The 50,992-nt window shown below is 40.6% G+C and overlaps 1 protein-coding gene across 5 annotated transcripts; it reads right to left on the bottom strand.

The window, feature by feature from the left end:
* Nucleotides 1–4,546: 4,546 nt before the first annotated feature.
* LOC310993984 (sialin) lies at nt 4,547–27,044 on the bottom strand. 5 transcript variants are annotated; one of them, XM_083982474.1, is made up of 12 exons: nt 26,949–27,044; nt 24,941–25,044; nt 22,898–23,031; nt 20,732–20,952; nt 17,704–17,937; nt 14,785–14,959; nt 11,439–11,557; nt 10,353–10,514; nt 8,509–8,645; nt 7,684–7,827; nt 6,820–6,910; nt 4,547–4,939 (listed from the first exon to the last, which is right to left on the bottom strand). In XM_083982474.1, the coding sequence occupies exons 3-12, from the start codon at nt 22,974–22,976 to the stop codon at nt 4,766–4,768; spliced, it is 1,536 nt and encodes a 511-aa protein (XP_083838600.1). In that variant the 5' UTR covers nt 22,977–23,031; nt 24,941–25,044; nt 26,949–27,044; the 3' UTR covers nt 4,547–4,765. The 5 variants fall into 5 exon arrangements, with proteins under 5 accessions (XP_083838600.1, XP_083838602.1, XP_083838601.1 ...); XM_083982476.1 differs by having other exon boundaries at nt 22,898–23,028; XM_083982475.1 differs by having other exon boundaries at nt 24,941–25,061; nt 26,949–27,042.
* Between the last annotated feature and the right edge of the window lie 23,948 nt (nt 27,045–50,992).

The raw sequence follows: 50,992 nt of genomic DNA, 5'->3' as shown, positions 1-50,992 counted from the left end.
CTTAAATAATGTATATATATATATATATTTATATGTGTGTGTGTACAGAGAAGGATAGGTTTTATTTGTCATTCTTATGCGTCACATAAAAACGAAATTATGTTTCACACATCCACCGTTCGAGATCAAGATCAGTGCATATATTTCAACAATAAATAAGTAAAACATGTTTAATTAAAAACAACAAATAAAACGAATGATCATAAATAAAAGAGAATAAAAGTTATCATTAGATAAACACTCTAAAAAATTTTGTTAAGGAGTCTGATCACTGTGGGGAAGAAGCTGTTCAACAGGCGAGTGGTTCTTGCTTTGATGCTTCTGTACCTTAAATATAATGCACATCGCTATTTCAGCTTTAAATTAAAAAATCAGATTAAAAAAATTAAAATTAAATCACACTAAAAAGATAAAACAACTGTTTTGAAAAATAGGTGTTTTTCAATGTAACTTTATAATGTTTTATTGTTATTAGCAGTATTATTATTATTATTGTTTGGCCACCAGTTAATATTAGTTTCCTTGCGCCACCTAGTGGATGTGTGGAGGAGCTGTAGAGACATGAGCTGTTGTATCAGACAGACAGTTACCTGTGTAAATGTCCTGATGGGATGGATTTTATTGTACAACGTATATCAGACACATGTTTTCTCCAAAAAAAAAAAAAAAAAAAAAAAAATATATATATATATATATATATATATATATATATATATATATATATATATATATATATATTTTAAAAAAACCAATAATATACGATGACTCACAGATCTTTTCTCTTTAATGTTTATACTTTGGATTTTTGTCAGATTGAACATCATCCAAAACTCTTTTCTTTTTCATTTATCTTTTAATATGTTTTTTTTTTTACATGTATCAAAATCAGGTCAAAAATGATCATTAACTCCCAAACAGGTTCATGAAAACATCCCAACAGTTTACAAACACTGAGATTATGTAATAAAGTAAGCATCAGTGGCAGCAGAAGGACACACACAGAGAAACCTAAGAGTTTGTTCCTTTGTGTGTCAGGCACTGAGCTTCTGTCTCTTATTTTAACAGAATTACACACAGTTCTTAGGTCCAGGGCCGTTGTATAGGGGAGAAAGGTGATGATAACTCTAGGGGCCCAGCGCCCAGTGGGGCCCATAAAAAACCCCAGTAGTCTAATCTTTGTATGACTGATTTATTCTGCGTAAGACCCTGACTAATACTCATAGTACACTGTAAAAACTCTACATCTTTCCAAGAATATTTGTCTTATTTTTTGTCAAAATGTCTCATTTCTAGTCAAAACTAATCTCTTTCCACTTAAAATAAGACTCATCACCTAAAAATTAACTTGTTTTCAGATCATTTTCACTTAAATTCACAATAAGTAGAAAAATCTGCCAGTGAAAGTAAGTTTTTTGTGCTTGTAATAAGGAAGAAAAACTTGCTCCACTATCAGATTTTTTCTACTTATTCCAAGTGAAAATCTGCTTGAAAGAAGTAAAAAGTGTCTAAAAACAAGCTGCTTTTAATATGATGAGTCTTATTTTAAGTAGAATGAGATTTGTTTTGACTAGAAATAAGACAAATATTCTTGTTCAGATACTTGAGTTTTTGCAGTGTAATGCTGCATTAGCATCAAAACAAAGAAGGCTAAATAAAAAACGATAATACATACGTAGTCTAAGAAAAAAAAAGGGAAAGTTAGGGGGAGGGGCCCACTTTAGTATTCTTTAAGGGGGCCCAGAATTCCTAGCAACGGCCCTGATTAGGTCCACGCAGCTAAAACTAACACAATCTAATAGCTACATCTTTCCTGTGATTTTAATTTATGAAGATTATAATGAGTTTCACTGACTCTGGTTCCTTTGTCTTTGACACAAACTGAACATTATAACTTTCATGGAAAAGGATGTCGTGTCTGAATGAGCTTTAGCTGCTGGACCTAATGAACTGGATTAACTAGTGGTGAACCTTCTCCTATCAAAAGACAAAGAAAAGAAAAGAACAAAATGTGACATGAAATTTAAGATACAGAACATGAAGAAGACAATAAAGGTATTTTTGGTGAGTGCAGTCACCTTGACACACATATGAACGGCACAAAGAGACGACAATCTTGATTCCTTTCACAATAAAATGAACTCAAACGTGTGTAACATCACACATCAAAGCACAGGGAAGGTGAATAAATTATTGCATCATTTTAAAAACAATAAAATCACATATTTACAACCACAGTGCACTTTGAGTTTGAAGGTTAAAAACACTGACACGTCCAGTTCTTCCTAAAGAGCTGAACACAAAGTCTTTAACATCCAGTGTCCTGATCTACTCATATTGTTGTAAAGTACTGATAATAAAAACATTGTGATCCCGGCAGTGGAAAGTGCTTTGGTTTTTCTGCATGAGACTAAAACACTGGATATAAAAGCTGCTGCAGCTGCTACAGAGTAAAAGTGAATAAGAGTTGGCACAGTTTTCCATCATGAAGCAGCTGCAGAGTTTCATGTGTGTGAGGAAAGTGCTGCTTTTGGTCGCAACTGTAAACGGAGCAGCTGAAGGAAAAGTCCCATTTCTTCACAGGTTTGATTCGTTCTGACCTGAGGAGTCGTGTGGTCCATCACTTACACAAAGGCAAGTATATATATGTATGTATATATAGTGCAAATATCGCTGGTTATAATGTGAATATTGGTCCTGAATCTGTCCTCTTCCTCCTACAGCCCTTAAACACGCAGCTAAAATCAGATTTTGATTAAAAACTGCTTCATTTAAAAACAACTAATTTAAGTTTTAACTTTAAATATCAGCATCCGGCTGCATAAAACACCTTTTTAAACTTAAGTCTGACACTTGAGGTTAAATTTCTCCGTGGCTGAGTGAGTGTTTTACAAAAAAAAAATAGAAAGTCTGCAGCAGTGAAAGACACTTAAGAGCTGTAAAACTGTACTGTTTCTATGGAAACGGTTGATCAGTGACACGGTCAGTTGTTTCATCATCCTGGTGTTTCGAGGGGAACTCCCCACCTTTAGTGTTTTCCCTTCCTTTGATCACTAAGGTCTTTTGTGTAACACTTTAAAGCAGAAGTGAGTGATATATTTGTGTTAATATAAGTCTTAAATAGTTATATCTTCCGACAGCAATCACTTCTATAGAGTGTTTGGACTGAAACACGGGTCTGTCAGTCACTCTGCTCTGCTCTGAGTCGAAGAGAAAACATTTATCGTATCCTACAGTTTTTATCCAATGAGGAGAGAGAACGGCATGCAGGGCTGTGTGTGCAGCCAAGGAACGCCGTGAATGTGGTGACGTAGCGACGAGGACTGTTATGGTGCGTTCAAGGAAACTCGTATTTTTCCGACCGTGAAGTGGTACCAGTTCGATCTGGTACGAGTTCACGGGTCAGAAGTTACGAGTGGCCGTTATAGTGACTTTCACCGGTAAAACAGGTCGGAGAAACACGAGTGGGTTGCCTGGAACGCTACAAAGTCGTAAGTTGTGACTTGAAGCTGTAATTTACGATTTCAAAAGCCTGCCTGGAACGCAGCATTAGCCAAAACGACCGGATCACTCACTTCTGCTTTAAGTTTAAGATAAGGGACAAAAGAAAACACATTAATTATAAGTGACAATTGTAACGAGGGCTTCAGGAGATTTAAGTGTAGAGCTGCACAATTAATCCCATTATTAAATCTCACTAAGGCCGAGGTCTGTAGGACTGATGGTGTCGTCACTCAGCACCATTAGTGTTCGTTTGGTACAAGACCAACAAACCTTACGTCATTCATTTTATATTTTATAGGTTAAATCTAAGTAAAAAAGACTATTCACACTGAATAATCATGTGTTTTTCAGATTGTGCATCTCTACGTCTGTGCAACTGTTTCTGTTTTAAGAAAACCTGAAGTCAGAGTTGGAGAAAAATCTGAATTCCAGGTGTTTTGAATGAGACGTTGCAGACACACAGGAAACCAGTTACGACTGAGGAAACAGTGGATAAATGCTCCGAATGATTCACCTTGTCCGGTTCATAAAGTAGTCTACTTGCCAACAATGAGTACCCGGAAATGTTGAGTACCCCAAAGTTTTATGTTAGAAATATATAGTATGGGTCCCCAGTATTCAGAAACTGCCGGATGCTAACTTATATATATTGGCCAATTAGCATAATCGACATAATTAGCATAAATTAGCATAATTGCCTATATGGGCAATATTTCAACAACATTGACTTGGCTGATCTGGGCAATATTGGAGTGGTTTTAGGGGTTATTGATGATGCTGAATCCATTTCTGACATTTTCAAAATTCAAAATGGCTGTCTAAACCGTAGGTGACCAGATTTTAACCGCCAGTGGGCCGATTTCGATGGATTTCAAAATCTGGTCACTTCCGGTTTAGACAGCCATTTTGAATTTTGAAAATGTCAGAAATGGATTCAGCATCATCAATAACCCCTAAAACCACTCCAATGTTGCCCAGATCAGCCGAGTCAATTTTGTTGAATTATGCTAATTGCCCAATATATATATAAGTTAGCATCCGGCAGTTTCTGAATACTGGGGACCCATACTACATATTTCTAACATAAAACTTTGGGGCACTCAACATTTCCGGGTACTCATTGTTGGCAAGTAGACTAAAGTTGTTCTGCAGCAGTTTGTTTTGATATTGATCTGATATTATTATTAGATGAACCTCTCACACTCTTCATCTTGTATAGAGAAGTCTCTCTCTCTGGTGTAAATTAAAAAGTGTTTCCTGTAGTTCATGCTGCGGCGGTGGAGCTGCTGCTCCTCCTCTTCTCCTCCTCCTCCTCCTCCTCCTCGGTCACGGCCCACGGTTGAATCTTGCCGCTGCCGAACGCGGTGTAGAAGAGCGCTCCGCCCACGTTGACGGCGGCCGCCACCCAGAACACCTTCCTCCAGCCCAGCAGGGTGCGCTGACGGAGGAGCAGCAGAGAGTCACTGACACTGACAGATTCATACTGGACTGTCCTCATCATACTCACCACGGTTCAACGCACCGGTCTCTTATAATCAAGCTTCAAAAAAGAGTTATTAGAATAATAAACAAAGAGTGCTATTGTGAACCTTCCAACCCACTATGTATAAGATCTAATGCATTAAAATGTTCAGATATTGTGTTCCTAAAGACAATGGAAATCATTTTTCGAGTAAAGAACAACAGCCTTCCAGCTTGTATCCTTCAGTTATTTAAATTAAGAAAAGGAAACTATCATTTAAGAGGGTTATTGATTTTTGAAATGTGTAAAGTGAGAACAACATAAAATACAAATGTGTTTCAGTCCTAGTTGAAATGTAAAATAATGAAAAATGATAAAATACAGTAATTATTACTTTCATCTTATTAGTTTGGACTGTTGACATTCTAGGTCATTTAATTTCATAGAGTGTAAAGGAGGAGAGGCAGATATAAACCTCGGGCTTCAGCCTATTCCCTTTTCGGTCACTGTATGATATTTTCTTTTTTTGTGTGTGTGTGTGTGTGTGTGTATGGTTGCAATTGTGTATAATATGTTTTGGCTAAATTGTTCACACAAAATGGTTGATTTTGATGTTGGTGTTGTATGACCGAAATAAACAAATTTCAATTCAATTCAATTCTTCACTTCTCTTCTCTTAATACTCGACGACAGACACACTGGTTTCAATTTATATTTAAATGTATTTATTTTGATTAATCGCCTTATTTAAAACAGTATTTTGTACAACTTACATCTAACTATCAAACCAGGCGATCTACTTCTCCTTACTTCTCAGTGCCTCACAATAGGAAATCAATAAGTACAAAAGCATTCATGTTCAAATGTCCAAACGACTGGAACCATCTACCTGTAGTTATCAGATCATCTCCATCACTAATCTGTTTTAATCAAGTCCTATCCACCTACTCTCTTTTTTTTTTCCTCACCTAATATTTCTCCAAACTCTGGTTGCAATTTTGTCTAAGTGATTTTTGTATGTCTGTCTTGTCTGTTTTTATTTTTTATTGCCTGTATTGTATTGTCTTGTTTCCTTTCATTGTATTGTGCTGAGTTGTGTTATGTCTTGATGTTTTTTGTGTAGGACCCCCTCGTAAACGAGTTGTTACAACTCAAGGGGCTTATCCTACTATAACTAACAACTTCAACAACAACACGACTCTGCATTGAACTGTGAATTATGTGTTTTATGTGTAATTATGTGTGAGAATAGGGATGTCACGATGACTTGTTTTCACAATTAATCACGGTATTAAACGCCACAATTAATTAATCGTAAAGATTTCTAAATACCGTCACTTTTCAAACAAGATTATGTTGGAAACACAGAGGCAGATGATGTGAACCAAAGTGAAGATAAATGTAAGAAACACTGGTCCATTTACCTACGTAACATACGATTGGTAGGAATTTAAATGTTAGCGTGTCATTTGTGCTAAAAAACAAACAATGATAAACTTAAACATTTGGTATAGATGACAATTAATGACTTCTTCTGCAGGATTAATAATTGACTAATGGTTATATATTAATAGTAGAGACTTCAAATATTTATTATAAATAATTAGTATTGTAACTATATTTTGACTGTATTTGATTTTACACATTCATATGATGTAAATTAATTAAATTAATGCATAATAATCGGGATCATCGTTAATACTGTGATTATTTCTCTGACAATAATCCTACAAAGAAAATCTATAATCGTGACGTCACTAACTGAGAAGTTGTATAAAGTTTTTAATGATTTGTTGTTCACTTTTATAGTCAAGTGTTAATAAACGTAGTTATCGTTTTAGTTTTCAGGGACTTACGTCTTCGGTGAAGTATCCCGTGACGATGGGCGCCACGACGCCGGGGATGGTCCCGAACGTGTTGGTGATTCCCAGGAGGAATCCGGCGTAACTGCAGGAAAACAAACAGAGAAAGTGAACTACAATTTTTTTACTTAAAAAAAAAAGGAATGCGACTTATATACAAAGTCGACTATAGGCATCCAACTAATCAATTATTTATTAATTCTAATGAACTCAAATTCAAACAACTGGTGGATTTCAAAACTGCACAACTTATGTTCAAAATTAACAACAACTTGCTGCCCGACTGTATTCAGAAAATCTTCAATCTAAGACAAAGCCATTACAATCTCAGAGGGGTGTGTGTGTATATTTAGAAAGTTAAAAACCAGAACCAACACCAGATTACAATGCACCACGGTAACAGCTGTTCATTTATGGAACAAATTGGAGAATGACTTAAAAACATGCAATACCATAATCTTATTTAAAAAGTACTTAAAAACAGGATGATTAATTTATATAAGTTAGAGTCACGAGTGGTGACACGTGCTATGCTGCTGCTATTTTTGTTCTGTTTTCTGTATGTTTGATTGTCTTTTTCTTTTCTTTTTTTTTCCTCTTTTTTTTTGGAGGAGGAAGGAAGTAGGGGAGGAAGAAGGGAGAGGAGAAGAGGAAGGAAGGGAAAGGAAAGGAAGAAGAAAGGGAAATCAAATCAAGCAGCTTCTCTCTTTTCACTCTTTTGTGATTGCTTATTTCTTTTATTAGTGATATGTATTGACCGAAATAAACTAAACGAAACGAAAATGAAACATCCCATCATATCCTCTCCATCACTGATACTGAATACTACTGATGGGCGCGTCCCTCCCTCCCACCCACCGGGGGGCGATGTCGATCTGGTTGATGAAGACTCCGGCGGCGCTCATCCCCCCGGTGGTGGAGGACAGAGTGAGGAAGGTGACGGTGAGGATGTGGCTGCAGCCGGCGTAACCCACGGCAACCAGGAAAGCTGCAGGCAGCAGGCTCCCTGCAGAGACACGGGAGAGCACGGTGTTGATTCATGATGTTTAAAGGGATAGTTCAACAACATTTTGGCAAACTGACCCATCACCATAATCCCTATAGTCATAGCAGTAGGTTCGTTACCTTTAATTGTCGGTGCAAGCTGTTTTTAGAACGGCGGAGCAGAGCCGTGAGCTGCTCAGAGCTACGCTACGGAGGCTCATTATGGGATTTCTTGGTTTCCCTCATCAAACTCATCAAATACACAATCCAACAACTCCACAACGCTCTGGTGGACAAGTTGTGAGCTGCACATTCACCACGCTATGAGATAATAACACAACGTTACCACACAGAGTTGTTTTAGAGGGAAATTCATGCAAAACCTCTGATGCGTGTTGCCTTCAGGGACAGTTTTTCATCATCAGTCTCTGAATTTCCCTCTAAAACAACTCTGTGTGGTAACGTTGTGTTATTATCTCATAGCGTGGTGAATGTGCAGCTCACAACTTGTCCACCAGAGCGTTGTGGAGTTGTTGGATTGTGTATTTGATGAGTTTGATGAGGGAAACCAAGAAATCCCATTAGCCTCCGTAGCGTAGCTCTGAGCAGCTCACGGCTCTGCTCCGCCGTTCTAAAAACAGCTTGCACCGACAATTAAAGGTGTGTGTGTGTGTATGTGAGAGCTGACAGTGTGTTGACCTGCCTGTGAGTGTGAAGAGCTTCCTGACGAAGGTGACGCTGACCGTCCTCTTCTCTATGAGGCTGTCGGCCATGACGCCTGTGAGAGTGGAGCAGAGCCAGCTGCCGAGGTACGGCAGAGCCGACAGGAAGCCGTTCTGACACAGACAGAGAGACAGAGGTTCATCAACGGCCACGTAATGGTCACACAGCAGAGAGAGGGTTTCCATCCAACTGGATCGAATTTAAGAGCAGATTTTGTGAAAATGAGCAAAAAGCAAATGCGAATGTATGCCCGTTTCCATTTGTTATTGTTTTGCGATTATTGGAGAGGAGGAGTGGTGCGCCGTGAGATTACGTCATAAGAGAGCGTGAATGTATCCATGACAACAGTTGACACAGCTGACACTCAACATCATAGACAATTTACGGACTTTCTGGACTATAGACGCACCTGTATATATCTCAGCTTATAGCTAGATAGAGAACTTAAAGCAGAAGTGAGTGATATATTTGTGTTAATATAAGTCTTAAATAGTTATATCTTCCGACAGCAATCACTTCTATAGAGTGTTTGGTCTGAAACACGGGTCTGTCAGTCACTCTGCTCTGCTCTGAGCCGAGGAGAAAACATTTATCGTATCCTACAGTTTTTATCCAATGAGGAGAGAGAACGGCATGCAGGGCTGTGTGTGCAGCCAAGGAACGCCGTGAATGTGGTGACATAGCGACGAGGACTGTTATGGTGCGTTCAAGGAAACTCGTATTTTTCCGACCGTGAAGTGGTACCAGTTCGATCTGGTACGACTTCACCGGTCGGAAGTTACGAGTGGCCGTTAAAGTGACTTTCACCGGTAAAACAGGTCGGAGAAACACGAGTGGGTTGTCTGGAACGCTACAAAGTCGTAAGTTGTGACTTGAAGCTGTAATTTACGGTTTCAAAAGCCTGCCTGGAACGCAGCATTAGCGAAAACGACCGGATCGCTTACTTCTGCTTTAAAACTTTATCTATTTTCTTTTATTTTACTTTTATTTGCTCTTGCTTTTAACTCTGTTTTTAGTGTTTTGTTTGTTTTTATTCTGTCTTATGCTTCTTTTTTTTTAATGTTTTGTCTTTGTGTAAAGCACATTGAGTTGCCTTGGTATGAAATGCGCTGTATAAATAAAGATGTCTTGCCTTGCCTTGCCTGTATAAGCTGCACCAGCTAAATTTTAAATACTGTACATATAGACTGCACTTGAATATAAGCCGCAGGTTTTCATGTTGTAACATGAGATATTTCCACAGAAAGACAGTCGGGAACTGTCCAAGTCCGCTCGCTTTTCTGCTGTTCTGTGGTTATGCTCCTCTCCTCCATGTGCATCTGTTTACAAAGCCGGCAAAAAAATCTATAAATGTAGCGGTGGATAACGTTACATAACGATGTTACGACGTGTGATTGTGTCGTCTGAACCGTCATGAACAAAACATTACAGGTTACGGAGTGTGTTTGTGTTGCGGTGCAGAGTCGAGAGCTGGGACATTGTGTCGTTCTCCATTTTTTTGAACGTCGCTGGACTTCTCTGGCTCAATTCGCAAAATCTGTTTCCATAACAAAAAGTCACATTTTCATTTTATCGATACGCTGACAAATCCATCCCCCCCCCCAAAGCGTAAAAACTTTTATGCGCATTTACTGCCTTTTTTCGAATTTCCGGCGTTTCCATCCAAGTATTTATTCGCAATTTTTGAAAATGCGAATAAAAAAAGGTGGATGGAAACGCAACTGGGAGGGAAGTGAAGTGAAGTGAAGTGAAGTGAAGGGAAGGGAAGTGAGGTGAGGCGAGGTGAGGCGAGGTGAGGCGAGGTGAGGAAGCCGACTGACCGACTGCAGGTCGAAGTGCAGGATGTCGTTCATGTACGTGGGCAGAGAGGTGAGCAGCGTGTAGAAGGACCAGTTGGAGCACATCTGGGTGATGATGATGGCCCACAGAGGCACCGACGTCAGCATGGGCAGCACCGGCACCGCCCAGCCGTGACCCGTCCCCTGCAGACACACAACACAACACAACACAACACAACACAACACAACACATCAGACCAGGTCTTTGAACGCACCGCGCTCACAGCACACGACTGAACAGCAACAGGCAGAACGTGTGTGAAATAATAAGATACTTTATTGATCCTTTGCAGGAAATGATGTTGTTACAGCAGCAGCAGCAAACACAAACCTATTGCACGACTCATTAAAAGGATAGTTCAACATTTAGTCAAATTGGCCCATAATAATCCCTATAGTCATAGCAGTAGGTTTGTTACCTTTAATTGTCGGTGCAAGCTGTTTTTAGAACGGCGGAGCAGAGCCGTGAGCTGCTCAGAGCTACGCTACGGAGGCTCATTATGGGATTTCTTGGTTTCCCCTCATCAAACTCATCAAATACACAATCCAACAACTCCACAACGCTCTGGTGGACAAGTTGTGAGCTGCACATTCACCACGCTATGAGATAATAACACAACGTTACCACACAGAGTTGTTTTAGAGGGAAATACAGAGACTGTTGATGAAAAACTGTCCCTGAAGGCAACGTGCATCAGTGGTTTTGCATGAATTGGACCGTTTATGGACAGCAGGGGGACGGAGGAGGGAAGTGAAAGAGAGAACAGTGAACGAGAAGTTGGAGAGGGAACTGAGGAATAATACAGCTCTGATCCTTTCTCATCTGGTTTTCTTGTAATCGTGTGTGGGACGACACCGAAATAAACATGAACTCCAGTTATCTCACACAGCCCCGTCTCTGTTTTCTTTTAATTTTTTAATGGCAAAGTTTTTGTGTCGTCTTAATAACTTAACTTTAATGTTGTCAGCTGAACCTGAGTCTGTGGTTTATACATTAACATCAGAGTCAGTGTGAAGTTGTGAAAGTGAAGCACCGGCGAATAAATAAAACGTGTGTTAATGTTTCACCTGAGGTCCGATGGAGTCGATGATGTAATCTCTCTCCTCTTCGCTGATTCGACGATGCGTTCGAGGGTCATCGGACACAAAAATAAACCAGAAGACGGACCAGAGGCAGCCGGCCCCCCCTGAAGGAACAGAGAGGAGGAGGAGGAGGGTTAGGACGTTTACTGAGCAGGTTAGTGAATAATTAAAAAAGGGCCCTGAACGCATCATGTGGAGTGAAGTCACATGTTTTAATACAGCAGCAAATATTTATTTAGGGGCCTAAAAGCTGCTGGGAACCGATTGTTTTCACCAGTTTGCTTCTTCCTCTTCTTCTTCCAAGGAAATCCTACTTCCCAAACATGAAAAATCCCCAAAGCTCCAGTCCCATGTCACATTTACTCAAATGCAAAGACATGTTAATAAGCAAAATAATCTCAAACCAACCGTACGTGCTACAGTTGTGCAACTTTTACCAAATTGTAGCCCCAATACTGCAGAAACTTTTCTATCATTAAATCCAGTGCAATTTCTTCTTTTTCAAAAACTGTAAAACTTATAAAAACCTTTCTTCTCCCACAGTTTTTGTGCAATTGACACCAAATTTGCTGCGACTTCATTTCCAGACTGTCCTGCACAAACATACCAACCGGCTTTTTTGCTATTTGAAAAACTGAACCTACAGCGCACGAAAACATTTGACTGTAAACATAAACCAGCCAATTCTTGATACAATACATTTTCAATCTTCCTGAAAAAAAAAATTTAGAATATTTTGGAGTCGCGTCGGTTGATGAAGTTTGACAAATATCAGAATTTTATCTCAAAAACAGAATTATTGAAAACATTCTGCTCTCATGGGAACGACTTATGATCTCAGATTTTCACTCATGGAGCAAAACACTTTTCGATAAAATCAAATCACCAACATTTCCATGCCGTCCAGATCCATTTGTGAAGCCACAGACCAGGTTTCACTTCCAGCTAATTAACTCAATGAGTTATTATGGGATGGTTCCTGGCGTCAGAGGTGGTGAGTTCAAGTCTCATCTAAGGCAGGATGGACATTGTAATGCTGATGCTCTTGTTGTCGTCCTATTTTGTCTCTTGTTGCTCAGAATTGCCTAAATTTGTCCCAGATCGTCTGACCCCGACCGCTGTTACAAAGCAGATTTCATTTATGTAACTTGTTTTTTCTGGATTTTAAGTCTGGTCGGTTTTCCTAACTCTCTTCCTGGCCATGTGCTTCATCTGTTTCCAACAACGAAGCCGGTGAGAAATGAATCCATGGAGCGGTGGATAAGGTTATTTATCATCTACCATGTTACCATGTGTATATCTGTGTAGTCTTATCTGTCATCAACCAGAGATTACAGGTTACGGGTTAGCGCGTTACGTTTGTGTGGCGGTGTCGCCATGGAGACGAGAGCTGGGACACCGGGTCGGAGGCTCTGATCTTACAAGGTTGGTTTTCATTCTCCCTGGAACTAGTTACTAGTCAGTGGTTTAACCAGAACTAGGACTCTGGAGCTGCTTAAAGCAGAAGTGAGTGATATATTTGTGTTAATATAAGTCTTAAATAGTTGTATCTTCCGACAGCAATCACTTCTATAGAGTGGGCCGGTGCATATTCTCATTTGTCCAGGTCATAGTATTTCAAAGGAGGTTAAATCGAAAGCAACTGGACTTAGTTGTTTGTCTAGGAAATTCCTAGACAAACAACTAAGTCCAGTTGCTTTCGATTTAACCTCCTTTGAAATTCTATAGAGTGTTTGGTCTGAAACACGGGTCTCTCAGTCCCTCTGCTCTGCTCTGAGTCGAGGAGAAAACATTTATCGTATCCTACAGTTTTTATCCAATGAGGAGAGAGAACGGCATGCAGGGCTGTGTGTGCAGCCAAGGGATGCCGTGAATGTGGTGACGTAGGGACGAGGACTGTTATGGTGCGTTCAAGGCAACTCGTATTTTTCCGACCGTGAAGTGGTACCAGTTCGATCTGGTACGAGTTCACCGGTCGGAAGTTACGAGTGGCCGTTATAGTGACTTTCACCGGTAAAACAGGTCGGAAAAACACGAGTGTGTTGCCTGGAACGCGGATCACTCACTTCTGCTTTAAAGCAGAAGTGAGTGATCCGGTCGTTTTCGCTAATGCTGCGTTCCAGGCAGGCTTTTGAAACCGTAAATTACAGCTTCAAGTCACAACTTACGACTTTGTAGCGTTCCAGGCAACCCACTCGTGTTTTTCCGACCTGTTTTACCGGTGAAAGTCACTATAACGGCCACTCGTAACTTCCGACCCGTGAACTCGTACCAGATCGAACTGGTACCACTTCACGGTCGGAAAAATACGAGTTTCCTTGAACGCACCATAACAGTCCTCGTCGCTACGTCACCACATTCACGGCGTTCCTTGGCTGCACACACAGCCCTGCATGCCGTTCTCTCTCCTCATTGGATAAAAACTGTAGGATACGATAAATGTTTTCTCTTCGGCTCAGAGCAGAGCAGAGGGACTGACAGACCCGTGTTTCAGTCCAAACACTCTATGTAAGTGATTGCTGTCGGAAGATACAACTATTTAAGACTTATATTAACACAAATATATCACTCACTTCTGCTTTAACTAAAGGTAAAAATGTAGCAGAGTGAAGATACAAATCCTGCAGAGTTCCTCTTTAATCCATTAAATCAGAAGTCAGGTGAATGTTTGTGTTAATCTAAGTCTTAAATAGTTGTATCTTCCGACAGCAATCACTTCTATAGAGTGTTTGGTCTGAAACACGGGTCTGTCAGTCACTCTGCTCTGCTCTGAGCCCAGGAGAAAACTTTCCTTGTATCCTACAACCTTTATCCAATGAGGAGAGAGAACGGCATAAAGGGGCAGTCCTCTCTGTGTGTGCAGCCAAGGGATGCGCCTGAATGTGGTGACGTAGGGACGAGGACCAATAGATCCATGACGAGGGCGGGGGCTGCTAACTCCATCGGCTGACAAGACGTTATGGTGCGTTCAAGGCAACCCGTAACTCGTGTTTTTCCGACCTGTGAAGTGGTACCAGTTCGATCTGGTACGAGTTCACGGGTCAGAAGTTACGAGTGGCCGTTATAGTGACTTTCACAGGTAAAACAGGTCGGAAAAACACGAGTGGGTTGCCTGGAACGCTACAAAGTCGTAAGTTGTGACTTGAAGCTGTAATTTACGGTTTCAAAAGCCTGCCTGGAACGCAGCATTAGCCAAAACCACCGGATCGCTTACTTCTGCTTTAAGGTTTAATACAACTGTGTGTGTGTGTGTGTGTGTGTGTGTGTGTGTGTGTGTGTGTGTGTGTGTGTGTGTGTGTGTGAGTGTGTGTGTGTGTGTGTGTGTCCTCACCACAGAGGTAGAAGACGGCCGGCCAGCCCAGAGTCTGACAGATGAACCCGGTGAGCGGCAGAGCCAGAAAGGCCCCGAAGCTGGCGCCAGACCCCGACATGGTCATGAGGCGGGAGCGCTCCATGGGGGGCGCCCAGCGAGCCCACATGGCCATCATGGCCGGGAAGGTCACGCCCTGAGGAGGAGGAGGAGGGGGGGGGGGGGGAGGAGGAGGAGGAGGAGAGAGGAGGAGGAGGAGAGAGACGTCAACACACCGAGCACAGAACACCAACCCCCATAGATATATACGTATTTATCTATGACTAGAGCACTGTAAAAGAGAGTAACGACACCTCCATTGACTCCCGTGGTAAGGGTGTGAGGGTTTAAGGGTGTAAGGGTTTAAGGGTTTAAGGGTTTAAGGGTTTAAGGGTTTAAGGGTTTAAGGGTTTAAGGGTTTTGCCCCCTAGTGGCAGGATATGGGTATTGCAAAAGCGCCCAGAAAACCCATTCACTCCAATGTATGTGTGTTGCCCACTTGCTGGTAAATTGATGAAAACGGCCGTGTTTTTGTTTTTAGGTGTCTTGGTCATATCAAATTATACTTGTAATTTTGTTATTACAAAATGTAGATTGAAACATTAATGTAGACAACTTTTTTTTTTTACTCTCCTATGTGTTAATGTTTATCTGTAAAGGATCCTCAATGATGCTATTAACGTGGGTGATCTATAAATGTCCTTAAATTATTGAAAACACCACACTGCTCATTCACCAACAATGCAGAGATGTCAGTTCTTTTGCAAAACCCATATTCCTCCACCAGGAGGCGCTGCCATTGGACCAATGCTGTCACTACTCTCTGTTACAGTGCTCTAGGTATAGAGCATGGATGTATTATATTAACGGTATAGAGAGCCGAAGCGGAAGCAGGAAGTAACGTCACCATGGGACCTCAACTCGAAAAAAGTCTCCATACGAATGAACGGGAGCCAAAGTTTTATTTCGTGATCCGATTGAATTGTGCCATGACAAAAAAATATGTCCTCTACCTGTTTAAAGTCCGTAACCAGAAAGACTACAGGTGGCGTAGGTGACGTCACACACCAAATGTCGCCCTTTCCCGTGTCAGTTGGTGACGTATTTTTAGTGGGACACCAGGGGCCGTATTCACAAAGAATCTTAAAGGGATAGTTCAACATTTTGGCAAATTGGCCCATTGCCATAATCCCTATAGTCATAGCAGTAGGTTCGTTACCTTTATTTGTCGGTGTAAGCTATTTTTAGAACGGAGGAGCGGAGCGGCAGGCTGTTCAGAGCTACACTATGGAGGCTAATGGAATTTCTTGGTTTCCCTCATCAAACTCATCAAATACAAAATCCCAAAACTCCAAAACGCTTTCGTGGACAAGTTGTGAGCTGCACATTCACCACGCTATGAGATAATAATAGAACGTTACGAGACAGAGCTGTTTTAGAGGTAAATTCATGCAAAACCGCTGATGCGCGTTGCGTTCAGGGACAGTTTTTCAGCAAGCAGACTCTGTATTTACCTCGAAAACGGCTCCGTTTCGTAACGTTCCATTATTATCTCATAGCGTGGTGATTGTGCAGGTCACAACTTGTCCACGAAAGCGTTTTGGAGTTTTGGGATTTTGTATTTGATGAGTTTGATGAGGGAAACCAAGAAATTCCATTAGCCTCCATAGTGTAGCTCTGAACAGCCTGCCGCTCCGCTCCTCCGTTCTAAAAATAGCTTACACCGACAAATAAAGGTAACGAACCTACTGCTATGACTATAGCGATTATGGCAATGGGCCAATTTGCCAAAATGTTGAACTATCCCTTTAAGGTTAAAAGTAGCTCCTAAGGGCCGAATTTAGGAGCAACTCCTAAAAAAAGTGGGCGTGTCAGTCTTAAATTTAGGACTCCTAGTTTTTTAAAATAAGAGTAATTCACAAAGTATTTCAGGCCTAAAAGTAGCTCCTAAGTCTGGGAGAGCTTAAAAGTCCTGGTGAGGACTCCTAACTCAGTAAGACCTATTCACAAAGAATCGCAAATGGCTGCAGCCAGGCAAATGTTTTGGAGACAATGGAGGACTGCTGCAGCACCTGCCCCTTTGCTCATTGATGCCCAAAGTGCCTTTTTGTCGGTGTTTCTTTTTTGTTACAGCAACAATATCTACAACATTTTCGCTATAAAACGGGAGTAGTGATGGTGACGGACTGTCTAATATCAGCGTCACAACGGTCGGACCGAGGTAACTGCGACTGCTGCGATGCAGTCATGCTGATGTGAGCCAAAGATATTTTTTAAAAGTTGGTGGGTGAGCTAGACACACACATCTGTTAGTAGTAGCTCATGTGATAGGGCAGCGGCAGCGAGGGGGGGGGCGCCGCCGGCACTCAACAACCAATCACTGTGTTGAGCGCCTCGAATTCGTGCACGAGAATTGACTTAATCCATAGCAACGGGGCGTCACCAGGGCGTCACTCTTACTCTGCTCTTAGTGATTTATCCTTAGTAAGAGTCGGTCTCAGCGGCTTTGTGAATAGCTTTTAAGAAAAAACTCCTACGTAAAAACTTTTAGCGCGAGTTAGGAGCACTCTAGTGGTAAGATAAAAGGCTTTGTGAATACGGCCCCAGATCTGTAGTCCGCAGAGCGTCTTCACACTAAATACATTCTTCTGTTGCCGTTTTACAACAAACTGCTGGTTTCTCTTCATGAAAAATGATGTTTTAAACAGGTAGAGGACAGATTTTTTTCTCATGGCACAATTCAAACGGATCACGAAATAAAAACTTGGGCTCCCGTTCATTCGTATGGAGACTTTTTCAGAGTTGAGGTCCCATGGTGACGTTACTTCCTGCTTCCGCTCCGGCTCTCTACGACCGACCCCGAGGGGAGAAGAGACTCCGTTTCCCAGAATGCTCTCTGACCTCGCCGAAGCCCTCGAGCGCTCGCAGGGCGAAGAGCCAGTAGAGGCCGAGCCGCGCGGCCAGAGGGGTGAGGAGGGTGAGGGCGGCCGTGCACAGCACCCCCAGGCCCAGGAACACCCTCCCCCCGTAGTGACCGGCCAGGTAACCGCCGGGGATCTGAGTCAGCAGGTAGCCGAAGAAGAAGGCGCCCAGCAGCCAGCCCTGGGTCTCCGAAGTCCAGAGGAACTGAGGCGTCTGAGGACGGAGAGACGGGACGGAGGAGAGGAGGGAGGAGAGGGAGGAGGGAGAGGAGGGAGAGGAGAGGACAGAGTCACATGGTCTGAGAGAAGGACATTTAGTTTAAAGGGATAGTAGCATTTTTTTTGTATGATCTCCAAATAGCCCCTAAGTACTTTAATTGCAGTAGAAGACTCTCTGCACTCCTCCCGTTAGCAACGCCAGCCCATAATAGCCCTGCCCAGAGATTTACAACATACAGTGTTGTGAACAGACCCAAAGAAACGGCCTATTTTCACGGCCTAAAAGAGGTTTTACCTGAAATAAATACACAGTTCCATTGTTCACTATAATATATTTTTTTCCAGCCCTTCAAAGTGCAGGAAAAACACAGTTTTTATTTGGACCGAACCAACTGCTGATCGGCGGGCGCTAACCCTGGGCGGAGGGATACGTGAGTTGGTTAGGTCCAAATAAAAACTGTGTTTTTCCTGCACTTTGAAGGGCTGGAAAAAATTATATTATAGTGAACAATGGAACTGTGTATTTATTTCAGGTAAAACCTCTTTTAGGCCGTGAAAATAGGCCGTTTCTTTGGGTCCGTGTTGTAAATCTCTGGGCAGGGCTATTATGGGCTGGCGTTGCTAACGGGAGGAGTGTAGAGAGTCTTCTACTGCAATTAAAGTACTTAGGGGCTATTTGGAGATCATACAACCCCACTTTAAAAAAAAATGCTACTATCCCTTTAACAGGGTTTATACAGGAATCTTGAAGTTAATTTTAAAACCTTTTTAAGACTTTTTCAAGACCTTCTCAATATTTTTCAATATCTCACCGCCACTTCAAGCTGTAACCATTTACATCAGTGACACTTTTTTACTTTTTCAGTTTTAGTTTGTGATAAAGACTATAGACCACTATGATACAACATAATTCACAATAGGCTGGGATAATAAATCAAAGGCAAAGTTTATTAAAAAAAAAAAAAACATTGCTCCACTCTCAAAAAACAAAACCAACAATCTTCTTTTCTTTTTTATGTACCGGTTCATCTTTGTTTTTTAATAAAACGAATAAATTCACACACTTTCACAGTGTTTTTTAGGACTCAAACTCTTGGACAGCGCTAGGCTAATTCAGAAAAAAAATAACTTCAAAATGTAAGACTTTTTAAGTCGTGAAAAGACTTTTTAATACTTTTTAAGGGTCTTCATTTTCCCAAAATTTATTTATCACCTTTTAATACTTTTCAAGACCCAGTGGATACCCTGTTTAAAAGGACAGTTTAACATTTAGTCAGATCCTCCTCTCACCATAACCCCTATAGTCGTAGCAGCAGCAGGTTCATCATCACCTTTAATTATCGGTGCATGTTGTTTTGAGATCGGCGGAGCAGAGATGTGAGCTGCTCAGTGAACACAATTTCGCCTTTCCCTGATCAAATACACAATCCAACAACTCCACAACGCTCTGGTGGACAAGTTGTGACCTGCACATTCACCACTCCAGGAAATAATCATCATGTAACATCACGATGAGACAGAGTTGTTTTAGAGGCAAATGCAGCCGGAACTACATTCCAGACACAGCTGCAGGGCGGAGGGAAGTAGTTCTGAGTATTTGCTTTGTGTGTTGTAATGTTACATAATGTTACATGATTATCTCATAGTGTGGTGAATGTGCAGGTCACAACTTGTACAACTTTACAACTACTTCCTGGTAGAAAACCAGCATGAGAACAATAGTGACGGACGAGAGTTTCACTATATATATCTCATTTTTCATGTCACTATATCACCGTTTAGACTAATCTGATGTTTGTAAAGTTTATAAAACCAATGACTGGACAAACATTACTATTTCTGTGTGCATGTTTTTGTCATGGTTATCATAGATTAGCCGGGCTAACGGTTAGCTACCTGTTTAACTTTAATAACTCAGTGACTCAATAAACGCTCCATGAAAAAATATTTTCTCCAGCGGATATCTGAGTTCCAACATGACTGAGCTAACTGGAGTAGTTTCATGTCGTGTCCCACAACGGGAGGGTTTTAACAGCTGACGTCCTGCTGTTAGCTTAGCTACCGCCGTTAGCTTAGCTACCGTTAGCTTAGCTACCGCCGTTAGCTTTCCTGTCAGCTGCAGCCGCTGATGCTTTCTACACACCCTGATGCCCCAAAACTGAATAAATACAACACATAGCAACACAAAACACACACACAGAAATAGTAATGTTTCTTCAATCATTTCAGATTTGTCTAAACGGTGATAATGGCGTGAAAAATATGATATATATAGTTAGCTAAACTACCTAGATAAACTTGTTCATTACTATTGTTCTCATTCATATTACATGCTGGTTTTCACTGAGCAGCTCACGGCTCTGCCCCGCCGATCTCAAAACAACATGCACCGATAATTAAAGCAGAAGTAAGGTGAATGTTTGTGTTAATCTAAGTCTTAAATAGTTGTATCTTCCGACAGCAATCACTTCTATAGAGTGTTTGGTCTGAAACACGGGTCTGTCAGTCACTCTGCTCTGCTCTGAGCCCAGGAGAAAACTTTCCTTGTATCCTACAACCTTTATCCAATGAGGAGAGAGAACGGCATAAAGGGGCAGTCCTCTCTGTGTGTGCAGCCAAGGGATGCGCCTGAATGTGGTGACGTAGGGACGAGGGTGGGGACTGCTAACTCCATCTGCTGACAGGAAGTGAACCTGCTGCTGTGACTATAGGGGTCATGGTGAGAGGAGGATCTGACTAAATGTTGAACTGTCCCTTTAAAGAGGTGAAACAGTGAATGTTGAACTCACCCCGTCCGGCTGGAGGAACGCGTCGCTCGTGTTCCCGGGCCCCGGCGCCGGCAGCGGACAGGCGTGGACCACCGACTTGTTCTCGGCCGGGTCGGGGTCGGTGGAGTTCACCATGGCAACCATGGCGACGCTGAGGTTGACGCGGAGACCGTAGACGACGGAGAAGCCGAGGAACATGAGGAAGGCGAGGTTGAAGCGAGCGGAGCAGCACTGAGGAGGAACTGACACACACACACACACACACACACACACACACACACACACACACACACACACACACACACACACACACACACACACACACACACACACACAGACACACACACACACACACACACAGACACACACACACACACACACACACAGCAACGAAATGAGGATGAATTATCTGTTATTAAAGGGATAGTATCATTTTTTTAAAGTGTGGTTGTATGATCTACAAATAGCCCCTAAGTACTTTAATTGCAGTAGAAGACTCTCTGCACTCCTCCCGTTAGCAACGCCAGCCCATAATAGCCCTGCCCAGAGATTTACAACATACAGTGTTGTGAACAGACCCAAAGAAACGGCCTATTTTCACGGCCTAAAATAGGTTTTACCAGAAAAATAATACACAGTTCCATTGTTCGCTATAATATAATTTTTTCCAGCCCTTCAAAGTGCAGGAAAAACACAGTTTTTATTTGGACTGAACCAACTCACGTATCCCTCCGCCCAGGGTTAGCGCCCGCCGATCAGCAGTTGGTTAGGTCCAAATAAAAACTGTGTTTTTCCTGCACTTTGAAGGGCTGGAAAAAATTATATTATAGCGAACAATGGAACTGTGTATTATTTTTCTGGTAAAACCTCTTCTAGGCCGTGAAAATAGGCCGTTTCTTTGGGTCTGTTCACAACACTGTATGTTGTAAATCTCTGGGCAGGGCTATTATGGGCTGGCGTTGCTAACGGGAGGAGTGCAGAGAGTCTTCTACTGCAATTAAAGTACTTAGGGGCTATTTGTAGATCATACAACCACACTTTTAAAAAAAATGCTACTATCCCTTTAAGGTTTTATTTTTACACTGTTGTTCATTGTGATTCTATTATATCTATTAATACATTATCGATCAATTATATTGTGATTATTTTGACAGATTTTAATTCAATGGTCATTTTTTATTTTTCCATTTCTACTGGAAAAAATAAAAATGGTGAAAAATGGTGAAAAAACACACTGTTTATTATATTGTACTTTTTTATTTATCATATCATTATAAATATTTTACTTCCTTTTCTGTTCAAGTTTCTCTAAACTAATTAAATTACATTTTTCAATGTTTTGTTCTGTATTTAGAGACTTTAATGATTCGCTGTTGGTTGACTGCAGCTCAGGTCACAGAGCGGACGATGGATTTTCTTCGGTTTATTGTTAAATTTTAACTAAAAGTGTCGTTAAAGTAACATATTGTCTTTATTCTGGTTGAACTGGAGCCGTCGGATCATTAAGATGTTATGTAACATGATCTGTAACCTGACGTGTGTGTGTGAAGTTATGTCACACACACACACTCTGCTGAGTCAACAGACTGTCACACTGAACTCAGCTGAAACACTGGAGGCAAAATAACAACAGAAATATGTATGTGTGTGTGTGTGTGTGTGTGTATATATATACGTATATAAGTCTGGATGGAAAATGAACAAGTTAGGATTTGTAAAACATCTCAACCTTGAATTTAGATAAAACTCATTTTAAATCTACATCATCTATTTAGTAACTTATGTTGTTAAATATGAGTTTAAATGCTGTGAAAATCAACAACTTCCAACTTATTAGGAAACGTGGTTAAACTGATAATGAAAATAATCAGAAACTTTGTGAAAGTGAGAACATGTTCGTGTGCAGCAGAGATTTATGTTAAATAAATATGAACAAAGCTGTGAGATACATTTATCTTAAAACACTTCAACATGAACTGTTTGAACCTTGATTATTTGTGTTTCTACTGTTTAATACAAAGACAAACTAAGACAATCAGCTGAATAATAAAGGAAACAATCTGCTGATTAATTGAGTATGAAATGAGATTAAAATAAATGTTTTTGCAGCAGCCGTGAATATAAATCCAACACACACACACACACACACACACACACACACACACACACACACACACACACACACACCTGCGTGGGGCTCGATGAGCGGCTCATCGTCGTCGCCGTCGTCCGGCGCCGAGTTGATGGAGCAGTTTGGTTGAGACATGACGGGAAACAGAGAGTGTGTGTCAGCGAATCATGGTGAAGACCGGGAAAACCTGCTGGACGGACACACACACACACACACACACACACACACACACACACACACACACACACACACACACACACACACACACACACACACACACAGGTAAAGGTCAGACAAACACACAAACAAACACAAAGAGGATGTGAGATAAAACATGACAGAACAAATATAAGAGTCAAGTGACACATCAGCAGATATGGATTATTACACACACACACACACACACACACACACACACACACACACACACACACACACACACACACACACACACACACACACACACACACACACTTACAATGACACTTCCTATTTCACAAGTTGTTGACAACATTTGACCAAACTTGCACTAGCGGGTTCCTGAGGCTTCGTTCAGAGCCACAAACTGGTCGTGAGAAGTTTAAACTGCACATCGATGAACTCGTTTCTAAGCTGAAATTGAAATTAAGTTTCTTTTTTTTAGGAATAAATCGTGTTTTTCATTGCAAGTCAGAAAACACTTGATCAGCACAACTTTTTTTTTTTTTTTTTTTTTTTACCCTTGTTGGACTTCGGAGACCTTTTTATGAACGCTCCTGGTCAATTTTTAAAGAAACTGGATACTGTATACCACTGTGCTTTGCCTATTATCACTCTGTTTTATAACTACCGTGTACATCACTGTTCCTTATGCCGTCGCACATTGTCCATCTCTGTGTCCGTAGACTCTCTCACTGGCTGGCTTTTATTTATAAAACTATTCTTGGACTTTTGTCGACATATTTGTGTGTCCACATGTGTAGAAACCACAGCCGATGTGGCCTGCTGTGTTCTCTGGACATTATACAGATGCAGTGAGAAATGAATGGAACTGGGCAAAAAGGCTTTTAAATGTTTTAACCCCGTCGACCTGGAACGACGTGCAGAAGGAAACTGACTCATCTTGTGACTCTGGAGGAATTCAAGTCAGTTATAAAAGACAGAGAACTGAGCTCCATCGGACTGTGTGATTGCATTCATTGTCTAACCATGTTTTCCTGAAATGCGTGATTGTATTTTATTTGTGTCTTGTGTGTTGTGTAACTATTTTGCTTTTGCGCTGCCGTCTCGGCCAGGACATTCTTGGTTGGAAAAGAGGTTTTAAATCTCACTGAGTTTTTTACCTGGTTAAATAAAGGATATAGATCAGGGAATAACTTGTTGTATGTCACTGTACGTCAAATTAACTGTCACTTTGTGGTATGTCATTGCGTTATGTTGGCTTATTGTCTCTATTCTTCTTTTCTTTTGTGTCACTGTTGTTGTATGTGCTTTTATTGTCTATATTTTAATGTTATACTCCCCCTCTCCCTTCCCCCTTAGGAGGTCTTCACCTCCTACCAGGTCACTGCCCTAATAAGAGAATGTATACAAATTTAAGACTTTTTAAGACTTTTTTAAAGCCACTTGAAATTAAATTTAAGACCGACTTCATAATAAACACAAATGCAGAAAAAAAAAAGAAAAACCACCACATCAATTACATACGTAGGGTCAGGGACAATTTTACCCACTTTCCTATGTGATCCAAGGTAAAGTGACTGCTACATGAACATTGGATTGTGTCTCTTTCCAGCTGTCCTTTCAAAATAAATGCATAAAAAGTCCGGAAAATTATTAAAAATTATTATTAAATTAAATTATTTTGAGATTTGAGACTAATTACAACCATAAAATACCACTTACCATGTGTTAACATTTTTAAGACTTTGGAAAAATTGATTTAAGACATTTTAATGCCAATTAAGGCCTTGTTTTTAGATTAATGAATTCAATGCCTTTTAAGACTTTTTAAGGATCCGTAAGAACCGTGTCTTAGCTATTCTTGCCTGGTAAAATAAAGGTTTACTACTACTTACAAAAACAACACAACACAACCACCAAGGTTTTGTCTTTTTTACCTGAATTTCAGCCTGAAGGCGACGTCGTCTCTGCAGGTGAGACAGGAAGCACCTGAGCAGCTCTGACCTCAGCTCATCTGCATCAGCTCAGTGACGTCGTTTCTCTGTGACGAGGCGAAAACTGCTTCAAATTACAACAATTAACAAACACAAACTTATATTTTACTTCTGAAAGCCAAAACGTTTCAGATTTGACGCTTTTCCGTTTAAAGCAGAAGTAAGCGATCCGGTGGTTTTGGCTAATGCTGCGTTCCAGGCAGGCTTTTGAAACCGTAAATTACAGCTTCAAATCACAACTTACGACTTTGTAGCGTTCCAGGCAACCCACTCGTGTTTCTCCGACCTGTTTTACCTGTGAAAGTCACTATAACGGCCACTCGTAACTTCTGACCCGTGAACTCGTACCAGATCGAACTGGTACGACTTCACAGGTCGGAAAAACACGAGTTACGAGCTGCCTTGAACGCACCATAACTTCTTGTCAGCAGATGGAGTTAGCAGCCCCCGCCCTCGTCATGGATCTATTGGTCCTCGTCCCTACGTCACCACATTCAGGCGCATCCCTTGGCTGCACACACAGAGAGGACTGCCCCTTTATGCCGTTCTCTCTCCTCATTGGATAAAGGTTGTAGGATACAAGGAAATTTTTCTCCTGGGCTCAGAGCAGAGCAGAGTGACTGACAGACCCGTGTTTCAGACCAAACACTCTATAGAAGTGATTGCTGTCGGAAGATACAACTATTTAAGACTTATATTAACACAAAAATATTGCTTACTTCTGCTTTAATAAACGACAGGAAACTGAACATAACTTCAGATGAATGAATCCATAAAGTAACTTGATCCTGCAGCTTTATGACTTCACTATACTATAAAACGTTCTTGTGTTTTTATTTTGCATGTTAAAAGTTGTCTTGTTTTAGGGCGGGAAATAAAACGCTGAGTCGCTGTTCTGAGTTTCACTTGATCAGCTCTGATGGGGCAGAAAAACACGAGTCATGGCAGGAAACAAACTCCTGACGCTGCAGCTCTGTGATTAGAAGATAAAAAGTCGTGGAGTTTTCACAACAATCTATAAACTGAACTAACGAGGAGCCTGAAACCATCATCACGGCCACATCATTTGACACTTTGACCCTAAAGTCACTAAATATTCACCAATAACAGCAGATTAATCACTAATGACAACAACTGAAGCTTTCACTGGTAGAAAGTCTGGTCGTAATTGTTTTAAATGATTCTCCAGCTTGATTCTTGCTGCAAAATGAGGATGATGATGATGATGATGATGAACGAAACAAACTGAACATTATGATAAAAGCTCAGCTTCATTTCATTCACGTATGAACCTTTTATACTAATAAAAATGACTGTTTCTCTAAATTTGTGTTGGTTTCTCTGTAAGAAATATTCTATTATACAAAAAAGTTGTAACTTTTCCTACGGGTCAGTTGTTATTCCTTCATCTGTTACTGTTTTTTTTTTTTTACTTACTTACTTACTTTGTTACTGTTTAAATCCAGCATTAGTCATAATAGTCTTATTATACAGTGTTATATATATGAAGAGTTCATTTGCAAAAGCAGATAAGTGCCATTTTGAAAAAAATGAGCTGAGGCTTTGTAATTATTCTTTGCATAGTGTTTTTTCCAATAAAACTTTATTTTTTTGAGATATGTCTGTTTTGTTACATCTCAAAGTCACTCAACTTTGGTTTGACTGATATCCCCTTATGTAAATAATAAATAAAAAAAAAGTTATAATGAACTCTTCATATATAGCCTATAATTTAGTGTATCATTAGATTTATAGCTATACAGTTCTCTGCTCTGTGTCCTGCTGCCGGTTTTGTCTTTTAGGTGGAGACTTTAACAGAGCAGAGAGTGAACACTGCCGGTCTATAACACTGTCACTATCACTGTTGATAGATAGATAGATGGATAGATGGATAGATGGATAGATTGATAGATTGATAGATAGATAGATTCCTGCCGTGAACGCATCTTACCTGCACGCAGCACCTGAACGCACCTGCTGCCGTCGGTCGCTCCATGAGACGGTGAAACTAAAGGATTGTGTCTGAGCTCCTGCTTCTGTTTTTCACAACTGGAGGAAGAAGAAAAAAAAAAAAAAAAAAACAGTCACATGAGCTTCGAGTTTTTTTTCTTTTTTTTCCGCCTCGTCACTGAAACGCTGATGTACACGGCAGCGGAGCGGCTACGCCTGACGTCAGACGCTTTACGCCTGACGTCAGACGCTTCACCGACAGCAGCGGCTGTGTTTTATAAATCAACGCGGAAGTAAAAACGTTTCATCACGTGACCAACCGGCCCGGCTGGTCGTCTCTTATTGGTTCATTTATTCATTTCGTTGTTTTGTTTTTTTCTAGGTGGGCTGACCGGTCGAGCCGAGGAAGTTTGATTAAATAACGTTTTCTACTTCATATTACCTCTTACATTCTACTTTAGTGAAGTCGACTACTGATTCTTTTCAGTCCTGAGCTTCTCTCACTCTGCTCTGTTTCTTTTAAAGACTTGGAAAATAAAAACACTGAAAATATAGACGAGCTGCAGAAGCTGCAGGTACTTAATGAAGAACTTAGAAAAAAAGTCTCAGGTAAGTTTGTGTTTTAAAACCATTTAGTGTCACATTGAATTTACTCTCTCTCTCTTTATGTTTCTTCTCAACATTTTTCAGTCATGTAGAAACTATTTTTCTCCTGATATATATATATATATATATATATATATATATATATATATATATATATATATATATATATATATATATATATATATATATATATATATATATATATATATATATATATATATATTTTTTTTTTTTTTTTCAAACTTTATTGTTTTCAAAATGTACATTCATTCTCAAACAGGAAAACTGTTGCATTCTTTTTTTTTTCCAAAGACATTACTATTCTTACAATAAAAAAAATAGAAAATTAAATCTACAAGGCTTGGCACTGAATAATAAACAGCTATTTTAAATGCGTGAAAAAAAAAAAAAAATAAAAAAAAATAAAAGATATAACACAAGTTGAAGGCATTGTACTTATTGGGACTCTTCACAAATAAACAAATTACATCGTATTGCAATTTCCATCATACCATTATTTTTTTCATTTCCATCTGCCAGTAAATAAGGAACTAAAATATTTGTTTAGTTCATTTTTAAAACAGATTATTGATGGGGATTTACTTTTCCATTTACAACAGTGTAGCCTATATGGTATTTGCCCAAAAGTAATACTATATTCAACAAATGTGACATTCCTAAGGGGGCATCATCTTTGAGGAAGTTTGATATGAAACAGTTTAAAATGAGGTACAAAGAAGAGTCTATTTTTCAGAGGTGCAGGGATGAGGAAGATGTTGGGCAGCACCAAGTGTTATGAAGTTACTGCGCTGATTTATTTGATCTTTTTATACTGGTCATTATCTTGTGTTGTTTCTTTTCCTTTTGTGTATGTGCGCATGTATGTATAGTGTGTATAAGTAAATTATATTCATGATTTGGTAACATAAGATATGTTTAGACAAGGATGTTAGTTAGTCATATATAAGGAGAGAGGGTGTAGTGAGAGTTTATAAGTTTTACTTCTTCTCACTCCTTTTCGAGTATATTTTCTATATCTCATGTATAAATGTTTTGTCTTATTCTCTTTTTTTTATTATTTTATTTTCATATTCGAAATAAACACTTCAATCGTGATATCAGTTTGAAACTACACACATAGGCTACTACATATATACACCTTGTTGTTTGTCACCACACGGTGGACAAATACGATACCTTAACTTGTTTAACCGTCCTAAACGGTTGCAAGGGGTTCGGTATTATTTTATTTTATGTGTGGAACTAATTTAGCTCGGGAATGTCAGTAGCAATAATTTTATTTTGAAAGTGTTCACCGGAAGTACGTTTATGCTATTGTGTCTGCCTTTACACTTGAGACGCATGTATACACTGCCCCCTGGCGGTCGCATTTCGTAACTACATCCCCGTATATATTTTTAAAAGCAGCAGTTTAACCCTCTATGGTACGCTGCATTATGATGCCAGTGGGGGAAAAAATGTTTGGAGTGTTTCAAAATAGACTAAATAAACATCATCTAAAGAAATTTTTAAAAATTATTTATTTTTGGAAGTTTTGGGGATTTGTTGCCTGTAGCAACATTGTACCATTACGGTTAATCTGTATTAGAAACACCAGTCTCTGTAGACTTTCACCTTCACTGGCCTCATCCTCATCCTCATCCCAATTCTCATTCTCATCTTCCTCATCATCATCATAATAGCCTGATGTTTACTTTACTGCATCCAAAATCACATTTATTAAGGATAAAAAACTAAATTATGATGAATTATATGTTTTTGAACATAATATTTACACCTAAACACACACTACCATAGTCTCATAATGCAACATTGATTCCATAATGGTCCACTGTTGCTTCAAGGCAACGTTGCAATTTTCTATAATGGTACGTTGTTGCTTTTGGGCAAAAGGTGCATTTTAACAAGTTTACACTTCAGCTTCAGGCATTTTGCTGTGTGACCTTCAGAGAGTTTGAAACACAACTAAAGATAAAAACCTCCTGTTGGTCCACAAAGTTAAAGTGAGAGTTTCCTCAAGTTGTATCAGTGTTTTACTTCCTCAGTGCTCAGACAGTTTTTTATATTCTCTGACTGCTGTTGGTTGGTTGGTTGGTTGGTTGGTAGTCTGAGGGTTGAACAGAGGAAGTTATGAAACTATTTTTACCTTCTATTTTACTGTGGTGTACCAGATAATTAACTTTATTTACTGCATCTCTTCCTGTTGAAGAAATACTAGATATTATCTGTGATATTTATTGGGATATACAGACTAATGTTATGTCTTATATCTATGAAATTATGATAAAGTTAACATTCATGTTTTTCTCGTTTTCTTCAGTCTCATTTCTCTCAGGTTTTATTTAATAAACTCATTCAAAACACTGACAACCAGACTTTCTTCACCTGTCAGGTTTGTCTCTCTGGACTGGATTCATCCATGATGGTCAAACTTTGTCTTAGTCTTGTTCAACATGAAGCTGTTATATTCAATGTTTTTTCAATACCAATGTGTTAAATAATAATATTGTTGTCTGCTCTACTTTGTACTGGCTTAAATCCCAGCTTGAACCTCTGAGGCTGAAACATGAAGCATCAACAGTGAAGAAGCAGCAGCTGCAGTTCCTCTCCTGACCACTAGAGTGAGTCTCCAACAGTGAGTCAGTCTCCATAGACTCCCATGTTAAAATAAACATGTTTACATCCTGGAACAAAAACTGTTTGTACAACTCACCTGTTGAACACTTTATTAGTGACTGAAGTGATGGAGAATAAGGGGGCGTGGCCTCTTTGAGTGACAGGTGGAGGAGTCTCAGCTCCACACAGGCTCCTCCTCTTTGACCATTTTAGGACTGACCAGGAGTTAGGGGGCGGAGTCAGACGCTGCCAAGATGGCGGCAGCAGCAGCTCACTCTGATCAGGTCAGCCATGTTTTAACTAAATATTATACAATATAACATTTGACATGAAAAATACAAACACATTTGTAAAACCAGTCACAATCAACACACAATCAGAGTGACTGAAGATGTAAATGTTTAATTAAGACTTTATCTAAATGTATCACAGAAATGAGTTAAACATTATGAATCTGTTATTGTAAAAAAATAAAAATAAAGAAGAATATCAGAAACATTGAATGAACTTAAAGCTGGTTTGAGTATTTTGAGGATTGTGTTAAACTAAACGTAAAAGAGATGAAAATGAACAGAAACAGGAAGTAAAAATTAAAAAACCCAAACAATTTCTTTCTTTAAACCGTTTAAAGTTAAGATTTTTCTTGTCTTGAAGAATCTAAATCTGAATTATTTACACACATGACACAAACTTCATCAGGCCACAGTTTGTTAAAGCTAAACTTATTTACAGACTTGAAGCTGTTCTTTTTGTTCTGCTTGTTTCTCACAAATCCATCTGTTTGCAGCTTTGCAGGAATGATCCCACCATCTATCTCCTATCCTGGCACAGTCCTCTCCATCAGGATCCTCCTGTTTCCAGTCGTCCGGCTCATTGTCGGCCCAGAGACTCAAGCTGAGAGAAGAGGAGCAGAAAGAACTGGATCAGAAACAACAGGAAACTTTGACCTGGAAATGGAAAAAAATGTTTTTACTAAAGAGTCAAACCTTTTGTTCAGTGTTGAGCCGTCCACCCACTTCCAGTCTCCCTCTCTGTCTGAGTCCGTCAGACCGATCCAGAAGAGATCAACATAATGTTTCTGTCTTTCTTTAACTTGGTTCCACAGGAACGTCTGAAGAGGAAACGTTTGGTGATTTTCTCTCTGCTCAGATGTTTCTGTTCTGAGACGATGAAACATAAAGTTGTGTTTTCTACCTGCTCCTTTTTGCTGTCAATCTTCACCAGGTCTCCTCCCTGATCTCTGCAGCTCCTCCTGCTCTTGGGCCATGATGAAGTAGTGGAGGAGAACCTGTAGCACCGTCCTCCATGTTGTTCCCAGTCTCTTTCACACGTCAGACATGATTCACCTGTTGGAGGAGATGAACAAGGCATCGATCAGGTAACTACACTCTAACTTTCTGTATCTGTCAGTGCAACAGTGTTTGTTCACTTATCAGGAGAAAAATAGTTTCTACATGACTGAAAAATGTTGAGAGGAAACGTAAAGAGAGAGAGTAAATTCAACGTGACACTAAATGGTTTTAAAACACAAACTTACCTGAGACTCTTTTTCTAAGTTCTTCATTAAGTACCTGCAGCTTCTGCAGCTTCTGCAGCTCGTCTGTATTTTCAGTATTTTTATTTTCCAAGTCTTTAAAACAACAGAGCAGAGTGAGAGAAGCTCAGGACTGAAAAGAATCAGTAGTCGACTTTACTGAAAACTAATGAAGCTGTTTGTTCACACTAGTGGCTTCATTTTTACAGTTATAAGCTGATAGTTATTGTGATTATAACCTTTTTTTTTCGCTTCAGACCAAATGTTCACTGGAATTTAACATTATTTTATTTATTTACTTGTTTATTTGTTAACCAGAGACAGTGCACATTGATCAACATTTCAGATTCCACATCTATATAAATGTGCCAGAGCCAACATGGTCCCTTGGGCAGGTTGTAAAAAAACACTGCAGCTGTTCACTGGATCTGTTGATTATAAAAGGGAAACTCCACTAATGTCACAGTTTATTATATAATAGGACAGTAGAATGTAGTAGAACAAGTTATTTATTTTCTTCTCATTGTTCACATGAGAAACATGAAGTGATATATTTTAAATCAGGTCTGTTTCAGTCTTCACCTGTCTGAATAATAAAAGTGAACAAACTGACCTGAGAGATTTCTCTTCAGAGCTTCGTGGTCAAACTGCAGCTTTTGGAGCTGGTCCTTAGTTTGAACGTTTTGATTTACTGAGAAGAAAGAAGAAGAAGAAGACATCTGAACATCCAGTTTGATCTTGAGTGGTTTTGTACAGTGTTTGACTTGATGGAGGTTGTAGAGAGATGAGTTGTTGGTGTCACAGAGCAGATGTTGTTTGTCTGTAGCTACTTGACGTGTGAATCATCTGTTATTGACAGAGAAAAGAGTGGAGACTCACAGGAAGCAGCCAGAGCGCTGACGGCAGCTGCCAGGAGAAGACTGAGGACCAGGAGGGCCACGTCCCGCCGTCTCACCTGTGCTGGTCCCTTCAGCTCTGCTGCCCCCTGCTGGGAGACTGACCAACAGCAAAGACACAGCTCATGAGACCTGGGGCCTCATTTATCATTGTGGATACACCTTTTTTTACGCCATTTTCCCCCCGTTTTGTGCGTACGCACTTTTCTCCGCCAAATTTGGGATCTATCAAGCCAAAACCTGACGGGGAAAAGTGCGGACATTTACACCCATTTTGACCCTGGCGTACGCCTTTTTTGAGGAAGAGGAGGAATTGGCGACACCGTTGCTGAGTCAGAGAACTGCAGTGTGAGAGGGAGAGAGGAGCGGAGTACATTTAGAAGAGCACAGTAGGATTTTTTGAAGTAATTGTGGTAGTGGTGGACCGTTGATGCTGGCAATCCAACCCGCTCTATAATAACACTAGGCTTTATGTTAATTGATAAACAGAGCGGATTGTGGATTTTGCTTTTTTGATTAGGCTGTGTGACGTCCGACAAGGATCAAACCATCCAAGTTTAAAAACACACCGGCAGCAGCGCACACTGATCTGCAGCTACTGAGACTGTTATTATTCTGTCACCTGAGTTAACGAGGTGCACGTGTGTTTGGAGCTGACGAGAGGAGAGAATAAAGAGTGAGACAACGCGGCTCTGAGGAGGAACTGTGAAGGACTCAGCTGTAATGGAAAATGACCTAAACCGAGTCCAGTAGAGCTGTAACTGTGTAGTGGGAAGGCCTGCAAAGTAATGGTAACTATCGTCCTGCTTCCTACATTGTTTTAACATCTAGGTAAAAAAAAAAAAAAAAACCTTTCTGGGATTAACGGGCAGATTACATAAGATTCTTCTTCTTTCTGCTCCCTTTTGTTGAGATTTGGGAGGTTTTTGTTTTTATTGTAGCTTATTAAAATGCAAGATCATTTTTCTGACTGATTTATTGCCCGTGTATCTGCTTTCGGAGAAGCGGAGAAGTTCCACTTCTTTCCCCCGTCCTCCGCCCGTTGTCTCCGTTGTCACTTTGTTGTCACAAAAGTTGCTGCGCCACAGAGCACATGGCTAATTAAATATGCACGTGCTGACCATATATAGTTGTATATAGGCGTTCCGGGGGTGGAGTAAGAGGTGTGTTCACGTGTGCACCATTCTTGAGTCCTGTGTGATTTATTGCGCAGAGTTGTGCGTACACACAGTTTGATTGATCTGAAAAAGGTGTAAATATTTAGGGTGTACGCCATTTTCGTCTTTTCGCCGTACGCAAATATTTAGTAGCAGTTTTACACCCTCTTTGATAAATGAGGCCCCAGAGAGGAACAGAGAGGAAGCTGAGCTGCTGCTGCTGCTGCTGCTGCTGCTGCTGCTGCTGCTGCTGCTGCTGTGGTGAAAAGGTTTGTGAGTGTAGTGAACAGGTGAATCACTGTGGGGAGGGGGCTCCTGCTCAGCTCTGCTCACCTGCATCTGGAAGAGTCACATCTGGATCAGTGTGTGCACAGCTGCTTCATGCTACTTTGAAATCAAACTAACAACATAATTTCCTCTCTCTGAGTTTGTGGGCTAATCAGAGGAAGTGATGGTGAAACACAAAAAGATAACATCATGTTCTGAGAAGTATTATCACGACTGCAGAGCGTGAGAATCAATGTGTTTGTAGCCAACTAGTTGCGAATGTACATTTGTTTGTAAACATGTTGTGTTAACAGTATCTACACTCACATTGTTCTGTGATCATCTTTTCTACAGTTCTCCACTCAGAGATAAATTGAATTTTCACATACAACGAATTTGCTTTGATGTGATAGTGCAGGACAACGAACACTTTAAGTAAAAATGTAATTATTACATTTTTTTTAACAAACATGTAATACCTCCAACTAACTAACTATGTTGATCAGTTAATCTCATGATGATTCTTCTAAAAATGTTAGAAACTAATAAAAAAAAAAAAAGATTGTAAATTATGTTATTTTAAAACTAAAAAAACCAAATAACATTCACATCTAAGAAATGTGAATTCTTTAATTTTTACTGTTTTTGCTCCACAAATGTCTGAAATGATTATTGGATTATTTTCCTGTCAATCAGGTAACGGCCTCATCTTGACTCCACACTGTTGGTTACCGACCTGGCAGCTCTGCAGCTGCTTCACTTCCCAGCATCCGGACCCCAGAGTTAGTTGTTACATCTGATGAGGAAGTGATCGCTGCAACATAAAACCAAACAGGTGATGAAACAACTGCAAACTCAAGGTGACTTTGGAGAAGGTGAATGTTAAAATGTTTCACATCTCAAACACAAGAAACAACTCGTGAAGTATCTGGAGTTTACATATTAGAGAAGTGAGTCAGGTCCATCAGTTCACTCTGAAGACAGGAGATGGTTTTAAAATGAACATTTCACTTTCTTCAGGATACATCGTTGATTTTATTCTGATTCGATTTTATACCTACAGTATAAGTTGCAAAAAAACTCACCATCAGTGCGTCTCCTTGCTCCTCTCTCATACTGGACGTTGCTGTACAGGACTTCAGCTTCAGGCATTTTGCTGTGTGACCTTCAGAGAGTTTGAAACACAACTAAAGATAAAAACCTCCTGTTGGTCCACAAAGTTAAAGTGAGAATTTCCTCAAGTCGTATCAGTGTTTTACTTCCTCAGTGTTCAGACAGTTTGTTCAACCCTCAGACTACAAACCAACCAATAGCAGTCAGAGAATATAAAAGAGGAAGTTATGAAACATTTTTTTCTACCCTCTATTTTACTGTGGTGTACCAGATAATTAACTTTATTTCCTGCATCTCCTCCTGTTGAAGAAATACTAGATATTATCTGTGATATTTATTGGGACATACAGACTTATGTTATGTCTTATATCTATGAAATTATGATAAAGTTAACATTCATGTTTTGTTTGTTCTTCAGTCTCGTTTCTCTCAGGTTTTATTTAATAAACTCATGTTTTTCAAAACACTGACAACCAGACTTTCTTCACCTGTCAGGTTTGTCTCTCTGGACTGGATTCATCCATGATGGTCAAACTTAGTCTTAGTCTTGTTCAACATGAAGCTGTTGAATTCAATATTTCTTTCAATACCAATGTGTTAAATAATAATATTGTTGTCTGCTCTACTTTGTACTGGCTTAAATCCCAGCTTGAACCTCTGAGGCTGAAACATGAAGCATCAACAGTGAAGAAGCAGCAGCTGCAGTTCCTCTCCTGACCACTAGAGTGAGTCTCCAACAGTGAGTCAGTCTCCATAGACTCCCATGTTAAAATAAACATGTTTACATCCTGGAACAGAAACTGTTTGTACAACTCACCTGTTGAACACTTTATTAGTGACTGAAGTGATGGAGAATAAGGGGGCGTGGCCTCTTTGAGTGACAGGTGGAGGAGTCTCAGCTCCACACAGGCTCCTCCTCTTTGACCATTTTAGGACTGACCAGGAGTTAGGGGGCGGAGTCAGACGCTGCCAAGATGGCGGCAGCAGCAGAGCAGCTCACTCTGATCAGGTCAGCCATGTTTTAACTAAATATTATAGCTACAATATAACATTTGACATGAAAAATACAAACACATTTGTAAAACCAGTCACAATCAACACACAATCAGAGTGACTGAAAATGTAAATGTTTAATTATGAATTTGTCTAAATGTATCACAGAAATGAGTGAAACAGCCTTTTTTTTTTAAACAATAACAGATAAATGAAGAATATCAGAAACATTGAATGAATTTAAAGCTGGTTTTGAGTATTTTGAGGAATTGCATTCAACTAAAAGTAAAAGGCATGAAAATAAACTGAAACAGAAAGTAAAAATTAAAATGCTTGTATAAGTATGAATATAAATCTAAAAACACCCAAACTATTTCTTGCTTTCTTTAAACCATTTAAAATTAAGAATTATTCTTGTCATGAAGCTGAGAAAAGATTTATTCAGTCAGAAATATGAATTATTTACAGACTCTAAACGAGGAGCAAGTGAATGTGATTTAACGAGCTGTGGTCCTTTAAATGTTTCTCTGCTCTTCCATCGTTTTTGACTCAAACTTCATCAGGCCACAGTTTGTTAAAGCTAAACTTATTTACAGACTTGAAGCTGTTCTTTTTGTTCTGCTTGTTTCTCACAAATCCATCTGTTTGCAGCTTTGCAGGAATGATCCCACCATCTATCTCCTATCCTGACACAGTCCTCTCCATCAGGATCCTCCTGTTTCCAGTCGTCCGGCTCATTGTCGGCCCAGAGACTCAAGCTGAGAGAAGAGGAGCAGAAAGAACTGGATCAGAAACAACAGGAAACTTTGACCTGGAATGAAAAATATGTTTTTACTAAAGAGTCAAACCTTTTGTTCAGTGTTGAGCCGTCCACCCACTTCCAGTCTCCCTCTCTGTCTGAGTCTGTCAGACCGATCCAGAACGTCTCACCATAATGTTTCTTTTTTTCTTTAACTTTGTTCCGCAGGAACGTCTGAAGAGGAAACGTTTGGTGATTTTCTCTCTGCTCAGATGTTTCTGTTCTGAGACGATGAAACATAAAGTTGTGTTTTCTACCTGCTCCTCTCTGCTGTCAATCTTCACCAGGTCTCCTCCCTGAGCTCTGCAGATCCTCCTGCTCTTGGGCCATGATGAAGTAGTGGAGGAGAACCTGTAGCACCGTCCTCCATGTTGTTCCCAGTCTCCTTCATACTTCAGACATGATTCATCTGTTGGAGGAGATGAACAAGGCATCGATCAGGTAACTACACTCTAACTTCCTGTATCTGTCAGTGCAGCAGTGTTTGTTCACTTATCAGGACAAGAAACGTAAAGAGAGTAAATTCAACGTGACACTAAATGGTTTTAAAACACAAACTTACCTGAGACTCTTTTTCTAAGTTCTTCATTAAGTACCTGCAGCTTCTGCAGCTTCTGCAGCTCGTCTGTATTTTCAGTGTTTTTATTTTCCAAGTCTTTAAAAGAAACAGAGCAGAGTGAGAGAAGCTCAGGGCCAGAAAAGAATCAGTAGTCGACTTTACTAAAAACTAATGAGGCTGTTTGTTCACACTAGTGGTTTCATTTTACAGTTATAAGCTGATAGTTATTAGGGCCCGAGCGAAGACAAGCATTGGAATCGTAGTGTTTATTCTATCTTTCTTCCATTATTATATTCTCCCTAAAATCGCATTTTTGGAGGCTTTAACATGCCCCAAAACGCATCAAATTTGGCATGCACATCAGGCCTCACGAAAAATTTGATATTTTTAAGTCGTTGGGAATGGGCGTGGCCAAATGGCTAAATAGCGCCCCCTAGAAAATTTCAAAACATCAGCCAGGCATGGAATTTGGTGGGCTTATTGAACATGCCAAGACGCACAAAAAACCCTCTTAACGACATGGTGAAATCACAACAGGAAGTCGGCCATTTTGTATTGAACTTTTGACCTTTTTGAACGAACTCCTCCTAGAGATTTTGCCCGATTGACTTCTAATTGGCTACAGACCATCGAGATGCAACTCTGATCAAAAGTTATTAAAAGAATGTGTGTAGGTCAAAGGGCGTGGCTTCTAGCGCCTTGAGAATTTTGGCGACTTTTCGTTTGCTCGCCATTTGACCTTCGAACAGCTCTCACACCCACATTCTTTATCCGATCAGCTTCAAACTTGCTGGACATGATGACGGCTCCGCCCTGAACGTCCAGATATATTCATTTACCTACGTCACTCATAGCGCCCCCCGGTGGTAACAGGAAGTGGCCAGGTTTTCCTTTAACGTGTACTGATGGCACATAGTTGACCCCATCAACTTTATTCCACTTCTAAAACATGCAGACTAAGGTGGTGAAGCTACATTATGAACGCTATGAAGCTACGAGTAATGGCGTGTGACGACGCGGCGACTATCGACCCTCGCCATGAAATTACGTTTGCCCTTTTGATGGCTTTAATAAACTTGATCATCATGAAAATTGATACACAGGTTCAAGGTGGAGACCTCTTCCATCTGATAGGGGCGACGCCCATGGGCGGGGCCAAATGCCTCTATAGCGCCCCCTGGAAATTTCAGAAACCCCTCCCCATAGGGGTTTTTTTTTGGAGTTGGAACATGAAAATCGGTACACATGTGTAAGTTGTCAAGGCGCACAAAAAAGTCTCTTGCACCGTCGGTCTACTCCAAACAGGAAGTCGGCCATTTTGATTTTACTCGCCATTTTGGCGTGATTTCCACACGTTGTGTTTTAACGAACTCGTCCTAGGGATTTTGTCCGATCGACTTCAAATTGGTTACACATCATCCTGAGACTATGCTGATTAAAAGTTATTAAAAGCTTTTTTCTACATCAAGGGGCGTGGCCACTATGGCGCCGCCATTTCTGATCCATCGCCATGCATATTCAAGCAGCTCTCTCTCCTACATACTTCATCCAAACTGCTTCAAACTTCTGTACATGATCAGAGCCCCTCCCTCAACGTCTCCATATGCTCATAAGCGATCTCACTCATGTCGCCCCCTTGTGGAAACAGGAAGTGCCGTGTTTTACATCAACATTGTCCGATTTGCTCCAAACTTCACGTGTGATCAGGGTCCGCCCCCTGAACGCACCGGCCCATGTTTTGTTACGCTCCTACTGCCCCCTGCTGGATGAACCATGAACTCATCATAACTCCTTCATGCTTTGTCCGATTTCCTTGAAACTTCACGTGTGTGATGAAGGTCCGCCCCTGAGCTCATCTGCCCACATCTGGTTGCCGACCCCTGGTGGATGAATGAAACATTGCGTTTTTTCGCTCCTGCCAGGTTTTTTCTCCCTTCTCCCTTCTCGCCACAGCCCCTGCATGCCTCAGGTCCGCGGTGGCGCGGAGTCGCGAGGGCCCGATCATCGCCGCTTGTGGCTTTAATTGTAATTATAACCTTTTTTTCACTTCAGACCAAATGTTCACTGGAATTAAACATTACTTTATTTATTTACTTATTTATTTGTTAACCAGAGACAGTGCACATTGATCAACATTTCAGATTCCACATCTATATAAATGTGCCACAGCCAACATGGTCCCTTGGGCAGGTTGTAAAAAAACACTGCAGCTGTTCACTGGATCTGTTGATTATAAAAGGGAAACTCCACTAATATCACAGTTTATATAATAGGACAGTAGAATGTAGTAGAGCAAGTTATTTATTTTCTTCTCATTGTTCACATGAAACAAGTGATACATTTTAAATCAGGTCTGTATCAGTCTTCACCTGTCTGAATAATAAAAGTGAACAAACTGACCTGAGAGATTTCTCTTCAGAGCTTCGTGGTCAAACTGCAGCTTTTGGAGCTGGTCCTTAGTTTGAACGTTTTTATTTACTGAGAAGAAAGAAGAAGGAGGAGAAGACATCTGAACATCCAGTTTGATCTTGAGTGGTTTTGTACAGTGTTTGACTTGATGGAGGTTGTAGAGAGATGAGTTGTTGGTGTCACAGAGCAGATGTTGTTTGTCTGTAGCTACTTGACGTGTGAATCATCTGTTATTGACAGAGAAAAGAGTGGAGACTCACAGGAAGCAGCCAGAGCGCTGACGGCAGCTGCCAGGAGAAGACTGAGGACCAGGAGGGCCACGTCCCGCCGTCTCACCTGTGCTGGTCCCTTCAGCTCTGCTGCCCCCTGCTGGGAGACTGACCAACAGCAAAGACACAGCTCATGAGACCGAAGACAGATCATTTCTTCTTTTTGAGTTTGTGTACTTATCAGAGGAATTGATGGTGCAGAACAGACAAAAATAATATCACACCTCTGCAGAGCTTCAATAAGTGTGAATTAATGTGTGTTCGCACACTGCTAGAGCACAATGTACATTTGTTTTAAAGTGTGTTTTCCCCTTTGTGTTCATATTTACACACCAGTGTAGTAATCACATTTTATTTAATACCACCCAATAAAACACACTTTATTTATAATAAATAAAATTATTTATTCATATATTTATTGGTTATAATTCTAATTTCCTGTTGATCAGGTAACGGCCTCATCTTGACTCCACACTGTTGGTTACCGACCTGGCAGCTCTGCAGCTGCTTCACTTTCCAGCATCCGGACCCCATAGTAAGTTGTTTCATCTGATGAGGAAGTGATCGCTGCAACATAAAACCAAACAGGTGATGAAAGGAGTGTGTGTGTGTGTGTGTGTGTGTGTGTGTGTGTGTGTGTGTGTGTGTGTGTGTGTGTGTGTGTGTGTACTCATGCAGACCTTCAAGAAGGTGAATGTTAAAATGTTTCACATCTCAAACACAAGAAACAACTCTTGAAGTATCTGGAGTTTACCTATTAGAGAAGTGAGTCAGGTCCATCAGTTCACTCTGAAGACAGGAGATGGTTTTAAAATTAACATTTCACTTCCTTCTGAACATTTTAGTTTATTCTGCACCGATAAGACATTAAAGAATTAAAAACTCACCATTAGTGCATCCCCTGTTTCTGCTCCCAAACTGGACCTCACTGTACAGGACTTCAGCTTCAGGCATTTTGCTGTGTGACCTTCAGAGAGTTTGAAACACAATTAAAGATAAAAACCTCCTGTTGTTCCGCAAAGTTAAAGTGAGAATTTCCTGTTGTTGTTTCAGTGTTTTACTTCCTCAGTGTTGAGCAACAAAGTCATTTATATTCTCCAATAGTGACTCTGGTCTCTGTTGGTTGGTTTGTAGTCTGAGGGTTGAACAGAGGAAGTGATGAAACTATTTGTTTTTACTCTGGTGGTGGTGTACCAGAGTGTAACCCCTGGTTACTAACAGCATTAAAGGGATAGTTCACCTAAAATTCAAATTTCACTCATTATCTACTCACTCTCATGTCGACTAATGCTGCGTTCATAACAACTCGGAGGTCAGAATTCCCAACTCGGAAATTTCCGACTTCCAACATCATTGCATTCACGCTGCAGGAACTCGGAAGAAAAAAAAACATGGATACCTGAAGGAAGTTTGGCATGTTGTGGCTCTTAGCTCAATGCGGAAAATTAATGCAGCGGTAAATTATGTTTATTTAGGAGGAGAGGAGACGCTGCAGATGAGTGCACATATAATGTTATAGCCTATATAACAGTTAAACGTTATTTCCGTCATATACGAGAACCACAATTTCACACCATACAACAATCACAGCTTAATATAAACGTATTTCATATACAGATGTTACTGGTTCAAAATTGCGGACTTCACGCGTGGTCCACGCGAGACGGCACAAGACTCAGGCATTTTTTTTCTTTGGCGAGACAAGAGGTTTTAATGAAAAGCCTCAATGTGCCAAAACAACCACCAGGTGGCATCTGTGAGAACGGAGGACGACAGGCGGATGACTCAGTGATCTGTGCAGTAATCCACAGCTTAAACTCTAGGCTATTAAACTAGAACTAACTACTGTATACCCTGCCTAAATCACATTTTATTGTAATATGATAAAGCCTGTCTTGCTTTATGACTTGATGATTATGTATCACAAATTATGAAGGATCATCTGCGCAAGGCAAAGATGATAGCATCAACAAAACACGTCGTAACACACGCGGCTGTATGGGACAGGCTTTTATTTAATTCAGCACTCACTTTAAGTTAAACACTTTTTAATTCATAAAAACTGCTCGGCAGCGAAAAACGGACGCGTTTCGGCAATCAGCCGTCCTCAGCGTTTTTTGACTTTGAATTTTTTTGGACTGGCACCCGATTCACCCGTTCATACCTTGAGTTGAGCACGCCAGGTTTGCTGATTTTATTTAATTCAGAACAAACCGCTTAGCAAAAATGGAAAATAGGCTATAGTCTATAATAATTAATTGATCTGTTGTTTGGCCACTGTTTGAAAATAACCCGAATTATGAGCAAATAATCTGATCCAGAGCAGCAGTCATAATCAGACTTCTTCTAAATAAACCTAAACATTCATTCTTTTTTCTCTTCTTCTTCACAGGAGAAAATGAGGTGCGCTGCGCTCACGGACGCGTTGATGTTTTGTGATTTATCTGCTGCCTTGACTCTGCCCTTTATACATGTGCGTTCAGATTAACAATAAGACAAGCCATGGTTGAGTTTATTGAGTTAATAATCAGCATCTTAGTACCTCTGATCCGGAGCGATAGTGTTATGAAAATCGCTACAGTTGAACTGGTCTGGTTTTTAGCTGCTCAATCTCATTGTTTCAAAGAAAAGGGATTGATTTTTATAACGAAATGAAACGAAAACAATATTATATTGATACATTGTTGTAAAAAAAAAATCCAAAAGAAACGAAAATGAACTAAAGAAAATAACTTTCACACACACATTAAAACAGTGCGATTGGTTGAAAGCTGATAATTAGCCATGTGCTTATAAGCTGATTGGCCGAAACCAAGAACAAAGCCGCGTGAATGGCCAATCGCCATACGGCCGACATGTAAATCAGCTGTTTCGATGGGCGTTATATGAATAGAGATGTTAATGTGGTACTTTCTTGTGAATGAACGGGTCTGTGTCACTTTGGGGCTGGGCGATAAAACATAGGATAAATAACTTTCCCTCGATAGAAGACGCGGCCGATACAAAGTCGTTTCATTCATCCATTTTTTGACAGACAACACAAACAGCCAGTGATAATGAGAGTGGTGACACCGTCAGCCATGCAGCCGGCCTGGACTTTTTATTTTTAATTATGAAGGATCATCTGCGCAAGGCAAAGATGATAGCATCAACAAAACACGGCGTAACACACGCGGCTGTATGGGACAGGCTTTTATTTAATTCAGAACAAACCGCTTAGCGAAAATGGAAAATATAGTCTATAATAATTAATTGATCTGTTGTTTGGCCACTGTTTGAAAATAACCCGAATTATGAGCAAATAATCTGATCCAGAGCAGCAGTCATAATCAGACTTCTTCTAAATAAACCGCTCTAAATAACTTACTCTTCTTCTAAATAACCCTAAACCGCTCTGAGGCGAAACCAACTAACAGGGAGGAGTTGGAAGCAGCGATCCAGACATTTTGGATGGAGAAGCTGACCATCAGCGTCTGTAATAAGTACATCGATCATCTGGACAGTGTCATTGAGAAAGTTATAGAACTGAAGGGAGGAGCGACTGGCATGTGACCGTAATCGATATCCTGTCCTGGGGATGCTGTTTGTGTGCCTGCTGGTGACTGTAGCCTAATATAAGCTGCTGTATATTTTAAATAAAGCTAGAGAAAAAAAATCTGGCATGAGTCAGTTCTTTGTTCTAAAGTTGTGGGAAATATACTAGAGACAAAAGAAGGGACACGCACATTAGGGCAGGTGACGTTATGTAAACAAACATTTTTATCATGTGATCAACAACTCACATGTCTATTCTCTTAGTTACATAGGCTATAATTTAACACATATGTTGGATGATCGCGCTGTTTTATAACTTTAAACGTATGTTGTTATTTGTCTCAAACGTCCCACCTATGCGGGTCGTTTGAGACACAGAGGAGGGGCGGTTGAAACAGCATGTTTTAAACAGAAACTACTGACATTAGGCTACTCCCGTTATGAAGCTTATCTGTGAAACGTGCGCTGCTCAGAGACTGGGCAGAACGGTCCCACTTGCTTTCTCCCCGGCTACGTTGGTGGAGATCTCCCACACAGTAAAAGATTTAGGCAACACATTCTTCCAGCTGGCTGTTTTTCTTCCAGTTACAGAAAGTAGCCTATGTGCAAAGTACCACATTAACATCTCTATTCATATAACGCCCATCGAAACAGCTGATTTACATGTCGGCCGTTAACACATGGCGATTGGCCATTCACGCGGCTTTGTTCTTGGTTTCGGCCAATCAGCTTATAAGCACATGGCTAATTATCAGCTTTCAACCAATCGCACTGTTTTAATGTGTGTGTGAAAGTTATTTTCTTTAGTTCATTTTCGTTTCTTTTGGATTTTTTTTTTTACAACAATGTATCAATATAATATTGTTTTCGTTTCATTTCGTTATAAAAATCAATCCATTTTCTTTGAAACAATGAGATTGAGCAGCTAAAAACCAGACCAGTTCAACTGTAGCGATTTTCATAACACTATCGCTCCGGATCAGAGGTACTAAGATGCTGATTATTAACTCAATAAACTCAACCATGGCTTGTCTTATTGTTAATCTGAACGCACATGTAAATCACAAAACATCAACGCGTCCGTGAGCGCAGCGCACCTCATTTTCTCCTGTGAAGAAGAAGAGAAAAAAGAATGAATGTTTAGGTTTATTTAGAAGAAGTCTGATTATGACTGCTGCTCTGGATCAGATTATTTGCTCATAATTCGGGTTATTTTCAAACAGTGGCCAAACAACAGATCAATTAATTATTATAGACTATATTTTCCATTTTTGCTAAGTGGTTTGTTCTGAATTAAATAAAAGCCTGTCCCATACAGCCGCGTGTGTTACGCCGTGTTTTGTTGATGCTATCATCTTTGCCTTGCGCAGATGATCCTTCATAATTAAAAATAAAAAGTCCAGGCCGGCTGCATGGCTGACGGTGTCACTTTGTATCGGCCGCGTCTTCTATCGAGGGAAAGTTATTTATCCTATGTTTTATCGCCCAGCCCCAAAGTGACACAGACCCGTTCATTCACAAGAAATCATCCAGCTGCACTCTCAAACAAGGTGCGGAGTGAGAAATCTGCGGCACTACTGCACAGTACTGTAGTTGGCTCATTTTAAAAACACATTTTGGAGATGACGAGACAGATGACCGAAAAAAGAGAGTGAGACGTGGGCTATAGTCTACTGTAGCTGCCGTCGTTACATTTTGTCATTGAAAAACGAGGCTACTATATTATTTACTGTCTGCAGCTAGTTCTCCTTTCATCCTCCAGCACCACTCCTAATCGCGGCTATCAGGCTGTCAGCATTGTCCCCAAAACGTCTGAGCAGTATTTAGTACGGTGCTGCCACCTAGAGGAAAACAGTTGTGGTGAAAAGTCACGCGATCACGCGATCCTGCAGTGCAGGAAAAACCCCGCAATTTTGAACCAGTAACATCTGTAGGCTACTGCAATAATACACAAAAATATGCATTCAAACCTCAACAAATAACTTCAAATGTCTAAATTCTAACCGTTTAAGACGAGGGCTGCCATGTTTTGATGTTGTCATGACGTCAAGTCGAAAGTCGGAGCTCTGAAATGATACCCGAGTTTCCGACCTGTAATTTCCGAGTTCGACGCCGTTCAATTCATTTTTTACAACTCGGAGCTCGTTTTTTTCCGACTTCCGAGTTGTCTTGAACGCAGCATAAGGGCTGGGAGAAGTTTCAGAGTCCTCCGTGCCTTCTCGGAGGGGCTCCGTGCAGCACTGCATGTCCACATGATGGTAGCGAACGGGTTTCAACTTTCTTCGTAACAAAAAGACACACCAAAAACATCCAAATACCTCCACAGTGCTCGTCTGTAATGTCCCTCTTGTATTGAAGCCCAGACATAAGAAATTGTTCTGAAAAAATTTAAATAAGTCTATAGAGGCTAAACCTAAAGCTTAAAGTCACTGAGGGGCTGCTAGAACGGGTTAACTTAGATTGACGCGCTTGCCGGCCACTGAAGGAGACAGACGACTTCCTGGTTGGTTACTTTGCAATGCTTCTTTATTTTTCTCACCATAACGATGCGCAACATCCGTTACCAGTGTGAACAAAAGTCCATAATGCACCATTCACCAAACACGACTCGCCTGCTGTAGCGTGGCGGAGCAGAGCGGTCGAAAACTGTTTGCTCTTCCGACTAGCAACACCTGAACCTGGAAACACTAGTTCCCACCTATGTAACCCCTCTTCCTGGTGCACTGAGGACGCCTACTGGACCCACACAGACACACACCCAAACACAGAAATGGCTCATACATACCGGCCCCTATTGTAATGGCTAACAGACATACAATTCTTTCCAAATACACATTAATGAGCCATAAAAATGAATACAATAAGCACAATTTACCCAATATAGTTTCATGTAACTCATTCAAGCCCATAGACCTATTACTCTGTAACCTCGTGCAGCAAACAAAGTTTTGTCACAGGACGCTCAATAACACTGGACTTTGTCTGCAGACGCACTGAGCGCACAAGTCCCCTCTTGTCACAAAAAGCCTCCAAGACCTTTCCTAGTGGCCATGAACCTCGTGGAGCTGTAGTAGCCTATCCATTATGACCACAATATCCCCAGGCTTGAGATTCTTCTTTTCCTGGTTCCATTTTTGCCTCTCCTGCAGCAGAGGTAAGTACTCCCGTAGCCATCGTTTCCAGAAAAGGTCGGATATGTATTGAACCTGTCTCCATCTTCTTTTTACATAGAGATCATGTGGCTCAAACAGTCCAGGGGGTAAAGATGGTTTCCCTTTAAGGAGCAGAATATGATTGGGAGTGAGCGGCTCCAGATCGTTTGGATCATCCGAGAGTTTGGTGATGGGCCGGTCGTTCAAAATGGCTTCAGCTTCGCACATTACAGTTTGAAGCCCATCGTTGTCCAATCTCTGCTGTTGAAGCACGGAACTCAAAATCCTCCTCACGATGCGGATAACCCGCTCCCAGACTCCACCATGATGTGAACCTGCTGGTACATTGAAACACCAATTAACTCCATCTTTCCGCAAAGCTCCTTGAATTTGCCCATGATTCAATGACGCCAGAGCCTCCCTTAACTCTCTCTCTGCTCCGATGAAGTTGGTCCCGTTGTCGGATCGGATGAGAGCGACTTGACCTCTCCTGCAGATGAAACGGCGAAGGGCATTAATACATGCATCTGTATCCAAAGAATTAGCCACTTCCAAATGGACAGCTCTGCAGGCGAGACAGTGAAAATCACACCATAACGTTTAGCTGTTCCTCTTCCTTTACTCACAACAATAGGTCCGAAATAGTCGACCCCGACGTTGGTAAATGGTGGATGGTCCGGCAGAATCCTTTCCTTTGGCAAATCTGCCATCTTTTGCTCCATCGCTCTTCCATTGTACCTCCTGCAGAAACCACATTCCGTTATGACCTTTCTCACGGCTGCGTTGGCGCTTGTGACCCAATACTTTCTTCTCATCGTGGACAGCGTGTGATTACAGCCACTGTGACCAAGCTGCTTGTGAATGTACTTTATAATGAGAGTGGCAACCTGCTGATCCTTGGGGAGGACAAGTGGATGTTTTGTTTCCTCCGGCAAGGAGCCTCTCGTCAGCCGCCCTCCAACTCTCAAAGCCCCCTTGTCCAGATATGGATCCAGCCTGTAGATAACACTCTGCCTGCTCACAGTAGCTCCACCAGATGACAGTGCAGCAATCTCCTCTGCAAATCCTTGTTGCTGGGAGTACTGGATGATAGCAAGCTCCGCCTCCCAGAGATCCTTTGCTGACAGAACTTGTCCTGCTGGTGACTGAGGTCTTGATTTGGTGGAATTGGAGGCGTCTGCCTGTCTCCTCCTGCTCTGCCTTTCCAAGAGAACGCCCTTCAGCTTAAAGGGCATGTCAAAAAGCTGAGTAACACGTTGAAATATAATTTAGCTAATTTCAGATACATAAGAAATTCTCTCACCCTTGAGGCATCAAGTACATATTTAAATGCAATGATTAAGCCCCATATTTTGTACTGTGTTACATCCTGGTCTCAGGCATGTAAAACAGTTACAAAACCACTAGAGTTATTGTACAAAAGTAGTCTTAAGATCCATGCCAAAAAACCACGGCATTACCATCATTGCCATGTACTTGCCAAATATGATATTTTGAGCTTTGAAAAAACTTGATTATACACTCAAATGTTTGTCTACTTCACAAAATTATTCATAATGCTTATGCCCCCCCTCTGAAAAAGTTTGTGACACTCTGCTCTGAAAACACAGCACGTCTAACTAGATCTGTTACGAGGGGTGAGTGTAGTAGAACTTCTTTTTCATGTGTGGCCATGAGTCAGTGGAACGTCCTTCCCACACAACTTATTCTATGTACAAATCCTCACACATTCTCATGCTTGTCAAAGCGCTGGTTACTAAGTAAGCAAGCTTGCACACATTGTTGAGTATTATGTGAGTGTGTGTATGTGTCTGGCTATGAGTGTGGTTATTCGAGGAGGATGATTGTTATCTGTGTATTGTATGTGTATGTGTTTGTGTTTGAATGCGTGATGAGAGTGAGAGAGAGTGTCCCTATTGTGTCCCTATTGTGCACTTTATGATTTGGCGCTCCTGTTTCCCTGCTTTTATTAGTGCATTCTGTCCATTTAAAAAAAAAAAATATTATGGTTATTATGTCCTATTTCAATTAATCTTAATATTGTATCTGTTCCCACTTTACCTGCTCAGGGACTACAGGCAGAAATTAGCAATTGTTGCTATAACCTGGCTCAAAGCATCTCTTCTTGTTTTACAAGATTAATGTTTTTTGTGCATTGTCCCTGTTTTAAATAAATAAATTCATTCATTCATTCATTCATAGGAACAGCAACTATCGGGGGCAGAATAAACCCCACGTTGCTGTGGACGGCGGGCAGTCTACCCCAAAGTCCTAGAGTGAGACTGTTATATTCATGTTTATCTTTAATTGATGTTATGTACATCTGGTTTAATTGTTGAGTTTAAACTTTTGGAAAAAAGGGGAGATGTTGTGATAAAACATACAGGTTGCCGTAGTGACGTCACAACGTGGCGTGTACGTGAGGACGTTGTTTTGTACGTACCTGTGTTATGCAGTTAGCTGTAGCAACGAAGCCAGTTAATAAACCAGCTGAGTAACGGCAGGACAGTTTGGGTTCCTCCTTCTTTTTAACATGACACATGACAATACATAAATTGCATCTTGACAACATGGAAATGTTGGTGATTTCTTTTTAACGATACATTTTGCTTCATAAGAGAAAATATGATATTTAAAAATGCCACTCTTACATTGACTGCAGTTGTTCCCTTGAGAGCAGAATTCAAAATGTTCTCAAAAGTTCAGTTTTTGAGATAAAATTCTACAGTGAGGACTGTAGCCTCTACATGGGCTGCCCACTTTTACCACTGCGCCGCGCCATGCACCCCCCCACGGGGCCGGACATTTCTGTAAAGTTTGGTGAGTTTTCGCCCATGGGAAGTATGACTTCCTTGGAAGAAGAAAGAACTCCTAGGAATACAATAGGGTCCTGGCTGCTTATCAGCCCGGAACCTAAATACAATAGGGTCCTGGCTGCTGAAAATACTGGACTCGTTTAGGAGATGCAAAACAGTTAGTTATTTCCTGTCCTGACGCTAGAGGTACGCCAGACCTCTCTTAACCCCGGAGGAAATCTGTGTTTTCATTAAAAGACAGCTTATTGTCAACGACCACACCAAGGTACTTAAAGGTTGTGACATGCTTTGACATGCTTTTGTTATCAGCTGGATCGGGATCTGATCATTCAGTCACAGGCAGCAACTTCTGAGAGGAGGTGGGGGTCGGGGAGTGGAGAGAAGAGCATGTAGTCTATGTGTTTTAAATTACTGTTGTTGGAGTGTCACTATATCATTTTTATGCATATTGTTATTATGTTTTATGCATATAAACACAATAACAATAATTTATTGTTTTGCATCGTCTTGTTGTGCAAGCTTTCACAATCTCACAGTCAGCCTTTGATGTTGGTCAGGCCCGTCTGCAAAGGCGAAGCTGGTTTTGAACACTGAGAAGACGAAGGTTATGATGTTTTCCAGGGCTACTGTGCAGTCAAAAAACCTTCCCGTTTTAACTTGTCAAGGTACAGCCATTGAGCTGGTCTCGTCCTATAAGTATCTGGGTTTCCATGTTGATGAACGTCTAACTTTCAAGGCCAGTGCAGAGGGGCAGAGCAGCCTTGATTCTTTCTTGACTCAGAATACAGTTTCCTTTAAAGGAAAGCTTTCATTGTGTTTTCTTCATATTGCTTTGCAATAACCTGTTTAAAGCGATCACATAACAACTAATCAATACTGTATAGATAAAGGAGTGATAATAACCTACAGTAAATGCTTTGAATTTCTTAGATATAGCTGTGCACTATCCTTAGTAGACTGGAGAGCAGCAGATGATAAAGGGTCATTACAACCAGAAGAGACAGGAGACTTTTATTTTTTAGAGACTTGAGACTTGACTTGGACTCGTGACCAAAGACTTGAGACTTGACTTGGACTTGCAAAAAAAGAACATCTCTGTCATCTGTATTACTGCTTGTAATTGTGATTTTACTGCCTCTTGGCCAGGTCGCTTTTGAAAAAGAGATTCTACATCTCAATAAGCTTTACCTGGTTAAATAAAGGTTAAATAAAAAATATTATTCATGTGGAGTTCAAATAATTTCAGGATCACACCTGAGGTCAGGACTCGTATTTAACCAACTTTTCACCAACATGGACCCTTA

Source organism: Trachurus trachurus (genome assembly GCF_905171665.1).
Source record: "Trachurus trachurus genome assembly, chromosome: 11".
In the NCBI taxonomy this organism is placed as follows: domain Eukaryota; kingdom Metazoa; phylum Chordata; class Actinopteri; order Carangiformes; family Carangidae; genus Trachurus; species Trachurus trachurus.
This window is presented reverse-complemented; position numbering and strand designations above follow the sequence as displayed.

Bases quoted from the DNA above. Each gene is read 5' to 3' on its own strand.
- LOC310993984 (XM_083982474.1), bottom strand. From the start codon at position 22,976: ATGTCTCAACCAAACTGCTCCATCAACTCGGCGCCGGACGACGGCGAC. The intron at 11,558-14,784 runs GTGAGGACACAC...CTGTTCCTTCAG, and splicing joins GGCCGTCTTCTACCTCTGTG to GGGGGGCCGGCTGCCTCTGG. The intron at 10,515-11,438 runs GTGAAACATTAA...GTGTGTCTGCAG, and splicing joins TCGACTCCATCGGACCTCAG to GGGACGGGTCACGGCTGGGC.